This window comes from Chenopodium album, chromosome 17 (genome assembly GCF_948465745.1).
Source record: "Chenopodium album chromosome 17, dcCheAlbu1.1, whole genome shotgun sequence".
Lineage (NCBI taxonomy): Eukaryota > Viridiplantae > Streptophyta > Magnoliopsida > Caryophyllales > Amaranthaceae > Chenopodium > Chenopodium album.
The window spans coordinates 10,410,531-10,482,619 of NC_137850.1; the positions used below are offsets into that span (position 1 = coordinate 10,410,531).

Consider the following 72,089-nt stretch of genomic DNA (forward strand, 5'->3'; position numbering starts at 1 on the left):
TGATTTGTTTGCATGATTTGCTATTCGTAGATTAATGTATATAATTATATGATTTGATCAGATTTAATTGTCTTGTTACTATTGTTGTATATGATTTATTGTGTTAGTTTTCTAGGGTTTTAATATTGTTGCTATAGGGAGTATTGTTTTATTGAGATTTTAGGGTTATTAATGCAGAGTATTATCTTTGGGTTATGAGTTAATTAATTTTGGGTACTAGTTTGATTGTCCTAAGAGTTGAGATATTTATGAATTGAATTGTTATGTTATTTGGGAACATGTGTCATTATTGAGATACTATTTATTGTCACGTGAATGAATATTTGATCAAAGTATGTATGAGATCAAAAAGTTGAGAATTATTATTTTCTTGGTTTGCGGCTCGGCATTAATTACTTTATTCCTTGGCATGTTGGTAAGGAGATGATAATCGATCATGAGTTAAGAATGAGGTACAATCTTTATTTATATTTTTCTATGATCCCCTATAGTGGGATTTGACCCATATTGGTCATGGTTTAAGGTGTTTTCTGGTTATTGTGAGTATTCAAGTTTTTATACTCGTTGGTTTATTTATTCGAATTACCCATGTCCAAGGCTAGGTATAGAACAAAGAGCGTGACACACTTATGGGATAAATGAGTTGAGTAAAGGTTAATATTAGTATTCGAGGTTGAGTCAAACAAAGGTTATTTTCAGAGTAAAATGTGTAATGTAGTTTTGAACTACATTGTTTAAGTGAGCTAGCAATGTTAATTATTCTATTATTCTCTGTATTTTGATAAGTGGTGATTACTCAGCTTTTTGCTGACGTATGTGTATTGTTTTGTTGTGCTACTTGTGTTTGTGGCCATGTCTTTTACCTATGGTGGCCTTGCGACGATCTATTGTGGAATTTGTCCTTAATGGTGAGCAGTCAAGTTTGTCTAAACAGATTAATCAAGTGATCGTAGCTAAAGGAGCTCAAGTGTTTCGATTAGTTTGTTATAACAAGTTTATAAAGTTGTATAAATAGCTCAATTAGATTTATTGAGTTTTATAGTTGGGATTTTGTAAGCCTTAGCACGTGTGGCGGTAATACCTCCGATATAGGTGTATGCTTCCGCAATTTTTTTTCAAATATTGTTTTTTTTCCTTTAATTCTTGTTTATTTTTAGTTAGTAAATTGGGGGTGTTACAGCTCCATTCTCCCAAAATGGACCAACCTTTAAATCTTCCCAAAATAAACACAAATTTGTATTTTATTAAACCAAGTTGACCTATGACTTGAACAACCGGTCACTTTTTTTATTTTCCTTAAATTATCCTTTTTAAATTAGCAAAAAAAATTTTTTTTTTAAAAAAACTCAAACCCTCCACCCGCTGCCAGCCCTTCCTCCCCCCACTCTTTGCTACAATGTTGTTAGCCACCCCATTGACAACAATTTCACCATTGCAAAAATCACAATAAATCGATGGCGTTATGTCTCTGCATCTAAATACAGAGCTACTCGTCGGCATCAAACTTCGAATTCCTCGGTAATAACCTCAATCTCAATCCCTTATGTGTAAAGTCGCCATGTGCGCACAACTGTAACAGCTCCCACCACCGCCGCCTCCACCACCACCACCCCCTTCTCAAAATTATAACGAATGTTAAAACAAATTAGCAAGAATAATTCCAAATAATTAATTGAGTTGATATAATTCAAATGCTCAAAATCAAAAAAATTGAATAAAAAACCCCTAAGCAAGATGTAAAAGTGAGAGAGGAAGACTAGAAAGAGGAAGTGAAGCGTTTACCTGGTGACTGGGTGGTTGTCGACGATTGTTTCCCGTCACGACGGAGAAGTATTAAGAATGGAGATGGTGCGAGAGAATTCGAGAGGAAGAGTGAGGGGTGGAGAAAGAGGAAGATTGGGTTGCCGTGGATGGGAGAGAAGGAAGGGTGGTGGTTGTCGGTGCCGGGAAAATTGGTTGGTCGCTGGCAGGGGAGGGTTGACGATGGGGAGGAGCTAGCATTGGTGGTTCATTTTTGGGAGGATTTTTTATCATCAAAATTTTAAAAATGAAAATAAATAATGTATTTAAATTATCAAATTTTTTAAAAAAAATTAACCAAAAAGGAGATGACACATGGATTACAACCTAGTATAACAGGTTAACTTACTTGCTTGGTTTAATATGGGAGAAAAAAAAATACAAATTTGTGTTTATTTTGGGTAGATTTAAAGGTTGATCCATTTTGGGAGAATGGAGCAAAGGTTGGTTCATTGTTATAAAATTAATTACACGATTACAAAAGTGGAAACCCGGGGCAACGCTCGAGCTACTCACTAATCTATAATTTATAATATTATTAAAACCCAAGGGATTAACATATTGATGACATGTGTCATACTTTATCATCATACTCCCTCCGTTTTTAAATACTTGCTCCATTTCTCCATGCGCGGAGTTTTAGGAGAAATTGGAGAAAGTAATAAAATATGGAGGTAGTGGGGTAGAGGGAAGAATAAAAAATTATAAAATGCAAAAGTAAATGAGAGAATTGAAGGAGAGACAATATGAAATTAATAAAATATGATTTATATTGGGTCCACTAGGTGAGATAAATGAATTAAATATTGTAAAAGATTTCCAAATAAGGAAATAAAGCAAGTATTTAAAAACGTTCCGGAAAGGAAAGTGGATCAAGTATTTAAAAACAGTCGAAAAAGGAAAGTGGAGCAAGTATTTAAAAACGCCCGGAAAAGGAAAGTATAACAAGTATTCAAAAACAGAGGGAGTAAAATTTATGACATATCGCCACATAGATGATGACATGACAATACATTAATATTTGGATTAGATTTGAACCATTACTTCCCTTGAAATTCCCAACTTTTCATTACCACTATTCCACATTTAATATCACTTTATTACTTAGGGCCTGTTCACTTCAGCTTAATTTCTGTTAAGTTCAGTTCAGCTCCAATCAATTCAGTTTAGTCCAGCTCAGCTCCTAATTTCCTTCTCAGGCCCTGTTCACTTCACCTTAAGAAAATAATATTAAAGTAAAAATAATTTCAGTTCAGTAAAATTAATTTTAGTCCAGTAAAAGTAATTTCAGTTCAGTAAAAATAAGTTAAGTTCAGTAAAATTCAGTTATCTTAAAGAGAAATTATAATAGAAAATCAGTAAAAAATACTTTTAGTTTAGCAAAAATAATTTCAGATTAGTAAAATTAATTTAAGTTCGGTAAAAATAATTTAAGTTCAACAAATATAATTTTGTTTCAGTAAAAATAATTTCAGTTCAGCAAAAATAAGGTGAAGTGAACGGGGCCTCACATAAGATATTCATTTCAGCTCTATTCAGTTCAGTTCAGCTCCAATCAGTTCAGTTCAGTTCAGCTCCAATCAGTTCAGTTTAGTTAGTTCAGCTCATTTCAGTAAATGTGAACAGGCCCTTAGGCCTTGTTCTGTTAACCTTATTTCCACTTATTTCATAATTTCAGATAAGTTCATATAAGGGTTAATAAGTTCAGATAAGTTGTGATAAGGGTTAATTAGGGTTACCCAGGTTCAATTTATAACTAAAATAAGTTTTAATAAGGGTTAATAAATTCAGATAAGATCAGATAAGTTCAAATAAGATCAGTAAGTTTAGATAAGTAAAAATCAAGTGAATAGAACGCATGAATTGTAACTTTTCATTAAGGATTCTAAAAGTTTTTAAGCATTCTTTTGTAAAACCAAAACTATTGCATCTCTCTTTCTATCCCCAACTACCTTTATTATTTTTATTTTATTATTTAAATTTAAGGTATTAATTCCAAAATATTATTTAAACTCAAGGTAATTTTTTTTATTTTGTATTTAAATATAATTTGGGGCATCACCCGAGCCCCAAACTATTCACATTTAAAGGTATACAATTCATTATTTGTAATAGTAATAAGTAGGATTTCAAAGTTAAACTGTTGCAAATATTTGAAACCGGTAATATAATAGGAAAAATACTACTCCCTCCGTCCTTTATTTACATTCCTACTTTCCTTTTTGGGTATTTCAAAATTACATTTGTACTTTCCTTTTTTAGTAAGTAAATTTGTACCAAATATCCCAAATTATCCCTATTTTTTGTTTTGTAATTAATGCTTTCTCTATTTTCTCACTCTTATTTTCTCATTCTTACTCTTATTAATGCCTTTAAAAAATCCAGAATCCATGTGCATCGAGGAAGTAGTAATGGAGGAATGTTATGTATTTGTAAATAGATAACAATGACTTAAATATTCTAAAACATAGAGAGAGAAAAAAGGAGAGAGATAGGAACAGAGAGCTTTTTATGTAGTCCCCACCTATTTTTTGGTCAGATTGTCTCACGTGATGGGGGTCCACATGCTGATTATTCCACTGAAAGCTTATATAATACCATTGAATTTTCAGTGGTACTACTTATGCATAAATTTAGTACAACTGAATGAATATATAATATCACTATATGCATATATAGTATCACTGTATGTTTAGTGGTAGTATTTGATCATTCAATATTACCAGAATATGCATTCGTTTGTACATATGTGTAATTACATAAATGTCCCTTGTTATGCATAACATTCCTCCCTTTAAAATCCCTCATGTGCATCACTTTAGATGAATATGATTGGTCCTTTTATTTTTCTCTAAAAAATGTTATTGGTCCCTTTTTTTTTTTTCGAAGGATTAATGACATGTGCATCATTAAATATTATTCAATTTTTGTTTTATTCAAAGACATTAATTAATATTCTATAATTCCCATTGTACTTTGTTTTATTCCAAGTTTTTTAATTCCCGTATAATTTTAAAAATAAAAATGTAAAAAAGGGATGGAGGGAGTACGACTAATACAAATTTATACGGAGTAATCAAAAACGGATGAACGTAGATCTGCCCTTTATCTCTCTCTTTCTCTATCTCTCAGTTTTCCATTGAAGCGCACTCCACGATCTCCATTGAAGCGACTTCTGATCTTTCTATCCTCCATTAAAGCAGCTTCCGAGGTAACATGTTGTTCTTTTTGTAATCATCGAATATCAATTTCACAATCTAGGGTTTATCGTTTATTCAACTGTCAGTATACTCAATTTAGGGTTCTTCTATAGTCGATTATTGAACTATTAGTTAGTAGTTATAATTACTAAGGCTCATAAAGATCGATTTTGTTCCCAGAGAAGAAAATTATGTGATTTTTCTAGCATTTGCCTTTAATCTTAGGATGGAACTATGAAATTGGACCTTTTCTCCCTAAAATATGTGATTTTTCGAGTTTAACTTGATAATTTAATCAATTTTGGTATTAAAATTGTGTTGCAAAACCCTTAAAAGTTAGGATGGAACTATGAAATTGGACCATGTTCTCGTTGTTTAGATTCTCTCCTTTCGCGTCTGAATAGTTCAACTTGAATTGTAGTTTTTGTGGTTAAAGCTGCAATTTGCTAGCAAAATCAAGGTTTTAGTTATTTGTTTTAATGTTCTTTCTCCTCGGCTTATTATTTTTTTATTACTAGTTTTATCTCAGATCAATCATGAGTGACGAGGGTGAGAAGACCTGTCCTCTTTGTGCTGAGGAGATGGATTTGACTGATCAGCAATTGAAGCCGTGCAGATGTGGCTATGAGGTTGAGTTTTCTCCGTGATTTTATTGTTGTGGCCATTTATTTTGTTTGACAACGTAGTGTTCTTTGCTTATGCCAGATCAATTGATTATGGCTGTGTAGTTAAGGGATGATAATTAACATTTGTTGATAGGCTGATAACCGTTAATGTCTTTTGTTCTTAGTTTTAAGAATTTGGGAATTTTACAATATCTTGAATGTAAGACAATCTTTCTCAATGTTTAGTCGACCAAATGTTAGGCTATTGTGTGACCTGCATTATGCCAGTCCAAACCTTTTGCTTTAACCTAAGTGGAAGTTTGGGGTGTATTAATGTTTCTTTTTTGTGGCTTGTTATGATCGCATCATGCTTGGTTCTGGGGTTATTGTGTGGATTCTGCTGTGTGCAGTATGATTTTGTTTTGGTTGTCTGGGGTTATGTTAGGATTTGTTCTCTTTATCCTGGTAAGATTTTGGTAATTCTTCCATTTAGAGAGTGGGGCTGGTATGTTCAGTACTTTAGTTAGGTCAGACTATCTAGCTTGCAATTAACTGCTCTAGGAACATAAAATGATTAGGGCTGAGAAGTTGCATGCACCTTTTTTTTTCATTTTTTTTAATTACGACTGTTCTTTGTACTATTTGTCCTCTGTTTTTCATCTCTTTGTTTGATCCTTTGTTTTCTTTGTTTTAAAATCTGGCTCCTAAGATGCAGAGTGAGGAATTAGAGTGATTAGACTATTAATGCTGTTTTTTAGAGAAGCATGGGATATGTGAAAGAGTGGTAGGACCTAATACAAACTAAGGATCTAACCATTAATGATTAGATTTTTGTTGTTCTTCAAATCCGGCTTTGCATCATGATCCATGTCTTCTTGATATTTATCCCTGTGAAATGATAAATAAATTAGCATCTTTATCTTGATAAGGGTTCATGGAAGCATTTGTGTGTTGCATCCCACTGACAATCCATCCCTAACCGTTGCCTTTTCTTTCTTTCTTTATTTGTTTATTCATCATTATTTAAAGCTATATCTAGTGGCTGTTAGCCTGTTAGTATTTGAGTTATTTCATTCATTGCGAACTTAATTTAGTTGTTTTGCATTAAAAAGCTTAGCTTTATGCATGTTCTCAGCTGACTCTGCAATGACAGTAATATTCTTGCTATTTGTGTTGAGCTTTTTTTTTGCTGTTGATGTGGTTTGAAGTTTGAACTTGTACTTTCCTTGAAACAAAACTTAAATCATTATGTAAACAGATGGCTTCAAATGTATTAATTTCTCTGTTCTTGTGTGCAGATTTGTGTGTGGTGTTGGCATCACATAATGGATATGGCTGAGAAGGATGAGTCAGAGGGACGGTGCCCTGCCTGTCGCACTGCATATGATAAAGACCGAATTGTAGGGATGGCTGCAAACTGTGAAAGGTTGTTTTACTGATTTATTATCATATTTAATTTTGTTAGGCCATCATTGTAATGGTTCATACTTTAGAATGCATTGTTTTTTGGTTAACCTAAACCCAAAAAAGAAGGAAGGAAAGCATGTCACATCACAGCTCTTTTCATGTATTATTTGCTGAATGTGTTTCTTTTCAGGTTGGTGCAAGAAGTTAATATGGAAAAGAAACACAAGTCACAGAAAGCAAAGGTTAAGACATCTGATAGCAGGAAGCAATTGAGCAGCGTTCGTGTTATTCAAAGAAATCTTGTCTACATAGTGGGCTTACCTCTTGAGCTTGCAGATGAAGATGTGAGTGCTTTGTTGATCCCCCCTTTATCCTCATATTCATTTGGGTGCCAATTTTGGTAGTTAATTTTTTCACTATTTTGGGCAGCTTCTTCAACATAAAGACTATTTTGCTCAGTATGGCAAGGTTTTGAAGGTTTCCATATCCCGGACTTCAGCTGGCACCATTCAGCAGTTTGCAAACAATACTTGTAGTGTGTAAGTCAAGTTATTTATCTATATGTAATTATGTCATGTATTGTAATTGTCCCCTTTCTTAAATCGTGTGCCATGAGGCTATTAGTCAATTTAAAAAGAACAGAGGAAGTAGACGGAATTGATTTTTGAAAGGAGCTTAAAAGTTGAACTTGTATTGTTCTCTAAAAGCTACGGAGTACAACATTTTCAAGCTTTTAGAGCTTTCTTCCATATCTGAGTAATGTCTGTCTTTTCAGTTTGTGCTTTGCTGTCGTAATATAGTTTAGGTTAGGATTCACTGAATTCTTATATCTTCAATGCTGAGATTGCTCTAGACAGCACAAAGTTTTATTTATTTAGTTAGGTTTTTAGTGATCCATTGCAATATATAAAATCTATCAGAAGGCATGACAGCATGTTCTGCTGCTTATTTTTGGCTTTCAGATATATTACATTTTCAAAAGAGGAGGAAGCAATTCGTTGCATTCAGTCAGTGCATGGGTTTATTTTGGACGCTAGGCCTTTGAGGTGGGCTGAGCATGGAATCAAAACCTTCTTAGTGCTTGCTCTGTATTATTTTATATTACTTGTTTTAACGACTAGACTTTTATATTACAGGGCATGCTTTGGAACCACAAAATACTGTCATGCATGGCTAAGAAATGTGGTATGATATCTGGGTGTTAGTTAATTCATAATAGTGGTTAACATTCAGTGTTCACATTAAGTGTATTTCTTTTGTTACAGCCCTGCACCAACCCTGATTGTTTATACTTGCATGAGATTGGTTCACAAGAGGATAGCTTCACCAAAGATGAAATCATATCTGCCTACACAAGGTATTGATAAACCTGCTTGCTGAAAATGTAGGTTTTTCATTGTTCTTTGACAAGGAACTGTTGGTTTAAGGACATCCAATTTTGGTAAAGGGTGTAGATACTTGTTTGCTTACGGCTCTAGCTTAGTGTATCTAATGCATAAAAAATTGTTGTTGGCCTTGTAATTACTGCTGTTTGAACTTTAGAGGATATAGTGGTTAATTGAAATCAGAAATTTGATAAACTGTTAAACTTATAAACTGCAGTACTGCACCAACCCTCTGTAACTATGCCACATTTCTATTTTAGGCCTTCCTTAAATTATAAACTGCTTTAAAATTCTAGTAAGTTAAACTTTGAACTTCCCCATGTTATTTCTGTTGAAATCTTAAGAATTTAGTCAGCTCAGTGAATTTCAAATAAAAGACTATGTTGATTCGGTGGAGATGAAAAAGATGTGTAAAATTTCATAGTGGTCGTTTGAAATATGACTTCCATAATGTTTTAATGGTTATGTAGTTCATAATTGACGTATTTTTCTCCAAGTAATAAATTATAGTACTTTATTTTTGGTATAAAATAGTATCAAAATTTTATAGTAATAAATTTTATAGTGGTCGTTTGAATATCAACATTTTTTTTATTCATCAAATTTTTAGTTTCATTTATGTAATTTTTATTATTATTTTATAGTTTCTCGAAAAATTTCTATTTTATGTTGGATTAAAATTTTCAAAATGTATATTTGCATTGTAGATATTAGAACACTAATTGTGCCCATATTATGTGAAAAAATGAACCGATCATATTCTTTATCATTCAAATAATATGGTAGTCATTTTTAAACGACTGATGTAAAAACATCCTATATCAATTGTACTCTCTCTGTCACAGTGTCACTATGCCACATTTTTATATTTGTTGGATGATGTGTTACATAGTTGGACTAACTGAACTTCTGAAATGCCTATATCTGAAATGTGATTCTCATTCATGGATTTGCATTGGCTTTCTTTGCCTTTGCCTTTTGATTTTGTTTTGTGTTGTTTATTTATTATTTTTTGTTTTTTTGCAAAATCTGATTTAACCGCTAGTATTATTGACTTACCTTTCTTGGATTAGAGTTCAGGAAATCACTGGGGTTACCAATAATATGCAACGGCGTGCAGGGACTGTATTGCCTCCCCCTGCAGATGATTATTGCAATATTAGTTCTGCTGTAATAGAGAAGCCGGCTGTCAAAAATTCTTCAACTGTAAGACCCCTTTCCTATACATCTCTTGATATATCAATGTGGCTGCATATGGGCTTTCTGAGAGCTCGTGTTAGGACTTAAATAAAATTGGTTGTGCTATATTTTCTCTTCATAATCTCTAACATTTTCCTTTCGGATGCGTTTAAGGAAGAGACTAAGGTAAATGGACAAATTTATTAAAATATCCTAAGTGCCTGTTTCTCAACTCTTCCCTACATGTGAAGTTATTTTGATTAAACTTTCTGTATACCCTTTGTACTCTCTTAAAGTGTGTGCCAAGGGGACATGTGATTGTAAGAAAAGTATAAGATTTCTGTAGCATAGAAAGTTCTTTAATAAGTAGATATTTGTTGGGGCTTGAATGTTGATGCACATTCAACATAATAGTTATATTATCTTTGTGACAACTAAATTGGTCCTTGTTAACTTATAGGCTGTTTTTTTTTTTTTTTTTTTTTTTTTGTTTTGTTTTTATTTAATTTTCCTGTTTTCACTATTGTTTTACAGACATCAGAATGTTAATCATTTTGATGGAAGTTTTCTGTTTTCACTATTTATTGGTAGTATGTATGCGTATGCATGTTACAAGTGTTGGATTTAGATTATGTTTTTCGTTGTCTTGTTATTTGGAAGATGATGACCTCCATTGATGGGCATTTGTCTCTGTTACATGAACTTGGGTATATGTTCGGTTGTTCGTTAATGGTAGTATGGTTTTGCATCCAAGTGTTTTATTTGTCAATGGAACGCAATATCTTTTTATTACATATATGTTGTGAGCTTTCTTTAACTTAAAAATTGAATGGTGATGGAAATATATAGTAATCAAATACTCCCTCTGCTCTTTTTTGTTCTACTCACTTTGCTATTATATTATTGACACTCTTTTAACCTTCTAACCCCTTCAACCCCACAATAATTACACCTTTCCATATCTCTCTTACTCTGCTCACCTTTTTCTTACACAAACCCACCTTTTAACATTCTCTCTCTTACTTTATCCTATTATATCTTACACTCACTCACATTTTTCAATATTTATTTTAATTGAGCATCTGTAGTAACTGGGTCGAAGTAAAAGAACGGAGGGAGTATGCTCATAGATTGTGATATGAATATTAAAATAATTACCTGAATCTACTCTCACTTGTAATGACTAAAATTAGTAAAATACATGATTGATGTCTGGATTTAGGGAATTTGCATGCAGATTTCAAAATTTAAAGTTTTCCCCTGCACTCATTTACATATTGACACGTACACACAATCAAATATTTGCTTGAGTTAGTATTTACAGCTCAAATGTGAAATAAATGATGTTACATGCGCAAAAATTTTCATTGCCCATCTCATGCTAGTCTGTTAAGTACATGATGACCTTTTATGTATCAAGGCAACTTTTAGCATGTGATCTCGTTTTAGTGTGAGAGATGGTTCTTCGGTTCCCCTTTTCTCTAAGCCTATAAGGGCTTGTAATATATGCAAGTTTTGAACTAGAATTTTTTTTGGAAACTAGAAGAAGTCTACAGCTTTCTGTTGTTATATTTTTAAAATGAAAATTAACATTAATTAACATTAACCATATAACTTTTATCATACTCCCTCAGCACCTTAGTGTATCCACCAAGTACATATTGCACTCATTTCAATGTTTGGTTAAATGGAGTTGAAATAACTTAGGACCATGTGATCTGATGAGAGAGTAAGTTAATGAGAGCACATGGCTAGAAAGAATTGTTGCATTCTTTAAGGAACATCCCAGAAAGCAAAGTTCTGCATACTGTTAGGGATGGAGTACATTTGTGTACTGGATCGAAATTTGAACTGATACTGTTGGAATTTCCTAAGTGGCAACATTGGTTCAGTAATTGACCAACAATCTTTTTGGGGGTAAGACCAATAGCTAAACTGGCATTGATACCATACAGGCTTTAAGGTTTTAATGGAATATCTGGAGGGATAGTTGACATTTCAGGTGCATTAACTGGCTAATATTCATTTGAGGTGTCCATGGAGGTAACCGGCATTCTTAAGGTGCGTTAATTTACCAGCATTTTTTAGGGTAGAACTTATAACTAAACTGGCAATAACACTCTGAACTGGAAGGGTAAATGTCTTTTTTTAGGTGCAGTAACTGGGGTTCATGGTTGATTACATCCCATTTGTTTCGTTCCTTGATCTTTTATATCCTCTATTAATTGGTTATTTGATATGGAGAAAGAAATGGTATAGAGGGATTTTAAGTGAGAACATGCTGAGTTTCGGCAAAATAGGTTTCCGTAGACTTTGCTGGCTGGAACTCATTTTTTCTTTTTCTGTAAGGATTTGATCTGGATTCTTGATGAGTAATAGATATCCTTTAGGCATGACAAGCTTTATACACCTGGTTGATTTGGTATCATCCCGTGTGTCCATTTTGCAATGCTTGTATTAAATATTGAAGTATTTTTATATGTGTCGATGAGAGTTAATGAGTTTTTAGGGCCCAAAAGTTGAGAAAAAAGGAGAAAAGTCTTGCTTGAATCTTTGAGAACTGAGAAGTGTGCCTTTTTTGTTGGGGACTACTCCTTTTATCCCAAATTAAATACTACAAGTTGACTCTCTTGCTTACATAAATGGTTGACCATTTTTATATTAAATTATCAATACGTATTTATTATAAAAATTTGATATTGTGAAAATCATACTGTTAAGGTTAGTATAAATATCTCAAAAGTTAGTATAGTGATTACATTAGAATAGAAATATGTTGTCAAAATTATACGGTCAAGGTTAGTATACAGAGGATTTGAGAGAAAAAAATCTGGTTAAACTTGTTAACTGTATAGATGGGAGAGAATGAAACTTCTTTAATGCTTAAATATCTTCATCATCTTCTTTTATTTTTAGTTCAATCAAAGGGTTATCTTCTTCCTGGTTTTATTTCTATCTCAAAATTTTAGTTTATTACAATTTACAACTGCCAATTATGATGTATAGACCATTAAAATTCTGGCCTGACCCAAGCTAAAACTGAACTGAGATTTAGAAATCCAATTAGAAGGTATATCAGAAATTCACTACAATCCTGCAAATTAAACTGTCTAAAACAACTTGAATATGTTCTTAAAAATGAAGAAATAGGGACCAACCCATTTGACAGTTCTAACATTTATATATTACGTGTATGTTCATGTCTTCTGCTTAATTTGGATAATTATTTACTGCATGCACAAAACATTGGCTAGACGTATACCATATTGGATATTTCGGTTGAGATTTTGACATTCGTTAAAGAGTATGATTGTCCCCTTTTTACCTGTTTACATGATTAAATGCAGTCTACAGTTGTTTTTGCTGATTGTGGTAATAAATTCTAATTGTGGTTGTTTGGTTGCAGAATTCAGCAAGCTATTCAAAAGGTTCTCCCCCAAATAGTAGTTCGGGTAGATCTGGTGCCCTGCCGCCAGCAGCGTCATGGTATGTTTCTTTCTTGCTCTTTTATCACTGTCTGTTCATGGTTTTAAATTTCTGTTTCTATATCAGGGGAGCACGCGTTTCCAATTGCAATCTTCCATCTGTAAGCTTGGCTAGCTCAAATGGATCAACCAAGCAGAAGGCTGAGACAGTTCATGAGCCGCCAGTGCTTGCAACAACTGTTTCTGACTTCATTCCCAGTGATATTGGAAAGAAGCAAATGTCAAATGAAGAAATAAATGCTAATCAAACTAAAAGTAAAATGGAAAATCCAGAAACGGTGAAGAAGCATGCTGGTAATAGTTCTCAGAGAAATGTTTCAGAGGTCTCTTCTACACTTTTAGTTGCTTCAGCTGGAAAGTCAGTAAGCCAGTCATCTTGTTCCCCAGCAATTAGTAGTGATGTAGAAGGTGGTGAACAGCTTTTAAGTTCAAATTCTTTAGATGGACAACCTTGCTCCTCTTGTGAAGACAAAGGGAATAGCTCTGTTATGGACGGAAATATTCAGAAACTATGCTCTGATCTATCGTCTATAAGCACTGACAAACAGCTTAATAGTGAACATTCTGAGGTAGACAGACCTAATGGTTTGAGTCTGAATAATTTCTTATCCCCTAGGAATCAAGGTTTACAGTGGCATGAGTCTGAGAGGCTTCAGGAACATTCATCTTATACTCCTGCTACTACTATTAATTCTTTGACTGCTGTAAAAGAAGCATCTGATATAAGATCAAATATGCAAGCTTCGGTATTACATAATATATCTTCAGAGACAGAAGATGATTTTAATAATCAAAGACTTCGGGATGCTATAGTCATAAATCAGGCAGCGATACCCACATCATCTCGGCTTCATCTTTTGAGTCATTTAAGGGCTCCTTTACAGTCGCATGGTGGTGCTGATTGTGCAGGAAATTATACCGCTGCCTCTTCTATTGTAAATAGATTAACTGATGAATGTTTGACAACCAATGTATCTAGTGCATCTGTTGCTTCTAATGGATTCTTGGACCGTTTTGTCAGCCATACTCCAGAACAGGATAGTTCTTTGTTATTTAGAGGTGTGCAAGGGAGTCATATGGGAAGATTTGACGGTGAACTTGCTTATGTCGACTCACAGCCTGCTCTGGATACGGGAGAGAACAACATCATATCAAATATTTTGTCCTTGGATCTTGATTCTTGGGATGATTCTTTGATATCCCCACAAAATTTGGCCAAGCTATTGCGTGAAACTGATAAACAAGAGGGTACGGTAAACCTAGCTGGTTCCTTAAAAGGTCAATATAGCAATCAATCTAGATTTTCTTTTGCAAGGCAGGAGGACTCCAGGAATCATTTATTCAATATGGAGCCTTCGCTTGGCAATATTGGCCAGGCAGCAAAGAATCCCCCTTTTGGACAGGAATCTCGTGGGATTAGAGATCCTTATTTTGATAGAATGGGCAATGGTTTTGGATTTCCTCATCGTAATATTGAGCTATCGGATAATTTGACTAGTGGCCATTCCATTTTTCCTACCAACAAACTTTCTCGTAAGTGCCTATTATGTTTTTTCTTATTCTTTTTTTTTTCTTTTTTTTGTTAAGTAGGGAAATTTAGGTTCTCTTACCATATTAGTAGTTTGTCAATGTTTCCCCGTTTGTATTGCTTTAATGTTTATTTCTTAATATTAACTGACATAGTCTCTCTATCTGAATTACAGTCTCTAGATCTCAGATTTCAGCTCCACCTGGTTTCTCTGCACCAAGTAGGCCACCGCCTCCAGGTTTTTCTTCTCATGAAAGAAGTGATCAGACTTTTGACTTAATGAAGTCTGGTTTGTTACTATACTCACTCTCCTGATTTTCTTTCCTCTTGAGTTTTGAATTTTTTTTTTTTTTCACAATTGAAAGAATTTAATTTTGGATCTATTGCAGGAAGCCACATGGTAGACACTCCTTCGTTCTTCAGAAACCCTTATCAGACACCAAGTGGAAACGTAAGTCCTGCTAATGATATTGAATTTATAGACCCTGCTATTTTGGCTGTCGGTAAAGGGAGGCTCCCAGGTGGGATCAATAACTCTATAGACATGAGGTCGAATTACCCTGTACAGCCGCCTGCATTTGAAAATGATTCAAGACTTCAGTTACTTATGCAAAGATCTCTTTCACCCCATCAGAACCTCAGATATACTGACGCTAGGGATAACTTCTCTCCACCAAATGATCCATATGGCTTTTCCTCTCGACATATGGACCAGTCCCAAGTTAGTAATCATGTTCCCTTTTCACAATTTTCACTCCAGCAACCTCCTAGAAATACTGCAGTCTCTAATGGCCATTGGGATAATTGGAGTGAGCTTCAAACTGCAAATGATATTGGTATAGCAGAGCTCCTTAGGAATGAGAGACTGGGTAGCAAATTCTATGGTGGTTATGAAGATGCTAAGTTTCGAATGACCAATTCAGGAGATATATACAACAGGAGTTTTGGGATGTGATTATCATCCTAATTCTTTTGGCCTGAGTGGCAATTCAGGTAGATGGAGACGCCTAAGTGCCCTGTAACAGAGGATAGCCTTCTACACTCGGGTGCAGGGTGTCTATTTTTTTTGACTAGTCTCTTTGGGCAGCTTGACAGAGGAACAGAATTTTCGAAACTGGTAATTGGAGCCTACAGCTGATGATGATATGGGATAGGAGGTGCAACAAATTGATCATTACTTGCTGTATTCTTGAGATTGGTTTATGTGATTGTGTGACATGGATTCCAATGGGTGCCATCTTTATCTTTAGTGATTATATAGTTGGAATCGTATTAGATTTGGCATTAAAGTGCACATGCTTGTGCTAAAAGTGGAAGAGGATCCTTCGAAGCAACAGGTGATTTATGTGTTCTTTTCATTATTATGATAAACTAATTATGCTTATTTTCCTGTTTCTAGGTTTGTCTTTCCAAAATATTGTATTTAATCAGTTCTGAATCTGTTTGAATAGATAACTGGTCAGCATCTGTTCTGCTGCTGTGCTTTTTCTCTGGTTCAGTCGATGTTTTACTGTCTTCTATTAGTAGTATTGCTTGTCTGCTTGTGTGTTTAATTGCCATGTTCAGAGGCTTATATGAATATGTTGTTTACACTTTAGACATGCTATTGCGTGGTGGTTTTGTACTAGGAACGATATAATACAAAGCACCATTTTGGACAATGAAAACTTATTGTGATATCTTCTATTACAGGTTTAAGGTTGCTAAAGGGTGGGACACTAGCTATATATATATTGTACTGTCTGGCCCTTTATGAGATCATCTGCTCGGCTGTCTGCTCCTGCTCAGATTAATGCTCCCAAATTCTGCGAGTGAGATGGTAATACAAATTTTTTGCACTCGGTAATGCATTAATTCTAATGGGTTAGTGCTGTTGATAATATGGTATATACTTAATTAGCTTTATTCTAGTCTGTGAGCTCCCCCCCCCCCCCCCCCCCTCCCCCCTCTTTTCTCTCTCTCTCTTTCTTTTTTTTTTTTTTCTTTTTTTTTTCCTCTGGGTGTTTTGTGATACTGAATTGTCAAATGTGATTTAAAAGGACTTATGCTCATCAATTTTGACTTGATCTACATGCTGCTGCCTTGTGTGTAATTGATGAATTTTCCTCAACAAAGTTGTGGAAATGCCAAGCTGATGTTGTGGGTTCGGAGATTGTCACCAGAAAATACCTTTTTTCTACCCAATTTGTCTCACTCCTTCATAAAGTGGGTTAATCGAGGCTTTTCATAGTAGTTGGTGCTAACACAATTTTCATCATGCATCATTTAGATCTCAAGTAACAGTTTGACTTGAGTGTGATGCGATAATTTTAGCTCTGAAGCTTTGAATGTAGGTTTGAATTTTTATATAAATTATATAATGAAAATCCATGATGTCCCAGTTGTGTATGTTGTGATTTATGCTGGCTCATGAAAGGATATTTTTTTATAATTTATTAGTGGTTTATTATTTATCTTGTGAAAACATGGGAGATTTTGAAATGAACGTTTTTATCATGATCAATTTGATTTCCAATAATAGTTATGGCTGAATAGCCAGATTGTATATAGAAAATCACAACCTTTTCTGTAAGATACAGCACCTGTTTGTAGACCTATCTGATCACTACAAATTATAATGACTCTTTTGTGTGATAAATTCCCAAGGTTTATGTAATTATTGTAATCTTTGGGGATATAATTCTAATTTGTAGAGTATTGAGCAAAAACAGCACAAACAGCTGAAGGTAAGAAACAGTGGTGGTACAGAAGTAGCATGTCTTGATTTTGGACTAGTTTAAACTTAAGGTGATAGGTGATATTTACTATTAACAGGCAAACTATGAAAATAATGGTAATGTAGATTAGGCTGTACGCGTCTCATAATCCCAAGTTTAATGCTGTTTACTCCTTCCTACTGTCTTACTTGATTGTTGTTAAGGGTGATGTGGTAAATACAAAAAGTTGACAAGTACGACTCCAGCTACGATTGATGTTCGTTAAATGGTCTTAAATGTTGATTGATCTTATGTAAACGCTCATAACTTGCACTTAACTAGGGATATTCAATTCCTGATGATGCAAGTGCCTTAACAAAATATTGTTGGATGACTTGTGACGGCTAATCAAATTGAATGTTTTCCCCCTTATTCTCCTTTCTCCTTTCTTCATTTGGCCTTTAGGAAGAACGATTCAAAGTGTCAGTCTTTGAATTCATTTGCTGATTCTAAGGTAATTTAAATGATAGCTAGGTAATTTATGTCCTTTTGATAAAATAATCTTGCAGTTATTTATGAAAACTAGTACTGTATTATATAAGTTGCAGAATAGTATCCTAATCAACAAAATATAATCTTCCAACAAATAATTATCTTATATTCCCTATTATCTTATCAATATCCCCCTCTAGTCGTAACATAGAGCATAAAGCTTTGGGATGCCCAACTTGCTAAGTAAAAACTCAAACCGAGTCTTTCCCAAGTGCTTTATTAAAATGTTTGCATTGCACCTTCTCAGGCACATATGGGGAAATTAAACCATCCTTGATTGCATCTCGCACAATATGACAGTCCACTCAAATGTGTTCTCTCATGGAACATTGGATTATTACAATAAACAATGTAGGCTAACCATCACAAAAGAGATATATGCCTTGAGCATGGTGAATCTCTATATCCCCAAGTTATTACTTCAACTATTTTAGCTCACAAATTACTATGCCAACTGAAATCTGTAGAAGATAAATATTGTATGTTGCTTCTCGGTTTTCCAGGGTATAATCCAAACTATCCAACAATCTCCTAGTCAAAGGACAACTCGCCCAATCAGGGTCACCCCATCCTTCCGTCCGTTTTCCTTGATTCTTTTTTCAAGTAGTGCAACACATGATTTGCTTGTATCCCAAAGTTACGGACAAAAATATCAATCGTCCAGCAAGACTCTTATATTGCGCTAACTTCCCGTAGATCCTTTCATTCCTTCTGCTAAAGCTAATTTATGATTTTAATTTATTAGAAAATCTTTGGGTTTCGCTCCTAACAGTCCACTCAAATGTGTTCTCTTATGGAACATTGGATTATTACAATAAACAACGTAGGCTAACCATCACAAAAGTGATATATGCCTTGAGCATGGTGAATCTCTATATCCCCAAGTTATTGCTTCAACTATTTTAGCTCACGAATTAATATGCCAAATGAAATCTGTAGAAGATAAATATTGTATGTTGCTTCTTGGTTTTCCAGGGTATAATCCAAACTATCCAACAATCTCCTAGTCAAAGGACAACTCGCCCAATCAGGGTCACCCCATCCTTCCGTCCGTTTTCCTTGATTCTTTTTTCAAGTAGTGCAACACATGATTTGCTTGTATCCCAAAGTTATGGACAAAAATATCAATCGTCCAGCAAGACTCCTATATTGTGCTAACTTCCCGTAGATCCTTTCATTCCTTCTGCTAAAGCTAATTTATGATTTTAATTTATTAGAAAATCTTTGGGTTTCGCTCCTAACAGTCCACTCAAATGTGTTCTCTCATGGAACATTGGATTATTACAATAAACAACGTAGGCTAACCATCATAACAGAGATATATGCCTTGAGCATGGTGAATCCCTATATCCCCAAGTTATTGCTTCAACTATTTTAGCTCACAAATTACTATGCCATCAAATGAAATCTGTAGAAGATAAATATTGTATGTTGCTTCTTGGTTTTACAGGGTATAATCCAAACTGTCCAACAACCTCCTAGTCAAAGGACAACTCGCCTAATCAGGGTCACCCCATCCTTCCGTTCGTTTTCCTGGATTCTTTTTTCAAGTAGTGCAACATATGATTTGCTTGTATCCCAAAGTTACGGACAAAAATATCAATCGTCCAGCAAGACTCCTATATTGTGCTAACTTCCCGTAGATCCATTCATTCCTTCTGCTAAAGCTAATTTATGATTTTAATTTATTAGAAAATCTTTGAGTTTCGCTCCTAACAATCCTGCTTCAGAAATAATCCTGCTTCAGAAATAATATCAAGGGCATATTTTCTTTGGCACATACAAAAACATTGTTTACTTGGTGCAATTTCCAGGCCTTGGAAATATTTCAATTCTCCCAAACCTTCATTTTAAAACATTTTCCTTTACGTGATATTTTGGACACCCTTAAGCTACCAGAGACTTTGTAGAAATGCTGGTGATGACCTAACTATGGAGTTGTCATCCTTGAGCAAAAAGAACACAACCCTTGACTTAGTGGAGAAAGGAGATGGTAGAATATTTATACGAAACCTAAAATGACATAAGATAAGAAACAATCTTTTTAAATAAAATACTGCCATGAATTATTTCAATCTACTACTCATGAACTAGGGCATGTTTAGCTCACCTTATGTTTGCTTATCTGATCTTATCTAAACTTGATCAGGTCTGATTAGACCAAACTTTAATCTTAGGTAAACGATAATCTATAAAGAAATATTGTATCAATGCAAGTAGGGTTTTATTAGATTCGTAATAATTTGTTTTTTTTTATTAATATGTAATTTTTATAATTTTTTTAATCACGATATTAAAGGTATTTAGCAATGAAAAACCATAATAACTGATAAAGTATGTCAAACTTATATTTCTAATATGATCTTAAAAAGTAAAAATAAGGTGAATTAATCATGGCCTTAATGATTACTTATTAATTGTATTTGTATATAAAAAAAAATGTATCTAGTTTTGGGATCTACAACCGACAATGTACAATAATATAACAATCATACTCTATAATTTAATATATATATAAATAAAGTAGACGTTTTTAAGGAGCATTTGAAATGCCACATAAGCAAAGGTATATTTTTGACCAATTAAAAATTGGATTTCTATTTTATTTCAGCATTAAAAAATTCATTTGCCACCTAAACAAAAGTGATGAATGAGATTTAAGAATTTTGCCACGAAATTAAAAACAACGAATAGTGATTTATTAGTATTTAATTTATTTAGAAAAACTAAAAATTATCTTTTAAAAAAAATCATCTTTAGATATAGGATTTCTATCTACCATTATAAGATAAATTTTGATAGTGTTTATGATAAGAAATAAATATTATTCCTTAATTATAATTAAATTAAAATTTGTAATATCTAACATTATAAATTGACGTATCATATGACACCAATAAAATTTGGTATCAATTCAAAACTAAGTAAAACGAATTTCGTGTCAATAATTTTGTGTAGTTTTATCAAAGGTTGGGTTATTTTTTAGCTTAATTTTTAAACTCCATGTTTAAATGTATATTTGTGATTATCGATTACATTGTGTTTATTTAGGATACTCAATGATTATATGTTTATGTTCTGTTTACTGAATTTTGTTTTTACATGCAGATCTAATTTAATCAGGGAATTAAATTCGAGTAAAAATGATTGGAAAATCAAAGTACGAATTTCTCGCCTGATGGTCCTATTGGATGAGGAGGTATTATATCTTTATAAACCGTTTACATTATTATATTTTTTAATAAACCTTTTTAGTTTTTATTAATTAATTTTATGATTAAAACAAATTTTTTGTGATTGAGGTAGCTTAATAAGGTCATTAAATTAACCTAATTTTTTTTTTCATTATAGGGTGATTACGTTCATGCCTCAATCAAAGTCAATTTTGTTCAACAATTTCGTTCAAAATTAATGAAAGAAAGTTTACTTCATTAGATACTTTTCAGTCGTTACATTTAAGAAGTAATATCGCATGCATTGTCAGCGACAACAAAATAATGATTCAATTTTCCAAAATACTATTGTTCGGATGATTAGGGACAATAAAAAAAAATTCTAATGCATAGATTTGATTTTGTACAATTATAATTTTTAGATCAATTTCACAATAATTCTTCACTTCCGGATAAATATATTGATTTATTATATAAGACTATAAAGATTAATTTTATACAAATTTTATTTTTGCTAACATGTTCTATTTATCCAGTTTTATTAGATGGAAGAGATATGGGTGTGAACAAAGTTGGTGATTCTATCGAAATAAGAGATAAATAGTATACACGTTTTGTTGCATATGTTTATGTATATATTTTTTAATGTTCTTATCAAAAATTTTATTAGGGGAATAAATTACATAAAATTAAGAAAAAAAATTATCCTTAACAAACAATAGCAAATTAATGAAAAATATTATGAGTATGATCAAATTACTTTAAAAAACCGTGGGATTTTAGGATTTAAATTATTAATAAAAATAAAAATTATCTCATAGAATTAATTGTTTATCTAAATATTCGATTAATAAGATGTTTTTTTCATAAAAAAATAAATTAAAACTTATAACGCAAGAAAAAATTGTACCTTTTTTAAACATTTATGTGAAGTTTATGTCAAAAAATTTTAATAGAAAATAATTTGTTAGAGATCACAAGAAATATAAATAAATGATATATATAGTTTGAGAGTTTTATATCAAGTACGTTTAAAAACAAACGAATAATGATTTAGGATTTAAATTATTTTAAACATATCCTAATATGTAATCATGAAATATCATATTTACAGTTTTTTTTTTTTTTTTTTTTTTTTTTTTTTGGAAATATATCATATTATTGTCATATAACTAATAACAACGAATAAAATACAAAACAATGATAAATAAAGTCGCATTATACATAACATTAAAAAAAAGTTTACTTTTGTAATAGGCAATAACATTTTTATTAAATTATTTTTTTTTTGTCTGAAATTATTAAATAGTAAAATAAATACTTATTAAAAAAAAACTTAGAGTCTACAGGAAAATATCTTTTCTTGAGATTTATGTATGAAAAACCGTACATCGCACGGGCTTTCATCTAGTAACTTTTTATTCTAAAAAATCTTTTTGAACTTTTGTTGACTTAGCATCATCACAAATTCTTATATGTGACTGGCCACACCGTGTCACCGTGTGGCTAGCCATCATATGGATTACTTCATTAGTGTAAAATGGTTACTTGGTCTGTGTTAAAGGGTTACTTCCTTAATGTTATAAGGGTTAATCGTTCAGTATTATTACAAGACTCGTTAAGTATAACATGGGTTACTTTATTCTTTTATAAGTGGCCACACGGTGTGGCCAGCCACACACAAGACGTGCTCCAGCATCATATATAAAATATTTATTTTTAATTAGTTAAGATTCCCATAATCGTATCTTGTTTTTAACTACTATTTAAAACGAAATTTATGACGTAAAAATAACATATTTATATGATGTATATGTGAAAGTTATGATATTTGAAATTTTGGAATTAGTATACAAAAGATAAAAAATCAATATAATAAAACTTTTTATTCTAAAAAATCTATCTGAATTTGCTGACTTTGTCATCCTCATGGCTCGGAACTTGAAGAAAAGTTAGGATGCCAAGTGTCGTCGTAGTCTAGTTTTAATCAATTAACTAGTACTTGGCAGATACAATAATGATGCACAGGTTATATTTTTTGCAATTTTTTTTTTGAAGAAATGTTCATTTGGATAGAAATTAGGTTTATAAATACAAATTGTATTGCAGTAGTAGAATGAAATAAATTAAGGCTATAGGGAGGATTCAATCTAATTTGAATAATTGAAAATTTAAAATTTGATATGCCGACCATATACTAATCAATTGATAAGCAAAATAATATATAGGAAAAAAATGAATGTACTTTGATCTTCAAATCTATCGGTAGATGTCTAAACATATAGTTAGATTGAGAGAAGTCAAAAGCCAATGAATTAGTGATCTTGATTCAGATGTTGTGGTTTGATGATGGAAGTCATGGAGCCGGTTGGGGAAGAAGACACCATAATAATTAGGAAAACAAAAGCTGAGTTTAGGGGTGACACGTGGACAACTAAGATTTCTTTTATGTTTTTCCGATTACTAAATATTACTTCCTCTGTTTTTAAATACTTGCTCCACTTTTCTTTTCCGGCCCTTTTTAAATACTTGCTCTATTTCCTTATTTAGAAAGCTTTTACAATATTTATTAATTTCTCTCACCTATTGGACTCAACATAAATCATATTTTATTGATTTCATATTCTCTCTCCTCCAATTCTCTCCACTACTTTTATTTTATACAATTTTTCATTCTTCCACCCACTCCACTACCTCCATATTTTATTACTTTCTCCAATTTCTCCTAAAACTCCGCGCATGGAGAAATGGAACAAATATTTAAAAACACAGGGAGAGAATATATATATATATATATATATATATATATATATATATATATATATATATATATATATATATATATATATATATATATATATATATATATATATATATATATATATATATATAATCTTGTTCTCAACAACTTTTTAAAACAAATCTTATGATGTAAAAATAATAGGTTTTTAAGAAATTTATTGAAAGCTAATAAATAAAGTCGGTCTCGCAGCTAGGCCACAAGACTTCGACACTTAACATTACAGTTTTTCGCCAAGTGTCAAACCACGTAGGCGACAAATAAGTATTATTACGATACATAGAATGCCGAGTAAGCGATTTTTGGATAGATTTTTTAAGATAAAAATGTTGAATAGTGTTTTATTATCGATATACTTCAAATATTATATACAAAATTAATCATAATTTTTAATAAATCATATCATATCATATAACTAATATATGATTTAAATACTGTATGCAGACGTGTCAATTGAGTCAGGTCAGGGGTCATCTCGAGCCTGGTTACTTCAGGTCACGGGTCAAGAAATGTTCAACCCTAGCCCGAAGTTTCAACAGGCTTAGAACATTTTTTTAATTTAATTAATATTTGGCTCACTTTTAGAAATGTATAATACTTTGTTATAATTTAAAGCGTCACAAAAGTACATCAATTCCTAAATTATTTTGTATCGATGATATATCTTTTGATACATAGATAAATAGTTTATGTTAAAATTCAATAAACAAAGCGAACATTGCACCGGGCACAAAACTAGTATATATATAAAGGGGAGTTTTTTCCCGAGTTTTTAGAGAGTCACATAGGATTAAATTTTCTTAGCGCGTCATGTAGGATTACAAATGTAAATTATAGCTAGTTATATAAGAGATTGGTAAATTCTTTTAAAATTAAATAATTCAAATGTCATATAAGCAAAATTGGCGAATGAGATTTTAAAGTTTAAACTAATTAACTATAAATTATTATCTTTTGAGATTAGAAATTTTATCTAAATATATAACAAAGGGAAGAAAATTCACAATTTATTTTTAAATATATATATAGAAATGGGATCATATGAGACCACATCCCTTATGTGAGAACCCTATTATATGTGAGGACTCATTATAACCGTTGGATCAACTACATCCAACGGCCACAATTAAATCCCGGTCAAACAAAACTCCTGCGTTTTTTCTCTCTCCTCCTTCCTCTTTCACGCGCTATTTTCTCTCTCCTCACTCAATTTCTCTGTTTTCTACTCTCTTTCTCTCTGCTATTCTCTCTGATTTTACATCACTACTTCTTCAATCTTCATCAATTCTTTGTCAAGGTGAGTTTATTTATATTTTTGTGTTTTTCAATTAATTTTAGGTCACATTTAGTTACATTCATCGTTGATTTTCCTTTTGATTTTCGTTTGATTTTCGCTGATTTCAGCTCACATTGTTTATCAATTTGTGTCGATAATGTTTTACTTTGTTTTTTTCATTGATTTTAGTTTTATTTTCGTTTTTTTGAGTAGTTATCAAGTTGATTTTGCCTTATTTTCGTTATTGTCCAGATTTTTCGTTTTTTTGGAAACCTAGAAATCACTGATAATTTGTGCTATTATGTTGATTTTAGCTTGATTTTAGGTATTTTAATTTGATTTTAGGTATTTTAATTTGATTTTCGGTTTACTTTCGTTCTCAATTATGTTTTATTTTCTGGTTTTATCTTATTTTTTGTTTGATTATAGCTTTATTTGAGTAATTATTAGTTTATTTTAGTTTTAATTTTGCTTCATTTGAGTAATTATCTTACATTTTCTTTGTTTTTTTTGGAAACCTAGAAGTAATTGCTATGGATTCTGCAAATGCAAATGTTCCTCAAGAAAATACAATGTATGTGTTTCTACTCATTTTATTTTTATTATTTGAGTTATTATTATTTTTGTTGTTGTTGTAGATTAGTTGATGAGTTGTATTACTTGTATGGGAGTTCTTGTAGATTAGTTGATAACTTGTTCATTTTATGTTTTGTTGTTCATTTATGAAATATTAGCTTTTTAATTGACAGTTTACTGTGTGCTTTAATGGTGATGGCATCACATCATCTATTTACATTGTGTATACATTGAAGGCGCGTTTATATGGAGATAATATAAGATTCCTTTTCTTGATAAGATGTTTGTAGATGTTGGTTAATTGATTGTTGTTAATGCTGGTGTTTGCAGACATTTCTCAAAAGAGCACATTCACTTAGTTTATAACATGATAAGTGTGACACAATACTTCTTATTTGGTGTATAGTGTGTTTATTAATTGATGTTTACCAGAAGGCATGGTCATTAGTTTATAACATAATAATTTAAAGTGTACCACTGTAAAGAATAACAATTTTATATAAGAGAAATTTCCACTAGCACAAGAATTCTTTGAAGTTTTGGCTCAAGAGAGTATTGGGAGAAGGTGCTACGACACTGTTTCAGGAAAATAGATTATTGAGTCTAATTTGTAAGAGTACCTCCGAAATTTCCACAACTTACAAGCAATAAAAAGTTGTAGATTATGTTGGGAAGTAATTTTCAATACATCTAAAACTGCCACAGGTTAATACTTGTACGTGAAAGCAAATAGGAAAAAAACGGTTTAAGATGGGAGTACAAGGCTCTCATCTCTTTTGTTTGTCTTAGAAATTCTCACAATCAAAATTCCCTGTGTAATGTTATTACTATCGTCACCACAAAGCTACCAACTTCGTCGTGTACTTAGTTCGGCTTTTCACATTAGAAGCCAAGAAGCTGATAGTTTGAAGGCATTTTACTGTTCGGCTTTTCACATCAGAAGCCTAGAAGTTAGTTCATTATGTTGCACTTCAGGTCTTAAAGTAGATATCAGTGAGAAAGAATTTGAGTTTAAAAACAAGTTCTCTAATTTCTTCACAGCTTTGAAAGTAGTTGATAACTTGTTCATTTTATGTTTTGTTGTTCATTTTAGCACTAAGTATTTGCTCATTTGACAAATGAGCATTTAACTATTTGCTCATTTGAGAAATGAGCAATTAACTATTTGCTCATTTGAGAAATGAGCATTTAAGTTTTTGTTCATTTTGTTAAATTAGTAGCTAAGTATTTGCTCATTTGACATCAAGGATACCTATTTTGTTGAGCAGGACATCTGTTGAGACAGATTCTGCTGTTAATGTTGGTGAGCAAGATGCAACAGGGGCAGGATAGTTAGGAGTTATTGGTGGTGACCAAGATGCAGCAGGGGCAGCACAGTTAAGAGTTGGTGGTGACCAAGATGCAGCAGGGGCATCACAGTTAGGAGTTGTTGGTGGTGACGAAGATGCAGCAAGGGCAGCCGTTGTTGGTGGTGACCAAGATGCAGCAGGGCCAACACAATTAGGAGTTGTTGGTGGTTCTACATAGCCATAATATAAAGGAAGGAGTTTCAAGATAGGATCTTCTAATGACAAAGGAAAAATGGTTTTAAAGGACACATTAAAGAAAGAAAAACAGATGATTAAGGTAGTGGAGATGAAATCCAGCAATGAATTGCAAGGTTTGAAGTCAGGCAATGAAGTGGAAGGTTTGAAGTCTCACATTCATGGGACATTGCATAGTCGGATGTCACCCTTATCCATTGTTCAAGTTATGGAATCAGTTTTACTTTCACAAAATCAGTGGAAAGCAGTTAGAGATTTAGGATTTGGGTCGATGGAGTTTTTGAAGGTGACCCAATTGCCTTTGCGGTTGGGTTTATGGTTGGTGCAACATTTTAATGCTAAGACGTGCTCATTAAATATTCCTGATTCTGATCCTTTCTGTATTACTGAAGACCATGTGCATGAAGTTCTTGGGTTGCCAATAGGGGGCATGAGATTGATAAAAATAATTTTTCCAGAAATAAAAAAGTCATTCAACAATGGAAAAAGCAATTCCAAAGCAACTCATTCTCTATCAAAATAGGGGAGCTTAAAGAGTTTTTGAAGGAGCATAAGTCAGCTGGTGCTATGTTCAAACGGAACTTTGTAGTTCTTTGTGTGTCTACACTGATGGATGGTAGTCTTCTTATTTTTATTATGCTCATTTTACTTTCAATTTGCTCATTTTCAATTTAGTTTGCTCATTTCTATTTTATTTTGCTCATTTAAATTTCTATTTGCTCATTTCTCTTTTGTTTTGCTCATTTTTTTGTCAGGGAAACAAAATATGAATATTAATTCTGATATTCTTACATTTCTTTCTGATGTTGATAAAATCAAGGACTTGAATTGGTCAAAGTATATCCTTGATTCTCTCGTGAAGGGCAAGCTTTTCTGGGAAGAACGTCCAACTCGTTCTTTTCCTGGGTCTTTATTGTTTCTTATGGTATTACTATAATTTTTGTTTATTTTTAATGTAGTATTTCTTACTTATTTGTTGATTTTTAATTTACTAATTTTTCTTTTCTTACTTGTTTGTAGTTATTATATGTTGATCAATTTGTACTTGAGGAAGTTCGAGCTGCATGTGAAATTCCAATCTTGAAAAGGTGGACAACAGCTACGTTGTCAACACGTGAGAAATTGGAACTCTTTAAAGGGAGGCTTGGAAATATTCAAGCTAAAAAGCTTGATGCTGGTTCTTCTAGCATGACACAGCCTAAAATGGTGTTTAACTATAATTTTCTGTTTTATTCTTTTCCTTTTTATCCTACATTTTTAACTTTTTTGTTTTTTATTTAGGAAAAATCCATTCCTTCTGAAGTGAAAACTCAAGTAGTTGCCAATAAGGTAATCATATATACTGTAATATTCTTTGTTCTTTTTGGAAATGACCAACTAATTTTTGCTCATTTGTCTAATGAGCAAGCAATTACTTGCTCATTTTTGAAATGAGCAAATAATTTTTTGCTCATTTGACAGATGAGCAAATTATGCAATTGGTTATGCGTTATAAGTAAGCTTGGTTTATATTTGTTAGGTGACAGGCTAAAGTCGTAATCACCTAATCAAAAATAATACCTAAATCCACTAACTATGTAGATAGGGAAGAAGGGTCGAATCCACAGGGAAACGAGTCTTTCTATTCCTAATTAATTATTAAAATCTAAATTATCAAGTAACCAATTTATTATTATAAAAGGGAACTAAACTACTAAGAGTGAAAGTGGGAAGGAATAAAAGTAGGAGGAAATCAAATAATAAAAGACCTAGGGCATAGGTTCACCAATAAATAATATTCTAGGGTAAAACATAATAATCAATCACCAATGCATCAATTAATCAGATCATAAAGGGCTTTCGCTACGTATTACAATCACAGAATTAATCTACCTGTATTAAATCTCATCTCTCAAATCTCGACTTAACCATTTATAAATTAACTTGCCTATTGAAACTAGACCTAAACATCAATTCTCATCTCTCGAATCTCGAATCAATATTGTCAAACTCATGCATAAAAGATCAGGCATAATCTAGTCACAGAGCATTAAATCAATCAATAGGAAATTAATCAAGCTTTGACAATCAACAACAATACATTACCCTTTCATATTATTTATGGATCCCCATAAACCCTAGAAAGAAAACTACTCAGACATAATCGAACATAAACTAAACAAAGCAATTAAACAAGTCATGATGGAAGAAATAAAATAAATAGCTGAGATTAAAGGAGAAGAAATCGTTACCAAAGTTGAAGGAAACAAGAGATGGAATTAAACAAAGAGTTGCAGAGAGAAAATAATACTAGAGTTTAAGAGGAGAGAGAGAGAAAGTCTAAAGGAGAAGGTAAAAAAAAAAGAGTCTAAAAAAAAAGATACTAAACTTGCTTAACGGAAAAGTATTTATATTAAGCAAGAATCCTAAACTAAACAAACTTAAACGACGATTAAAAATCTACTAATGCCAACACGCGCCCGATCGGGCGAGGCACCGCCCGATCGGGCCCGCCTTTTTACTCCCAATGAATGTTTCTCTTCTCGCGCCCGATCGGGCGCGCCATCGGGCGGAGACCTTTCGGGCTACTTGGACTCCTTGTTTAGGCTTGTACCTCGGCCCAAACCAAATATCCTCCTTGGGGCTTTAATCATTCGGTCCAATGCCTCATCTTCTCATAAGTCGAGCCCTTAATCACCGGTTCGATGACTCTAACCGATCTTGGGCTATGAAAGATGGTCGTGCTCCTCTAATGCTCGTAGTCGCTCCATAAAATCCCCCTCCAAGAGTGCAATTCCCTATAAAACTCAACCAAAACTACAAAAACACTAGAAAACACATATTAGTAATAAAAGTGGCTCTAAAGAGCCAAAAACACTACCAATTATGACCAAAGGAAGGGGGTAAAATACTATATAAATTGGACACATCATTAGGATATTTGCTTTCAACTTATTCTAACTTTCTTTTTCTTTTTTTTTTGTTTTGTTTTTGTTTGATTTTAGGAACAATCTGATCCAATTCGTACAAAAAATGAAGAAAGTGAACAAGATCCAAAGAAGGTATTTATATGATTTTTCTGGAAACCAATATTAATTCTTTGTTCATATGTGTGCTTTTGCATTACTCATATGCATCTCATGAATATAGAAAAAGTATTTTATGTAAATGTTGGTCTTTGGTTACTGCAATATTGTGAAACTCATTTATGATAAATATGTGGATATTTCTTGTGAGCAGGAGCATTATAGTTCTTAATTTTTTGCTCATTTGTCAAATGAGCAATGAATTTTTTGCTCATTTGTCAAATGAGCAAAAACTTCAATGCTCATATAAAGTTCAATTTGCTCATTTTTATATGACTTTGCTCATTCCATATCCACTTTGCTCATTTTATATCCACTTTGCACATTTCATATTTACTCTTCTCATTTATATTTATCTTATTTATGTATTTTTTTTTTTATTTTTTTTTACAGAAATGCCTTATGGATATTGCAACAGCATCTACAAACCTGGTCTTGGCATACATGGATTTCAGTTAAAAACATGAAGCTGCCATCAAGTATTTTCCAAACAACGAGAAGATACAAAAGTTGAAGGAAGATGCCATGGGCATTTGTGATGAGCATAAGATGAGCTCCAAAACTTTGACTGAAGATAATACTCTTTCATTTAGCCAAGATGAAGAGTATTGGCAAGATCCGGCAGTAATTGAAGCTTGGGATAGGTTTTCTGAGATTTCAAGCAACAAAAAGCATGCTGAATCTTCAATCAATGCAATGGTTGTTCATCCAAATGAATCGGAACCCATTGATGTTACTAAGATTGCTTTCTAAAGTGTTCAGATAGTAAGTTGTATTCCTGATGTTGGATGTTCAGATAGGGCTGCTAAAAATGTGTTCAAAAAACTTGGAGATTCAAGTTTCAAATCTGCTTCAGGACGTTCACTTGCCAAAGGATCTGGAACTCCTACATTCAGTTTAGGAGTCTTTTCTCAAGAAACTGATTCTCCCCCTAGCAATGCGCCTACTGAACCTGTAGTTGCTTCTATCAGTGCACAAGTTGGTGCTTCTGTTGCTGATGCTTCTCAAGCTGTTGGTGATGCTCTGAATGCTAATCCTGAAGATCTCATCTTTGATGCTCAAGAAGCTGTAATTGTGCATAAGAGAAAAGGTGATACTGAAAAGAAGAGTTCTATTCCAAAGAAACGCAAACCTCAGCCATCAATGCTTCTTAGATCACCTTTTAAGTCCCGCATTATGATAATTTACAATCCATTATCACCAGTTCAGATGAGCGTCTTGAGAGCAATGTTTGCTGATGATAAAAATCGTTTGTAAGTATTTTTTTTTTATCTATAGAATTTATTATCTTGTACATTAACTTCCATTTGTTTTAGTCATACTAACTTTATTTATTCTTTTTATGCAGTGAACCGGTATTTAATGGAGAGAATGGTCTTGAAATTTTGAGATTACATTTTGAGAAGCTTTATAATAAAAATAAAGTTGATACAGAGATAATTAATTCTTGGTGTAGCATTCTGAATTATAATGAGCAGTTTAGAGATTCAAATTCTCCTGCTCGTTTCTTTTTTGACCTTAATGCTATCGTAAGTTCAAATTCTTTCATTTATTTTGTTTTATTGAATTATTTTGTTTTTTTGTTGTAATTAATTTTTTTTCTTTAACATATAGGACTGTCTTATTCACTATGAGAAAGATTCTGTTGCCCATCGGAATAAGATGTTTTTTGAGGTTGCTGAGAATTTGTACATGAAATCAGTTGTACCACACAAGGATATTCAGCTTTTTTTCTTCCCAGTTTATGAAGAAGATCATTACTATTTGGTATGTTTTAACACTACTACACTGAATGGTAATATCGAGCTTTTTGATTATAACGAAGATGCTAGAGATCATAAACAGCTTTTAAAACATTTGGTATGGCTTAAAAGTTAATCTGTATTCACATTATGTTTGTTTCTTTTACTTGAATGATCAGATTTTATTATGTTTGCTTATTTGATGTTTTTATTTTCAGAGAACTATTTTTTCAAACTTTATTCAATATGAAGGAAATGTACAGAGTTCTATTTTGGCAAAAAATATCAAGCGGATGGAAATTTCTGTGATTAATGGTTCATGGAAGTCTTCGGATAAAAATCATTTGCATTGTGGAGTTGCAGTGATGAGATCATGGAAACATACATGGGTTTTGCAAAGTGGGATCCTGGTTTGAAGAAAAATAATGTAAGTCTTTCAGATTAGTCTCATTAATAATAAGATGTTTTGGTCTATTTGCTTACTTGTTCATTTCATAACTGAACAAAGAAATGTTTTCTCATTTCACAAATGAGCAACTAATTCTTTGCTCATTTAAGAAATGAGCAATTAACTTTTTGATTATTTGCTAAATGAGCAAGAAATTACTTGCTCATTTATCAAATGAGCAAAGAAATGTTTGCTCATTTGACAAATGAGCAAGGATTTACTTGTTCATTTCATAAATGAGCAAGGATTCCTATCAAATGTTTACTTTAATTTTGAGGTCTATGGTCTATTAATCTAGCAATACCTTAGGCCATTGCCTTACAAGTTACAACTGCAACTTGTGGTGTTACTTTTATTGGTCACTGAGGAAACTTGTGATTAGGTTGTTGGACCTTACGCAGTTACGCAACTTGATTAATTTTAAATACTTAACGGGTTCATATTTCTGCTACTGTATATGGTTTGGCTCATAAGAGAATGATGATTTACATCTGAATTATGGAAAACTTGATGCTTTATTGCTCGAGGGTGTTGTTTGTTAGTGACATTAATGGTTTGGGCATGCACTTTTGTAGAAAATCTTGAACTCCTTTGCACTGTAGTTTCTGGAGAAGTTTTTCTTGCCCGGAAAACAGTTTTGCAATAGATTGCAAAACAGAACCTATTTTCATAGTTTTTGACTTCAGTGCCTTCAAATAACCGACAAAATCTTTATACTCCGACTCATTAAATTTCTGTTGGACTTGCAAGGTCAAGAGAAAGCATGTGTAGTGAGCATTTATTCCATCTTAGATCATAAACCAAATTGCTCTGAGCCCATTTGTTGTGTAGAGAAAACATGAGAATTCCTGGATATTACCAATGGTTAGCTTGGCCTGCAATAAAGCATGATAAACGATACAAAGCAAACAGGAAATCATCCTTTTCATTGCTGAACTTTCAAAATGCAAGCCTAAAAAAAATACACTATTGCTCATTGTTGTGGGTTAATTGAAATTAGTTTGAGCCCTTAATCCTTTCAGTTACTGTCTTATAAATGTTAATTAAAATAAATGTTTGCTCATGTTATTGAAATCTCCTTAATTGTATAGGGTTTGATTATGTTATTTGTTTTTCAGCTGATAATCTTGGCTAAACTTCGTGAAAAGTACACCCTTGGAATAATTACAAGTGAAGTGAACACTATTCAATCTGTTAAAGAAATTCCTCAGAAGAAGAAAAAGCAAAGTAAAGTTTCTGTTGCTGACAAAGAAGAAAATGCTGAAAAAGAAGAGCCTGAAGAAGAAAAAGTTCAAGGAAGAAAGAGCAAAAGACTGAAGAAAGCTGAATGTTAGGGAATTAAATAGTTAGTAGTGATGATTTGTCTTTTTTGGTTTAGGGAATTGGGTAAATTAAGATTTTATCTACTTTTAAGTAGTCTTTGAATGATGTAAAACTTATTTATAAACAGATTTTACCAACAGAACAGATTTTACCAACAAAAGCCTACCCTTTTTTATTATAGTGATGATTATATTTGAATTAAAATTCAATCTTTTATTTGTTTTTACTTCACATACCTTGTTATATACAACCAGTGTTCATTTGAAATATTCGTTCATTTGTTAAATGAGCAAACAGATGCATGCTCATTAAATGATAGATCAATGAATTCTTGCTCATTTGATAAATGTTCAAAGAATTTCTTGCTCATTTGATAAATGAGTAAAGATATGTTTGCTCATTTCACAAATAAGCAACTATTTTTGCTCATTTAAGAAATGAGCATTTACCTTTTTGATTATTTGCTAATTGAGCAAGGAATTACTTGCTCATTTAATGATTGAGAAAAGATATGTTTGCTCATTTGACCTGAGGAGAGCTGATTTTGGACTGGGAGATGAAACATGAGTGCAATTGTTCCAAGTTCATGTAATAGCTAATTTGCTCACTTGCCAATTATTTGCTCATTTGACAAAATGAGTAGTTAACTATTTGCTCATTTGATAAATGAGCAAGGAATTATTGCTCATTTGAGAAATGAACAAATATTTAGTCACTCATTTGAATATGTTCTATTTTCAATTCAACAATATTTGCAAAGCATTACACTATGATTAGTACAAAATTAATAATATATTATTAAATATAAAAATTCAACAAAATCTTATATGTATATAAAAGTACCATTACACTTTTTTTTGGACAATTTCTAATATCATGATGACTCAATTCACCACAACCTCTACATAATCTCTTCTTTTTTTTGGTTTTGTTCTACAACCTTATCTTTTTCTCCCTTAAGCCTTTTTGCACTTCTACCTCTTGTTTCAACATTTGACACATCAATCTCAGTCGCTTTCTTTTTTTAAGTCTCTTCATTTGATACATGAACTCCAGTCCCTTTATTCTTTGAAACTTTTGGAGGTTTGACAATTATTTCAGTTGGCACACTAGCTCCAATCAATAGCTCAATGTCTTGCTCTTTGTTTTTTGCACTTCCAGCTGTTGTTTCATTATTTCTTGCAATCCTCTTTGCTTCCAAATCCTTTCTTATTCCTTGAAGATTTATCACAAGGTCTTGAATATCTTCATCTTTACCTTTTGCCAAACTTATACAAGTGTGTATCTCTGACCATAAATCATTTAACAATTTTTTCTTGTCTATTATATTAGCACATTGCTCCAACAAGTTTCCTCCCAAGTCAAAAATTGGTTTCTTTAATGCCATAGTAGTCCACCTGTGTAGCATATACTGCTCAGGAATGGTTTCAAACCTTTTTGCTTTCCAAACCCAACTCATATGTCTACATGGAATACCTTGCCTATAAAATAGCTTGCAAGAACATGTAGTGTCATAGTTAGTTGGATTAAACACAACATCAAATGTTCTAGTCCGATTTCCTTCACTTACTGTTGCAACTTCCAATTCATTTTCTTTCTTCAATTCATCAACACCACAAGAAAAACAAGCAATTTCAACCTCGTATTGAAATTCATAAAAGACAGAGTAAGTATATAAATGTGAGGCATGCTTTTCTATCCCTAGTGGTGTTTTGCACTCAGGATATTTGTGCTTTGAATCATTATCATTCTGACCTTGAGTGTGTCTCTGGGCATCAATTGCAGCTTCATATCTCAAGTAAAACTCAACAAGTGACACATGAGGATTGATAAAGGAGCAGAAAAAGTTGTTTTCACTTTCGGATCTTGATGTTGTACGCATTATTCCTCCAAGGAACACATCTCTGAAATAGGCCGGAATCCATTTGTCTCTTATCTTGTACATATAACCTAACCACTCATGTTGTTCCAAGTGGTATTCAATCATCACCTTGTTCCACCTTTCTTCAAACTCAGCGGGTTCAATTTCAAGGTGCCAAACGCAAGCACATAATTTTTTTAGGAAACCAGTTTCTTCTTGCATGATTGATTTCTCCACCTTATCTGGTAACTTTTTCATTATGTGCCACATACAGAACCGATGTTCAGTCTTCTTAAACACACTTCTAACAACAATTTTCATTGCTGGATCCTGATCTGTGATCATACAATTAGGTTCATTCCCACCCATTGCCTTGAGGAATGATCTGAACAGCCATTCAAATGACACGATATCTTCCTTTGCTATGAAACCGGCAGCAAAATTAATGCAATTCTTATGATGGTCAACCCCTATAAATGGAGTAAACACCATGTTGTACCTGTTTACACATACAAAATAAAGTTTAAATGAGCAAATAATTTAATACTCATTTGAAAAATTATCAAATAATCGATTGCTCATTTGTCAAATGAGCAAATAACTCAATGCTTATTTGTGAAATAAGCAAACAATTCTTTACTCTTTTGTCAAATGTGCAAATAATTGAATGCTCATTTGTCATATGAGCAAATAACTCAATGCTCATTTGTGAAATGAGCAAACAATTCAATGCTCATTTGTCAAATGAGCAAATAATTCAATGCTCATTTGTCAAATGAACATGCAATTCAATGCCCATATACATACTCTTATCAAAGAATACTAGACTTATGGGGATATTCAATTTTCACATAGAAGTAATGAGCAATTAAACTAATTTTATTTAAAATAAAGTCATTAATTTAAGCCATAGCTAGTAATAACACATAAATGAATTACCTATTGGTTTGGTATGTGGTATCAAAGGATACCATATCACCAAATAGAGCATAACTCTTTTTACAAAGGGGGTTTGCCCACAATGCTCTACAAAGGCAATAATCTTCATCCATCTCAAAATCAAAGAAAAAAACGCTCCACATTAGCTTTTTGTTGGTAAAGTTATCCACGAACATTTGAGCATCGCTTCCTTGAATGTATGCTTTTAAATCTCTATGAAAATTTTTGAAATCTTCCTTAGATGCACTAATGTTTTCATATCCTCCAACAATTTCCTTCATCATTCGAAAAGTTGTAACGGGACCAATATTCACCTATTTAAAGAACAAAACAGTTTGTCACATGAGCAAATAATTCAATGCTCATTTTTAAAATGAGCAAACAATTCAATGCTCATTTGTCAAATGAGAAAAAAATTATTTACCCATTTGTCAAATGAGCAAACAGCTTTTATTAGATCATACAGAGAATTCATGAAACATAAGAGAATTCATGAAACAATTCAATGCTCATTTGGCAATGAGCAAAAAATTATTTGCTCATTTGTCAAATGAGCAAACAACTTTTATTAGAACATACATAGAATTCATGAAACATAAGAGAATTTAAAAGTGTTACCTTAGAATTATTCACAATTATTTTTTTGTGTAAAATGTTCATTTTCCTTCCTTCTTTTTGAAATAGATTGCAGCTAGGTGTATAAAGTGTATGAGTATGTCCCTCATGAAATTGTGTCACTATGAATGTGTTATCATCACAATGCTTTAGGACAATATGTGCCTTGCACCCAACACGAGTAACGAGTCTCTTCCTTTTGATTGAAGCTTTTTCTTCATTGTTTTCCCCTTCCTTGTTATTTAAATCTTTTTCTACAATAGTCTTTCTTTTCTCTTTATATCCTTCCTTATTGCACAAGAAATACTGATATTTCAATTCGTTGCTTCTTCTTTGTCTTTTAGTTGTAGACTTCCTTGTATTGAAACCAGAAGCAAATGCATAGCCTTTATAAAATTCAAGGCCCTCTTCAAGATTATTAAACTTCATCCCTATAGCTGGTTTCAACTCATTGGGGCATATTGGAGGCCATTCTTTTGTTCCTCCAGGAGTGATCAAAGGTGCTACTTTAGGAGAAACTACTATTGTAGGAGTAGTTGGCACATTTGTGATGGTACTTGATTGACTCTCAACTTGTTCATTGTTGCTCATCATTTGTGAATATGCACCTCCTTAAACACACTTAAACACACACACACATACACTCTCAATAATTAGAATTGAAATCAGATTCTTAAACAAACTTACACACACAGACATAGATACACACTTACACACACACACAAACACACACACACATACACACACACACACACAATAATTTCAGAATCTATAATTAGAACTGAAATCAGTTTCTGAAATCAGAATTACAAGCAGAAAGAGGAGGGGGCAGGGGGGGATAGGTTTGATCATTTGTCAAATGAACATGAAATTCAATGCCCACATACATAAACTCTTACACTCACTCACACTCACACTCACACTCACACACAGACACACTGTTACACTCACTCACACTCACACACACTCACACACACACACACACACATACATACACAATTCTGTATACTGAGTGTTTTTACCCGAAACACTGACTACTTATAGATCCTTGAATTACTTATGAATGTCATTAATATTTGCTCATTTTAATTGTAGTTACCTCATTTTAAATGTTCTATTATACATATTTAGGTTTGCTCATTTTAATTTATTTGCTCATTTTAAATTTGATTGAAAATAAGAACATAATAACAACATTCAATTGAAAATAAAAACCTACTAACAACATAATAAGAGCATTCAATTGGAAATTTCAGAACATTTTTTATCATAAGTTTAATATGATGTCATTACAATCACTATCAAGTTTAATATGATATTATTAAAATCTCTATCAAATTAATCAAACCTAAATAATTGATTCAATTCAATCAAATAATGGATGCAATTAAACATTCAATTCGATTAATGTAATTCGAAAATTAACATGTAATTCAATTCGAAAATTAACATGCAATTCCAAAATTTTCAGAGATGTAAAATAATATTATTTTGAACATTCAGATTAACATGCAATTCAAAATTAAAAGTACGAACAAATGATGGATGAAATTGCGACCATTGAAATTTGCAAAAAGAAACCGTTGAAATTTGCAGAAAGAAACCGTTGAAATTTGCCAAAAGAAGAGCATACTTAGTGAATCGCCATTGATAGGTAAATCGCCATTGATGAGCTTTGATTTGCAGACAGAATAGAGGAGAGAGATAAAGTAGAGGCTGAAGGTTAGTTTGTTAGGCAGGCTTATAATCTCAGCGGTTGGATTTCATCTAATCTAGTGGCTGAGATTTGTCCTCACATAACGTGTGGGTTCTCACATGAAGGGTGGTTCTCACCGGATCCCGACCCTATATATATATATGAAATATTAGCAGTTTTATCGAAAATAAACTATAAAACAACTTTTTTATTCCAAAAAATATATTTGAATTCCGTTTACTAATCATACATGTCATTTTAATGATTTATTTACCAATATATCTGGCGAAAAGTTAAATGTCTAGTGTCGTCAGTGTCTTATAGTCCGACTAATATTGCAACAATTACCATTTTAGAAAGTTTCACATACATTGCAACATTACCATATATGTACATGCTTTTTCTTTATATTTGTCCTCATCACATGAGTCCCTATCTTTATTTCTCTGTATCTCTCTCCTCATCTAAAATTCCGTGTTTTCTCTCTCTGTTTCTCTTTTTTGCAATATTAGGGGAATATAAGAAGTATATGGTATAAAAAGATATTAGATATATGTGGTATCATATTAGTAAAGTAATATGATAAGATACTAGTGATAATTTTTTAATATGGTATAGTATGATATATGGTACAAGTATAAATACGATATGATACAAGTATGTATCTGATATAACACGATATGATTTTAATGAAATTGATGAGAGATACATGATGATACTAAAGTATATTATGTGAGAGTAAAGGAGTGGCCCCCGTTAAAATTATAACATGCTGATGCATTATGTAAAAGACAACTAGTGTGTCTCGGGCGATACCTCGAATTGCTAGTTTGTACTTTGTACTTCTTTAATTTGATAATTATGTTCAACTGCTTGTATAGCTAGTGTGTGATCCGGGCGTTGCCTCAGATGTTATAGTTTTTTTTTTACCTCATATGTATTTATTTTCTAATCTTGTGAAGAGTAAATAAATTAAATAACCTCTAATTTGAAAGGAATATATAATTGTAGACACCCAAATATGTCTCCCAAAAACCAAACCCAGTGATGAATACCTTTCACGTCATTTGATTATCGAACAAGGTGAAAGTGTGAAAAGTCTAGTGATGAGAATGTTTTTATTAAAATATTTCTCTTTTTGTTTTCAAAAATATTTCTTTTCTTACTTTATTTATATAAAAATAGCCAGTCCAATTTGGTTTGGTCCATGATAAGGGTCCAGTAATAGTATAGTTGGATTGAGCTTGAAAAGAGCTTTCTAATGATATATTATAAGCCCAATTCCGATGAATTATGAAGAAGTTATGGATTAAATTAAATTAGGCCCAATGATTTTAAATGTGGTCCAATGATCTAGAGGAGGGCCTATTAATTATTATTCCTAAAGTAATTAGGATTGATTTTGATCTTCTAGGAATATCTAGAAGGTTCTCTTTAATTCTAATAAGATTAGGATTGATAATTATATTTTTAAAAGAAAAGATGTTTTATTTTGAATAAAATATATTTTATCTGATTTTAAAACTGCTTGGACGCAGAATTACCTGTAACTGGTTTAAAAGGTGATTCCGCCTGTAAAAGCGCGTTGTACTTTTGAACCAGTGCGAGACGACAGAGTCGTCGCATGGCACTTACCTTCGTCGCCTGGCGACGAGCTTGTCGTCTGGCGCTGACTCCTGTCGTTGGCGATAGGAGGTATTTTTTTCCGAATATGATTTTCTTTGATCCCGTGCTACTTTTCCTATATATAGGGGTCGAATTTCCCTGTTTTCAAGGATCTACAGTCAACAATCAATCATCTACAATAATCATTCACAACAATCATCTCTCTCTATTCTTTTTCTAAACCTTCCCTCTTATAAAATTCCACATACATTAGTTCTAGACACACCTAGCCAAGTTCGAAGTTGCCTTCGTCCTAGACGTGAAAGGTTGATAATTTCTGAGGGTTTGGTCCCAAATCTTTATTTCAATTATTTAATTTAATTGTTTTGATTTATTATTTTCCTTGAAGTTACTAACGTGTGTATTTTGTTATTAGAAAGAGTTACGAGGCATCCAAGTAAGTGATTTAATTACTTTAATTATTGATCTTTTGATATAGAAATCATGCTTAAATTATTTTGTTGATTCCTAGTATCATGTTAGGATGTCTTTATGATTCCTAGTATCATGTTTAGGGTAATAACTAAAATTTCTAATATCATGTATGTTTCTAGTATCATGTTTAAGTTGCTTCCTATTCTTTCTAATATCATGTTAGTGCCATGTTAGGGCTAAAGATTTAATCTTTAATGTTTAGTGACATGCTAGAGTTTGTTATTAATCTTGTTAGTATCATGCCTAGGATCTTGCTAATATTATTACGCTTTGAGATTGAGAATATTATTATTATTATGATGATGATTGTTATTATGTTGCTTGATACATATTTTTATTGTTATTGCTTGATCACGCCTTTTATGCATGTTTAAAGGGAATTTGTACTTGTAATCACGCTTAATAAGATAATTAATAATCTTGTTTAGGCTAATATGATTATAATTCAAGTGATCGCCAATAATAGTTTTGTTTGTGCATTAAATTCAACTAACATAGATAAACTTGTTTAGGGTTAATCTATTTGTTGTATGTTAGTCAGAAAGCGCACATGAATACGAGAATAATAAAGTAGAGACCTATTTTTAGGGCAAGTTCAATCTCTTTTAGGTTGGATTTGTACCTTCATCCCCGAACTTCCAGTCATGGTTCCAGACCTATTGGAGTTAACGATCTCCTGGATCGTTAAAGGGTGTAACCTTCACCCTGTGAATGGTTTACAAGTTCCTAAAACTTGTTGGCGACTCTTTTACTCTAGCTTCCTTCCCTTTGGACGCCACCATGCTTAAGTGTATGATCACAGTGGGGCTCAAGTGTGGGATGCTTGAAATATTCCCTACAGTTTTTTGGAAACTCCACTGGGGACGGATTTCTATTTTAATTCCTAAAATTTATTTTGGCAATGATTTAGAATGAGTGGATGAGACTCGAAAAGTTCTAAGTATTTCATGTGCGTAATTTTGATTAACATTATTGGCATAAGCATAAAAAAGTCCGCATTGGAAAGACCATCCGAAATGCGTCAAAAACATAGGATTTTTACACGTAGGAATCTAGGGAAATATCTTTCACAACTAAAATCGAAATAATGCTACGAAAAAGCTGGAAAATTCAAGAACAGAAAGCTGCCGAGGCATGTAGGAATTAGCGCTGAGAAAACAGCGTCAGCGCCAAACGATGGCGCTGTCGCCTGGCGATAGTCTTGTCGTCTGGCGACAGTACCAGCGTCTGGCGACAGACGCTATTTTCTCGCGCCGAATTCTTCCAATACCGAGCCAGAAATCTACCTTCTTGTTTCGACTAGTTTTCTAGTACTGTTTGCTTGGTTTTACTTCTTGATTGAGTTTTTCCCTTTTTTCTGAAACCCATATGTGTTCTACATCTGGCCATTACCCTCTGGGGATTCACGCTCCATGTACCCAATCGAACGCTCCTGGCAACGAAGGGTACATCCGAGTTTGTTGAATTCACCAAACCATGGAAGCGAGTTTAACTCGCGGGGTCCCATCCACACGCGCCAACCCTTCCAAAGGTAAGGCTTCCGCGCGGTGCATCCGGACTCATAACCATGGACCCTCTTTGACTAACCCATATCCTGAACTTAAGAGAACTAGAGCCATGGTTAGGTTGCAAAATCATTGCATCATATTGTGACTATATGACTACTTGTGCATTATTTGTCGTGCATATCTTATATGTGTTTTCCCCTAACCCTTTGTTGACTTGTGAACGAGTTAAATAAATTAATGACTAAAGGACTTTGCTAAATTAATTAATTAATTAATAAATGATTAAAGTCTAATTAAATTGATCAAACTTGACTTAGTACGACTTTTTAGGCTTGTCCCTTTAGAGCAAAATACTCGAAACAGTCCCAGATCAATATTCCAGAATGGCGCAGAGATTTGGACTGTGGCGCCACGCGCTAGAGATTAGCGCCAGGCGACGATCCCGTCGTCTGGCGCTGACCCTTAGCATCTGGCGCTGACCCTTAGCGTCTGACGACAGCCTGTATTTTTGCTCGAGTCTTCACGACGAGTCTGATTAATCAATTTGCTAAAACGGTTTAATCGTTTTATTAAAGGCAGTAATCATGTTCAGTCCTTAATTGAGTCTAGGCACATAGTCTCATGGTCTCACAAAAGAGTCAAACATGTCATCTACACTCACTAATCTTAGCTCACACTTTGTGAATATGTCACCATGACCATGTCTTAGGTTCATGCATGAGTCGGTTTTTTCCATCATTTGAGTTGGGGGTACATTCTATTCCTAATTCTTTCATATCTTTCCATTCTCCACATGCTTTCTCCATATCACAACCTTCATTCTTCCTACCTCCTTCCATCTACTACATGTTAAATAGAGTTCGAGTCAAATAATTAACAAAAAGTATCTATAACTTCCTTTTTCACAGCACTTGGTCAAGGAGAGAAGGGAGATTAATCAAGGACAACACCTTTGTTCAAATACTACCTTTTTACAAACCCATAAGTCGGAAAAGAAAAGCCAAGAAGATAATGGGGTCTCAAGACGAAGTTAACGAACTTAGGAAGGACGTGGCCAACTTAACCGAATTGATGAAGGATATGGCCCTTCAAATCAATGACCCTGTGAAGCAACAACAAATGGAGCTCATCCAAGAAAGCTTGAGCAAAATCTCCAATGACTATAGATTCGAGGGCATTAGCTCACAAGGGGTCTCAATGGACAGGGAGCTTCTTCCGCAAAAGTTCAATGCCAACGACATCCCTAAGTTCAAGCCAACAAACAATCCTTATTTTCACTTAAGGGCTTTTGAAACCATAATTAACATTAAGGGGATAGATAAGAAAAATTTTCATACACTGTTCTCTTTATCACTCGAAACCGTTTGTCAACAATGGTTCTTTTCCCTTGACAAAGAGAAAACCTCTACTTAGGACGGTATAGTAAACGCTTTCATTGAAAGATATAAGTGCAACATCCAAGTCGACACAGACCATAGACAACTTGAGATGGTAAAGCAAAAAGAAAACGAAGGGTTCACCTCTTTCTTCAACAAGTGGAAGGAAACTTCCGCTAATATGGTTGAAGTTCCTACTGAAAAGGAGTCCATAAGGATGTTCATCAAGAACCTCCAAGACAAGTATTCGAAGCATTTGAAATATCAACATAATTTGAATACTTTCAAGGCCGTCTACGACATAGGTATTGAAATCGAAGATGACCTTGCGAAACAAAAAGCTACTAACAATAATAACAACAATGGCTAGAAAGGAAAGAAGAACGACAATCCTTCTTCCTCCGAAAACACCCACTCTAGTAACAATGTTAGTACCTTTGACTTAAATGATGTCTTAGCCATGGATAATCAAGGATCTAAAAAGAAACCAAAAAGAGAGTTCATGCCCATTGGAATGACTTATGATGCTGCTTTCGATCGTCTCCATGATCAAGGATTAATCAAACCTATTGGCCCCACTGAAGATCCCACGCTAGAAAGGCGATCTTCAAGATGAAATCCCAACTCTTATTGCAAGTACCATCAAGGAAAGGGTCATACCACGGATGAATGTTACAGATTTCAAAATCTCATTCAAGATCTCATAGAAGCAAACAAGATCCCATTGCCTCTAGCTAGCAAGAAGACCAAGTAATGATCAAGCAAAAGACACAAGGCGAGCTTCAACGACAAGATCTCGTGACCTCTTTTTCTATCTTTTTTGTTCCTCCTTTCCCCAAATAAGTCTAGCATAGGCACCCTTTGTTTTCCTTAGATCTCGTGAACTGTTTACAAGTTCCTAAAACTTGTTGGTGACTCTTTTACTATAGCTTCCTTCCCTTTGGACGCCACCATGCTTAAGTGTATGATCACAGTGGGGCTCAAGTGTGGGATGCTTGAAATATTCCCTACAATAATGTTAATTATGTGAAATTTAAAACACTAATAAATGTTGGTTGAGATGGTAAGTGTATAAACTTTATTTGTTGGAGGTTACGGTTTTGAATCTATATCAAACCATAATTTATTTATTTTGTTAAATGAAATTGCAAGCTTACGTGTCGCATGTACTTTGAATAGTGACGTGGCATTGTGACATGGTGTCATACATGTTGAAGAGTGCCACGTGGCACAGTTCATTTAAAAGGAACATCTTTTAATATATAGTATAGATAGATAGACTAGAAAGTAGTTCGGGCGTTGTCCTGGGTTGCTACTATTATAGATGTGCAATCGATAATTTCTTAAAAGAAAAATTTGAAAATAATAATCCAGCCACCTTTGGCACATCTGCTCAAAATAATCCCACCTTTGCATATTCCAAAAATAATTCCACCTTGTATCCCCATCATCCCAAAATGATCCTTTTATCGGTTTATAAAATTGGTAACCTATTTTAGAAGGTGAATTGACACTTGTCACCTTCTAATTGGTCCTATTTTTAAATAATTAAAAAAACAAAACAATAAAAAAAATATTTATCTCCCAGCCTCAACCTGTGTACGACCACCCTCTTTATCGCCGGAATGAAACGACCCATCGCCTACCACCGCTGAAACAACCTGGCAGACATGGAAGCCACCTCCCTCTTTTCTTCATTCCCCGATTTCTTCTCCTTCCCCGATTAAAACCTGTGGTGGGGGTGAGGGTAGGGATGGTGTTTTAATCAACTCCTCTTCCCCGTCACTCCCAATGAAACCATTCACCCAAACCAACAACCACAAAATCGCAGCCAGCGCTACCGCAATCCAACGCCTCCAGCAGCCCAATTTCCCCAATTGCAGCCTTAATTCAAACCAATTTTAGCATTTGCAGCCCAATTTAACCCAATTTCAGCAGTTGGTTTGGGTGAATGGAGAGGTAAATGCTACGGTTGTCGGGGTTGTGCGACGGTTGGGGGTAAGCTTTTGGTGGTGGCTGAGCTTGCAGGTGGTGCGCGTTGGTACTCCTAAATTTGGTTAATTTCAATTTCTAAGGTTGTTGAAACTCCTAAATTTTTGAGGTTTGATGTTAATTTCAATAATAGAAGCAAAATGGAAGAACCCACTTTTAATTTTAGTAGAATCAATTTCTAGGGTTGTTGAAACTCCTAAATTTGATGTTAATTTCAGTAATAGAAGCAAAATGGAAAAACCCACTTTAATTATGATTTTAGTGGAAAACTTGATAAAAAGTTCAGTAATAAAGTTAGTAATCATGTTAATATTGAATTGGGTAATGTTTCGATTTCATCTTCAATTACTGAGAAAAAAGAATTGACAAAAATTGAGTTAATTAGTGGGTAGTGAATAATTTAGCTCATGAGAAAGAGGTTGGATTCAAGGAAAAGTGAGAAAGAGGTTGAGAAAAATGTTGTTAAGTTGTAGAAAGATAGTTATAGTTGCAGAAAAATGCTGCGTCAGTAAAGTGGAGCAGGGACAACTGGTTGTGTGGTAGTGATTACGTGGGTGTTGGTGTGTGGTGGTGGTGCTGTCGAATTAAGATTGTGGGTGTTGGTGTGTGGTGGTGGTGCTGTCGAATTAAGATTGTGGGTGGTGGTGTGCAGGTGGTTGACAATGATGGAAGGGGTGAGGTGAGAGAGGAGGGATTAAAGAAAAAATTAAAAAAAAAAAATCTAACTTGTTTTACAGGTTGAAGGTAAAAATGATCATTTTGGGAAGATGGGGGTATAAGGTGGTTGGGATTATTTCTGAAATACACAAAGGTGGGATTATTTTGAGCAGATGTGCCAAATGGTGGGATTATTCTTTTCAATTTTTCCTTCTTAAAAAGGTTTTTAAAATTGTAATTGTCATTGTCAAACTAAAATTGAGTTTTATTTTTTTTTTGTATATTTGTGTTAATTGAACCTTGTGGTTTGCACTTATGTAAATTTTTTTACATATTAATTACATACTTGATAATTGGCTTAGATGGTGAAATCGTTATCATTCTTATAAGAGGTTGAGGGTTTGATCCTTCTTATCCTTACGTTTTTATATGGATTAAATATATAGTATAAATAGATTTTAAATGAAATGACGTAAATAAAATAAGTTAGTGTTTGTTATGTACTTATGTTTACCTTATTTTCACTTATTTTTAGTGAGGATACGTTCAAATAAGTACATAATAAATAACGCCTAGTATACATCGTTTACAGCTAGGACTAGTGGTGTATTTAATCTCATTCGCTCCCCTAGCTTTTGTCTCTTAGTGACAGTGTCGGCCAAGCAGAGTGCTTTTGCCGTTGGTGTTCTTTTTGATCTCTACGCATTTCACAGCTCCACCGGAAATTTCCTCTGCCCCTATTGTATTTCAGCTTGGTAGTTTCCATCGTTTGTCCAGGGTTGAGCCATGGGATTTGACGCACGGACTTAAAAAGCCCACTACAAACGCTGTACGCCAATCATTCCGGATAACCCTTGCATCCTTTGTCTTATTGCGGCTGCTGGCACAAAGTTAGCCGATGCTTATTCTCGAATACCGTCATTGCTTCTTCTCCGGGAAAAAGAAGTTCATGACCCGTGAGCCTTCTACTTCCACGCATCATTGCTCAATTTTGACAAGATCAAGAAAAATATGATTGAAATAAATTTGATAATATTATACTGCGTATTAAATAAGATAGAGAAGGTTTTGCATGAGACCGTTTCACGTGCAGTGAGTCCGATTTATAATGCACACACTCATCCCCACCCACTACCACTACCTAGCCACTTGTCGGCGGCCGGTGACCACCCTCCCCTCCCATCCCACGGTGACGGAGGCGACCCTCCGTCACCCATTCCTCGACGCCGACAACCCTTTTATTTAATTATCTGATAATAATAATTTTTTATATACTTGTGTCTACTGCCCGCCATGTTCATGTTTCTTCTTTTCAAATAGGCCTAGGTAGTGGGAGTATATTGATGCTTGAGGTAAATTATTGGTGTCTTCAATAATGATTATATTGCTGATTGGTTAATGTACACTCTTATATATAATCTTAGTTTAATAAAACTGGAGATTTCACTGATGTACGGAGATTTCACATTAAATGATAGTGATATATGGAGATCGCACATTAACTGATAATGATTATATTGCTGTTTGGTTAATGTATTAGAGTGTACATGAAGGCCAAATATATCAGTTGAAGCTCTTTTGTGAACGCAGTGGCTAGAATGGTGATGTAATTTAATTTCTGATACTCACAAATCAATATCTGACTATTATAATCTAATTTCTGACAATTACAATCTAATATCTGACTAATATAATCTAATTTCTGACAATTACAATCTAATATCTGACTAATATAATCTAATTTCTGACAATTAAACCCTAATATTTGACACTTATAATCTAATATCCAATAATTATAATCTAATATCTGACCATTATTATCTAATTTCTGACACTTGTAATCTAATATCTGATACGTAGTATTTATAACTTAATATCTGACCATTATTATCTAATTTCTGGCAATTAAGAATTTTATTTTTTTCTGTTTGTATGATCGAACTCACGTGAGTCCGTTTTACACAATAGTTTTCCAATAAGATAAGGTAAGATATCAGGTGAATAAAATACACCTTTACTATTGCGGGGCGTTTGGTTGGAGGGATGGAAATAAGAGGGATAAGGAGGGAGGATAAAGATAGGGAATTGATAGGTGGGACAAGGATAAATAATCTTATCCCATGTTTGGTAAGTATAGGAAATAAATTAGAGATAAGTAGTAAAATTATAAAAATACCCTTACTAACTTCTACCTTTTCCCTAATCCTATCAATTTCATTAAGGGTAATTTGATATTTTTAGCCTATTTTTTTTATCCCTTCCCCTTATACCACCCCTCCTTAGTTATAAAAATGGAGGGATAAGGGGGTATTTTAATCCATATCCTCATACCCTTTTAATCCTCATCCCTCTAAACAAACACTACTTTTCTTCTATCCTCATCCTTTATCCTTATCCCCTTTTTATCCCCTAAACAAAAACCTCCTTGTAGTATATCGCCTTTTTTACTCGAAAAATACAAAACTAAACCCGATTGCATAAACCGGGTGTATTGTATATATTCTAATTTGCGGAATCGGAAGAGATACAAAATATTATACGGAGTAATCAGAAACGATTGAACGTAGATCTGTCATCGTCTCTCAATCTCTTTCTCTCTCTTTATCTCTCACTTTTCCATTCAACCGCACTTCACGATCTCCATTGAAGCACCTTCTGATCCTTCAATCTTCTATTCAACCAGCTTCCGAGGTAAGATTTGTAAAATAATCGAATATCAATTTTACAATCTAGGGTTTATCTTTGATTTAATTCTCAGTATACTCAATGTAGGGTTCTTCTGTACTCGATAATTGAATTATTAGTTATGATTAGTTAGGTTTATAAAGATCGATTTTTGTTGCTAGAGAAGAAAACTATGTGATTTTTCGAGTTTAATTTGATATTTGAATAAAGTTTGCCTTAATGTTAGGATGGAAGTATGAAGTTGAAATTGGACCTTTTCTCCCTAAAATTATGTGATTTTTAAGCCTAATTTGATAATTGAATCAAATTTGGTATTATTATTGTGTTGCAGAGCCCTTTAATGTTAGGAATGAACTATGAAATTGGACCTTTCTCCTTGTGCCTCGGGCGGTTGCCTGGCTTGCCCCTCCTGCCCGGGCTCAGGGACGGGCCTGGTTGTTCTTGTTGTTTATATTCTCTCCTTTCGCATCTGAATTGTTTGACTTATATTGTAATTTTTGTGGTTTAAGTAGCAGTATCAAGGTTATAGCTAGTTGTTTTAATGCTCTATCTCTTACGCTTATTTGGGCCTTTTTTTAACTAGTTTTGTCCCAGATCAATCATGAGTGACGAGGGTGAGAAGACCTGTCCTCTTTGTGCCGAGGAGATGGATTTGACTGATCAGCAATTGAAGCCGTGCAGATGTGGCTATGAGGTTGAGTTTTTTCCATAATTTTTGTGGCTTTGTTTTACCAATTAAAAAGTCTTTTACTTTTTTTTTTCTTCTTTTACAATGTAGCGTCGTTTGCTTATGTGCTCTACCAGATCAATTTAGACGGATGAATGACAGTTATGGCTTTGTAGTTTTGGGGTGATATTTAAAATCTGTTAATACCCTTTGGCCTTTGCTTCTTCATGGGCTCTTGAAGATGCTGAATTTTTTAATGTCTCTCGTTCTTAGTTTTAAGCAATTGGGAATTTTGCAATATCTTGAATGTAAGACAATCTCTTTTAATGGTTATTTAATCAAATGTCAGGCTATTGTGTAATCATGCCAGTCCAAACCTTTTACTTCCACTAAAGTGGAAGTTTGAGGCTGTATTATTGTTACTTTTTTTGTACAATATCTTGATGCATCATGCTTGATTTTATGTACAATCATAAGTTATATTATATGTCCTCCGTTTTTTTTAATATTGCACCATAAGAGTTAGGCGCTAATTTTTTGGTAGTGGGAAAAGAAAGAGAGAGAAAGGTAAAAGTACAAAATTGCCCATGTGATGGTAAACATAAATTAAAGAAACTAGTGTTAAAAAGTAAGGGTAAATAAGATATTTGTAGTGTGAACACAAATATTTGTTTTCCTAAAATGGATATGGTGCAATATTTGTAAAACGAAGGAAGTATTATTATGACGAGGCATCAAATTTTAAGTTTTACATTGTAGAAATTAATATCACTTGTTTGTTCTTCCTTCCGTCTATACTCAGCATATGTGGTGTTTAAATTGTATCAGAAGTTGATTGAAGTTACTTCATACTTTTTGTTGGAATAAAATTTGAATTCCCCTTTTCTTTGTATGTTCTCTGTTTGTTTGAGTCTTCTTCTTGTCCCTCTTGTGGATTCTGCTGTGTGCAGTAGGATTTTGTTTCGGTTGACTGGGGTTATGTTGGGATTTGTGCTCCGTATCCTGGTATGATTTTGGTAATTGTTCCATCAAGAATGTAAACTGGGCTGGTATGTTCAGTTAGGTTAGATTATCTAGCTTGCAAATAACTGCTTTAGGAACACAAATTGATTAGGGCTGAGAGCCCGAGAAGTTGCATACACCATTTTTCATTTTTTTTTTATCACGACTGTTCTTTCCTCCATTTGTCCTTTATTTTTCATTCCTTTGCTTGATCCTTTATTTTCTCTGTCTTTAAATCTGCATCCTATGATGCAGATTGCAGAGTAATGAGAAAATTAGCTCATTAATGGTGTTTTGTTAATGAAGCATGGAAGATAATCAGTTGGATAATTATGTGGAAGAGTGGTACGAGGCTAGGAGCTAGTACAAACTAAGGATCTAACCACTAATGATTAGATTTTTCTTGTTCTTTAAATTTGGCCTTGCATTATGGTCCATGTCTTCTTGACATTTATCCCTGTTAAAATGATTATAAAGAGTTAGTATCCTAATTTTGACGAAGCTTCATCTTCACTGCCTAATTTTGACAAGGAAAACAGTTGTGTGTTGCATTTACTGGAAATCCAGCCCTTTTTTCCCTTACTTTTTATTTTTATTTGTTTCAATTTTTACGCTGTATCTAAGTGGCTGTTATCCTCTTAGTATATGAGTTATGTTATCCATTGCAAATTTAATTTGATATTTTCCATTTATTTCTTATCATTTTGGTTAGTCTCTACATTACTCTTATTGACTTTATGACAGTAATAGTCTCTTTTTGTGTTGTACTTTTCTTGCTGTTGACATGCTTTGAAGTTTAAACTTGTTTTTTACTAGAGACTAAATTTGAATTATTATGTAAAACTGTTAACAGATGGCTGCAACTGTATTAATTTCTTTGTGCTTTTGTGCAGATTTGTGTGTGGTGTTGGCATCACATAATGGATATGGCCGAGAAAGATGAGTCAGAGGGACGCTGCCCTGCATGTCGCACTGCATATGATAAAGACCGAATTGTAGGGATGGCTGCAAACTGTGAAAGGTTGTTTAACTGATTTACTTTTATTTTTTTATTTTTTATTTATTTTTTTGGGTTTAGGCCATAAATGTAACTATTATACTTCAGAATGTAACCTAAACCCAAAAAGGATGGAAGAAAAGCATGTCTCATCCCAGCTCTTTTCAGGTTGGTACAAGAAGTTAATATGGAAAAGAAGCACAAGTCACAGAAATCGAAGGTTAAAACATCTGATAGCAGGAAGCAGTTGAGTAGTGTGCGTGTTATTCAAAGAAATCTTGTCTACATAGTGGGCTTACCTCTTGATCTTGCAGATGAAGATGTGAGTGCTTTGTTGATTCCCCTTTTATCATCATATTCAGTTGGGTGCTAATTTTAGTGGTTAATTGTTTCCATTTTTTTGCAGCTTCTACAACGTAAAGACTATTTTGCCCAATATGGCAATGTTTTGAAGGTGTCCATATCCCGGACTTCAGCTGGCACCATTCAGCAGTTTGCAAACAATACTTGTAGTGTGTAAGTCAAGTTATTGTCTATGTTATTGTTTCATAATATCCTAATTTTACTATTCATATTTCTTTCTTCTCTTTTTTCCTTATGCATGTGTTCTCTTTGCTGGCTTCATCGTAGTTTGCTTCTTGCTTGTGTTGTACTCAATCCTCAGTGTTTATTGGCATAGCAAACTTGCTCTGAGTCTTTAATGATATACGTGGTATAATTATTTCAAGTACCCAGTTGAAATGAAGATTATTGAATTCTTGTAATCAATTTTCCTTTATATCGTACTTGGTCTCCATTTGGGGATAATTGAGTGTTGCTACTCCCTCGCACTGCTGCTTTATCTATGCTTGTCTGTTATGCCTCCTCTCATCCTTCTCTTGGCTGGTAGACTTGGTCAAAATCATCACTGTATGTTTTGTCCTATCGCAGCCTTCAGTACTCAGTGTTACTGTGGTAGGAAATGTGAACGGACGGTAAAAGGTGGAGGATGAAGTTGTTATTGTTATGGTATCTAAATTCTTGAATGGGTTTTATTTTAGAGCCAATCGCCTTGTTATAAAGATGGGACAAATTTTTGAAATAAGCTTGAAGGTTGAAATTGAAATTATCTGATTAATGTCCGTACTCTGTCTTTGCTGTTATAATAGAGTTTAGGTTTAAGGACTCACTGCATTCCTATATCTGATGTGCTGCCATTGCTCTAGAAAGCACAATTTATTTTTTTTTATTTTTTTTTTAAGGTTTTATTGTACCAATGAAATACATACATCTGTCTGAAGGCATGACCGTATGTTCTGCTGCTTATTTTTGGGTTTCAGATATATTACGTACTCAAAAGAGGAGGAGGCAATTCGTTGCATTCAGTCAGTGCATGGATTTATTTTGGATGCCAGGCCTTTGAGGTGATTTGAGAATGGAATCATAACCTTCTTAGTGCTTGTTTTGTATTATTTAATACTACTTATTTTAAAAACTTCACTTTATTTTACAGGGCATGCTTTGGAACTACAAAATACTGTCATGCATGGCTAAGAAATGTGGTATGATATCTGAATGTTAGTTGATTTGTAATATAGAACAACTATACATGTTTAACATTCAGTGCTCACATTAAGTGTATTTCTTTTGTTTCAGCCCTGCACCAACCCTGATTGTCTATACTTGCATGAGATTGGTTCACATGAGGATAGCTTCACAAAAGATGAAATTATATCTGCTTACACAAGGTATTGATATGCCTGCTTGCTAAAAAGTAGGGTTTGCATTGCTCCTTGACAAGGAAAGGTTGGTTTAAGGACATATTAAATTTCAGTAATGGGTACTTGGTAGCTTATGGCTCTAGCTTAGTGTATCTACTAATGCATTTAAAATTTTTGTTGGCCTTTGTAATCACTGTGGTTTAGAGGATAATGTGCTTGATTGAAATTAGAAAAATGATAAAGATGTAGACATTTGGTATTGCAAATTGCTGCATTCAAGTTGCAACTTTATGATAATTTTTGATTTTTAAGTAATTGATTACTTGTTTTGCTTAACTGGGTTTATCCTTGTTGCAATTTTTATAACAAGTTTTTAATTCTTAAGATGTCAATTATACCCCTTTTTCACTATGCCACATATTTTTAGGCCATCCTTAAATTATAGACTGCTTTTAAAATCTTGTAAATTAAACTTTGAACTTCCCACATTATCCTTCTTGAATTACGGAAAATTTAGTAAGCTCAATGAATTTAAAAGAAAGACTGTTAGTACGGTGGGGGATGAAAAAAATGTGTGGTGAATGATGGTTTTTCAATTTCACTCCATTTCTTTATAAATTTGCTCTATCAATTAAACCCCTTGTCATACTCACAAGTTTCTTTCTCATTCATAGCTTTGCTTTGGCTTTCTATTATGCATTGCCTTTTAATTTTGTTTGGTTTTTTTCTTTTTGATCTGGTTAACCGCTCAGTATTAATGACTCGCTTTTCTTGAATAGAGTTCAGCAGATTACTGGGGTTACAAATAATATGCAACGGCGTGCAGGGACTACATTGCCTCCTCCAGCAGATGATTATTGCAATAACAGTTCTGTTGTAATAGAGAAGCCGACTGCCAAAAGTACTTCAACTGTAAGACCTCTTCCTTTTGTGAGGGCTATTTTTACCATATTTTTCTTGAAAGAGAGTATGGCTGCTTATGTGCTTTTTGAGAGCTCATGCTGTTGGCAAGGACTCAAATTGGCTATGATTTGTAGTTCTAAATTACATTGTGTGTGGTATACTCTTTTTTATAATCACAACATTTTCCCTTGGCATGCATTAAAGATTGTCAACAGATAAATTCGTTTGAAAATCTTGCACCGGTTGTTCAACTCTTACCTAAACGTCTTAAAGTTATGTTGATTAAATTGTCCGTTTACCTTCTTTAATGTCTTCCTGAAAATGCATGTTAGGGGACATGTTGTGATTATAAGAAAGCAAAAGAAGTATGTGACATCTGTAACATAAAAGGTTTTTTGACAAGCTGATATAGGTTGGTGCTTGAATGTTGACGTAAACTCAAAATATCATTTTTGTTGTCCTTGTGAGTTGTGATAAATAAATTGATCCTTATTACCCTATAGGTTTCAAGTGTCTTGTATCTCATCTTTTGCCAAGCTTGTTTTATCAATATTTGATAATTGGGAAGACATGTATGAATATTACAAGTCTTGGAATTATGTTCATTGTTGTCTTGTTATTTGGATGATGATGTCCTCCATCAGTGGGCGTTTGTCTCTGTTACATGAATTTGGGTATTATTTAGATTGTTAGGTATTGGTAGTATGGGTATGCATCATGATTGATAGCTAGTTTCTGGGATTCTGAATGCAACTCAAATTTTAAAGTTTTCCTCTCAAAAACACACACACACACACACACGCAGTGTATGGGATTCCCTTCTTCCCTGTTACATTATTAAATGCAGTCTACAGTTGTTTTTGCTAATTTGTGTGGTGATATATTCTTATTGTGGCTGTTTGGTTGCAGAATTCAACAAGCTATTCAAAAGGTTCACCCCCAAATAGCAGTTCGGGTAGATCTGTTGCTCTGCCGCCAGCAGCGTCATGGTAAGTTTCTTTCTTGCCTATTATTACTCATTCTGTTCATGGTTTTTGATTTCTGTTTCTATATCAGGGGTGCACGTGTTTCCAATTGCAATCCTCCGTCTGTAAGTTTAGCTAGTTCAAATGGATCATCCAAGCAGAAGGCTGAGACAGTTCATGAGTCACCAGTGCTGGCAACAACCGTTTCTGACTTCATTCCCAGTGATATTGGAAAGAAGCAAATGTCAAATGAAGAGCTTAATGCAAATCAAGCTAAAAGTAAATTGGAAATTCCAGAAACAGTGAAGAAGAACACTGGTAATAGTTCTCAAAGAAATGTTTCAGAGGTCTCTTCTACACTTTCAGTTGCTTCAGCTGGAAAGTCTGTAAGCCAGTCATCTTGCTCCCCAGCTATCAGTAGTGATGTAGAAGGTGGTGAATGGCTTTTAAATGCAAATTCGTTAGACAGACAACCTTTTTCTTCTTGCGAAGACAACGGGAATAGTTCTGTTATGGACGGAAAGATTCAGAAACTCTGCTCTGATATATCGTCTATAAGCACTGACAAACAGCTAAATAGTGAACATTCTGAGTTTGTCAGACCTAATGGATTGACTTTAAATAATTTCTTATCCCCTAGAAATCAAGGTATACAGTGGCATGAGTCTGAGAGGCTTCAAGAACATTCTTCTGCTACCTCTAGTACGCCTAGTACTATTAATTCTTTGACCACTCAAAAAGAAGTATTTGATTTGCGATCAGATATGCAACCTTCGGTTTTACAAAATATACCTTCAGAAACAGAAGATGATTTTAATAATCAAAGACTACAGGATGCCATAGTCGTCAATCATTCAGCAATACCTGCATCATCTCCACTCCATCTTTTGAGTCATTTAAGGGTTCCTTTACAGTCTCATGGTGGTGCTGATTGTGCAGGAAATTATACTGCTGCCCCTTCTATTGTAAATAGATTAAGTGATGAGTGTTTGACAAGTGTATCTAGTGCATCTGTTGCTCCTAATGGATTTTTAGACTGTTTTGTCAGCCATACTCCAGACCAGGATAGTTCTTTGCTATTTAAAGGTGGGCAAGAGAGTCGTATGGGAAGATTTGATGGTGAGCTTGCTTATGTGGACTCACAGCCTGCCCTGGATATGGGAGAAAACAGCATAATTTCAAATATACTGTCCTTGGACCTTGATTCTTGGGATGATTCTTTGACATCCCCACAAAATTTGGCCAAGTTGTTGCGTGAAACTGATAAACAAGAGGGTACGGTGAAACTAGCTGGTTCCTGGAAAGGTCAAAATAGCAATCAATCCAGATTTTCTTTTGCAAGGCAGGAAGACTCGCGAAATCATTTATTTGACGTGGATCCTTCGCTTGGCAATATTGGTCTGGCAGCAAAGAATCCCCCTTTTGGACAAGAATTTCCTGGAATTAGAGATCCTTATCTTGATAGAATGGGCAATGGTTTTGGATTTCCTCATCGAAATATTGAGCTGTCGGATAATTTGACTAGTGGCCATTCCAATTTTTCTACCAACAAGCTTTCTTGTGAGTACCTATTGTGCCCTTTCTTTTTTTGTGAAGTGGGGAAATTTAGGTTCTCTTATCATATATAAGTTGTTTGTCAATGTATCCCTTTTTTTGTTTTCTTTTATCTTTATTTCTTAACATCTTGCTGACATAGTCTCTTTATCTGAACTTCAGTCTCTAGATCGCAGATTTCAGCTCCACCCGGTTTCTCTGCACCAAGTAGGCCACCACCTCCAGGTTTTGCTTCACATGAAAGAAGTGATCAGACTTTTGACTTAATGAATTCTGGTTTGTTACTAAACTCCCGTCTTCCCTCAAGACATCTTGAATTATTTGTCACATTTTTTAAAAATTTGTATATGTTATTACAGGAAACCATATGGTAGAGACCCCATCATTCTTGAGAAACCCTTATCAGGCATCACCAAGTGGAAACATAAACCCTGCGAATGATATTGAATTTATAGATCCTGCAATTTTAGCTGTTGGTAAAGGGAGGCTCCCTGGTGGGCTCAATAATTCCTCTATAGACATGAGGCAGAATTACCCTGTACAGCCGCCTGCATTTGAAAATGATTCAAGAATGCAGTTATTTATGCAAAGATCTCTTTCACCCCATCAGAACCTTAGATATACTGATGTTAGGGATAACTTCTCTCCACCAAATGACACATATGGCTTTTCCTCTCGACATATGGATCAGTCCCAAGCTAGTAATCATGTCCCTTTTTCACAATTTTCACTCCAGCAACAGCCTAGAAATACCGCAGTCTCTAATGGTACTTGGGATAATTGGAGTGAGCTGCAAGCTGCAAATGATATTGGTGTAGCAGAGCTCCTTAGGAACGATAGACTTGGTATTAACAAATTCTATGGTGGTTATGAAGATGCCAAGTTTCGAATGACCAATTCAGGAGATTTATACAACAGGACTTTTGGGATGTGATTATCATCCTAATTCTTATGCCTGAGTGCCAATTTCTGTGGATGGAGACGCATAAATACCTTTTAACAGAGGATAGCCTTTTACACAGGGGTGCAGGCAGTCTATTTTTTTTTGACTAGTCTCGTTGGGCAGCTTCACAGAGGAACAATTTATTTGAAGCTGGAGCTACAGCTGATGATGATATGGGATAGGAGGTGCAACGAATGGATGACCACTTGCTGTATTCTTGAGAGTGGTTTGTGATTGTGTGATATGGATTCCAACTGGATGTTATCTTCTGTTTTAGTAGTAAAGTTGGAACCGTGTCCTAGATTTGGCGTTAAATTTCACATACTTGTGCTAAAAAGTGGAAGAGGATCCTTCTAAGCAACAGGTGATTTATGTGTTCTTTTCATTAGTTCGAGAAATTAGATATGCATCCTGTTTCTAGTTGTCTTTCCAAAATGTTGTATGTCATCAGTTTAGCATCTTTTGTGCTGCTGTGCTTTTTCTCTGGGGCGGCCGATGTCTGACTGTTTTTACTACTGTTACTCGTTTGTTTATGTGCAACTGCAATGTTCACAGGCTGATGTGAATATATAGTTACACTTTAGGCATGCTATTGCTTGGTTGTTTGTACTAGGAATGATTAAATACAAAGCACAATTGTTGATAATGAAACTTATGCAGATGTCTTTTATTTCAGGTTTAAGGTTGCTTGAGGGTGGGACACAAGCTATATATATATACTGTACTGTCTGGTCCTTTATGAAACCATCTGTTCGGCTGTCTGCTCCTGCTCAGAACAATACTCCAAAATTCTGTGAGTGAGATGGAAATACAAAATTTTTGCCCTTGGTAATGCATTAATTCTAATGGGTTAGTGCTGTTGATAATATGGTATATACTTTAATTAGCTTTATTTATAGTTCGTGAGCTTTTTCCCCCCCTTTTTTTTTTGGTGTTTTGTGATACTGAATTGTCAAATGTGATTTAAAAGGATTTTTTGCTCATCAATTTTGACTTGATCTACATGCTTCCGTCTTGTGTAATTGATGAATTTTCCTCTACAAAGTTGTGGAAATGCCAAGCCACTGCCCTGCTGATTTGGGTTTTGGAGGTTGTCACCCAATTTGTCTCATTTCATGCTTAAGAAATTAACATGATGAGAAGTTATGCATAAAATTGACCACTACCAAAGTGGTTTATGTGAGGCCTTTCATAGTAGTTGGTGCTAACACAATTTCATCACGTGTCAATAAGATCAAGTTATGATTGAGTGTGATGGGATATTTTTAGCTCTAAGGTTTGATTGTAGGTTTGGATTTTTTTAAAAAAAATCTATTATATTACTTCCTCTGTTTCTTTTTAGCTGCATCGCTTTCCTAAAACGGAAATTTCAAATTAGTTGCATCACTCTGCTTTTTAGTTAACAAACTCTTTCTATCTCTCTCCTTTAACATGATTACATTTTTTTTATTCTCTCTCTCTCTCACATATCCACAAATTGACTGGGAGTCCATAATTTGCAAAGTTTTACAACTAAAAATCGGAGGAAGGAAATGAAATATCCATGATATCTCAGTTGTGTATGATATGATTTATCTTAGTGCATGAAAGGAATTTAATGAAGTACTAGTGGTTTATTATATATCTAATGAAAACATGGCAGATTTTGAAACGAACATATATATATATATATATATTTTTTAAAATCATAATGCGTTATATTTTCATAATTGAGTTATGGTTGATTAATCAGATTGAATATAGAAATTGCAACCTGCGTTAGATAATGTTACTGAAGTAGACCTGTTTGTAGGCTTATTTGATCACTACAAAATTTGATGACAGTCTGAAGTGAACTCCCAAGGTTTATGTATTTATTATTTTCTTCTGGAACATTACCTAAATTGTAGAGAGGAGGTTTACTGTGTCATTTTTCTGAAAAAGGCACTATAATATGATGATGTGTGGTGTTATGATTGGTTATTTTTTTTTAAAAGCCTAAATGTACCATATATGTATATGTATGTATAATTGTAAATACATGTATTTTTATTTAGAAAATTTTGTCAAGAACTACCAATTAAAGCGTGTGTTTTGAAAACAACTATCTTTTAATTTTTTTTTTTTAAAAGAGCTATCATAAAGTTGTAAAAAGTCTAAATAGAACTACCACTCTAATAATTCCAACTAGAATATTCGGCATATAGGTTCCATTTTTTTTACCTTTACCTCATAAAATAACCATCTAAATTGACTAAATCACCCTTCATAAAAGGTTAAAAGTGGTAAAAAATGAGACCTAAATGTCGGAGATTCTAGCCAAAATTGTTAGAGTGGTAGTGCTACTTAAAATTTTTACAACTTTGTGGTAGCTCTTTTAAAAAAAAATTTTAATAGGTAATTGTTTTCAAAACACGTGCTTTAATTGGTAGTTGTTGACAAAATTTCTTTTTATTTAAAGAATACGTAATTATAGTATTTTAAAATCTATTTTAATCTTTTAAAATAATTTTTGAAAATTATTATAAAAAAAATTTAGAAAATAAAAAATTCATCATTGTTCTTCATTCATGATCTAATTAACCACCCCAATATCTTGTATAATCTATTCGGAAGTCAGACTGAAATTCCGTCCAAATATCGGATTTGTTGGGTTTTGAATCTGTTTCCATGATTTGTATACAAATTTTATTTTAGGGTTCGATTGATAATTTTGATTCACGTAAAAATCAAGTTTGATAGTTTTGAGTAGGAGTGATAATGAGACTGAGCTATTCGTGAACTGTTTGAGCTCAGTTTGGTAGTTTATAATAAATAAATTTACTACTATTCTTAAAAATATGCAAGTATGAATTACAGTAGTAATTAGTAAATGCCACATAACTAGCCTGCTCTCTCTAATTTTTTATTTTTTTTATTTTTCTATTTTATGTATAAATATGGTCAATTGATACAATCTATGAAGATGCTGAGTATTCAATTTGTAATTGCATAGTTTTATCATACCTAATTCCTACTAAACACAGAGTACTTTACACTAAATTGCTGATTATGGGTTTCTGAAAGTTACAAGTTCAATCCGAGCTTTGAGCTCAGCTCGAACTTGCGTTGGGATTCTAGAGCTCGAGCCGAGCCTATGTTTTTGAAGTTCGTCAAGCTTTGAGCTCGAGCCAAGCCTCCTTTGAGACAAACAAGCTCGAGAAAATAGCCTTAGAAGCGTGTATTATGATGATCTAAAACACAGATCTTTCAATTTTTTTAATGATCAATGGATAACGAGCTCTGCGTTTTAGAGTTTGATTTTTATTTTTGCAAACCTGTTTGATCAGCATTGAGATCTGTGATTTTTGTTATATGTTTGTGGTTAGGTAATTACCTGTATTTAGTTAGTTCATTACCTAAAAAATTTACTTTTAATAACAAACCAATTATATAAAACACTATTCTCCTTACGTACTGACCAAAAATAGTTTAGGTCATTACTAAGTCACATACAAGTTCGTGAACTAATCATTACATTTTTACGAATCAAACAGAAGGGGCTCAAAAAGAAAAAATAACTTAAAAGGTTGTATTATGCGATTATATTGTCGAAAGAACGCCCATCATTCAACCTAAATCACCGCGATATTGCAAAATACCTATGCAATTCTTCCTTGATAAATGCTTAAAAATGAGATTGTAAATGAGATTTTTTAATGAACAAAAACCTAAAATAATAATTTGCAAAAAACAAGACGCAAAAACACAATTGAGAATTAAGGCCGGATTTGAGAATTTGTCAACAATTAAACGATGATTTTGGGAAGGAGTGGCTAATCTATGACATGAATGATTGATGAACAAGATGAATAATGATGAACAATTTAAATTTTGGGTTTTTTTAATTTTTTTATAATTATAATTTTGAAAATTAATTTATAATTTTATATTTCTTAAAACAATACATGTATTAAAAAGAATACATAAAACAATACAATTTTAATACAAGGTGGACATTAAAAATAATTCAAAATCAAAATAAAAATATTAAATATGGGCCAACTAGATTTTGCCACATCAGCAAATTGTGGTTTTTTTTTTAAAGATGGACATTGTATAATTTTTAAGGGGAGATAATTGTAAATGTATTACACAAATTAGTGTAAAAATACAATCAAAAGTTAGATATGCACGTTAATTGGACATAGATTAAAGGTAAAATACAGTCTCTCAACTTTTGCATTTGTGCACTTTTAGTCACTAAGAATTTTTCTGTGCACTTTTAGTTTCTCAACCACCACTCTTGTTGTTTCTGGAGGCGTTCCAAACGGAGGGTTGTGAGACATTTTATTTAGTAATGTCTCGTAGGGTTAAAAATGTCACTTAATATGTAATTTGAAAATTGCCACTTGTGGTCTGCCGTTTTGAGGAACAGTACTCCGTTATTGTCCTTTTGTCTCATTGGGATTTATTGTCTCTATGTCATTACAAAAAAAAAAAAAAAAAAAAAGCTTCATCTCTCTTTCTCTCTCCCCATTTCTGAGCTCCTCTTGGATGACAATTTTTCTGAGTTTTCCCTGTGACATTGGGTTGTTGCAAGACAAGATCTTTCGGTCGGAGTTGAATTCTCATGAAATGCGCGTCTCAATTGTTGAAGATTTGTTGAAAGGGCGAAGCTTTTGGGCATTTGTATACTCAATTGTTGAAAGAGGCAAGTAATTACATGTTGAAATGTGAACTAAATAACATTAATAACTCGATTGGTTATTGTTTAAATGTTATGGTTTCAAGTAGACCTGGCAAACAGGTCATTCGGGTCGGGTCAATTCAGGTCGGGTCAAGTTCGGGTCAGCAAATGTTCGGGTCGGGTTCGGGTCAAGTCGGGTCGACTCGGGTTTCGGGTCAAATTCAGGTCAGCACTTCGGGTCAAGTTCGGGTCAGGTCAAGTTCGGGTCGGGTTAAGTTCGGGTCGGGTCAATTCGGGTCGAGTCTTTTCGGGTAGGGTCTATATTTAGGATCAATTTTCGGGTCAATTTCGAGTCGGGTCAATTTCGGTCGAGTCAACTCGGGTCGGGTCTATTCGGGTCAAGTTTGTGTTGGGTCACCAAAATAAATTCACTTAAAAAAAATAGTTGGAAAATAAAGTAAAATCGTTAAAAAAAAAAAAATCGTGAGTACCTATTACTTAGAAAATAAAGAAGCCTTAAAACAAGTAATTAACCATTTCATCCTATTCTCTTATTATCCGGGTCAATTCGGGTCTGGTTGATTCGGGTCAATCAGTTCGGGCTAAAATTGGGTCGGGTCACTTCGGGTTTTGGGTCATTTCGGGTCAGGTCAAGTTCGGGTTTCAGGTCAATTTCGGGTCAGGTCATTCGAGTCGGGTCACTTCGGGTCATGTTCGGGTCACTTCAGGTCATTTTCGGGTCAATGATTTCGGGTCAACTTTAGGTTACGGGTCGGGTCAGGATTGCCAGGTCTAGTTTCAAGCAAAAATTGTTAGGGCTTATGCTAAAATCGGTGAATATGCTAATTTGAAATGGTATGTTTTTTATTTATTTAATATGGTTTGTGCTAAAATTAAAAAAGGGTTAAGGCCTTAAGGGTTTGAATGTATGTTTCAATTTATGCAAAAAATTATATTATATGATGAAATGACTTAGGGCTCATTTCGTTCTCATTAGGGATTGCTATTTAGTGTTGGTAAATTGGGACAGAGAGTGAGAGTGAGAGTGAGAGTGGGGTATGATCTGGGGAAAAATGATGTATACTCCATTATTGAAAGAGGTTAGTAATTACATGAGGTGAGGTGAATATCCAAACTTCAATTTGGAAATTCGATGTTTAATAAAACTCCGGGTTTACGCTGAAATTGAATAAGGTAGGGTTGAGGGTTTGTTTGCTTGTTTGATTGTATGTAAAGTTGTATGTGTAATGAAATGAGTTGGGGCTCATCATAGTTCCAATTAGGGTTTAATCTGCAGTTATGTGTACTGCTGTTAAATAATTATGTGAATGGTGGGTAAATAATTCTGTTTAGTTGGGGGAAATTTTAAAGGGTTGCAATTGTTGATGAATTAGGCAAAGTTGGTATGTACAAGTATACTGTTGGGGAAATTGGCATGAATAAGTCTGTATTGTTGGTGCTATTTTATTGTGTTATATGTTGTTTTAATGCATAAATATGATATAGAGAAGAATTTGATTGGTTAGAATTGAATGCATTTGAATATGAAATTGGTGGACGTAATATTGAATTTAGGGCTGTCAAAAGCTGACACGACACGATAATCCAACACGAACCCGACACGAAATAAGCGGGTTTGAGTCAAGAATTCTCAACCCGTTTTCATAATTGGGTCGACACGGACACGACACGAAAGTAAACGGGTTAGGTTTGGGTTGAAATTTTCAACCCGAAACCGACATGCATAACCCGATTATATAAATGGGTTGAACGACAACCCGTCAAACCGAACCCGACACGCTTAATCTATTAATTGAGTAGTAAAAAAAACTGAAAATTTTTATTCAAAACTTGTAATTTTGTAAATTACCTTGACACCATTTATACATTTTGGTAATTTTTTGGCGGTTAATTTGGCGAAAAAATTATAATTTTCATCTTTGTAAATTAAATCTAATTTTGCAGTTAATTTGAAACAATTCTTATGTATGGTTATATAGTTAAAACTACTAATTTTAAACCCTTGTGGTATATATTGTTAAAATTACTAACTTAAAATTGTTGTAGTATCTTTAATGAACTAATGATGTCAGTTTTTTTTTTATTTTTTTATTTTTTTATTTTTTTATTTTTTATTAATTGAATATTAATTAGTTTATTACATACTATGTGGGTAAAAGGTTACATGGGTAACCCGTTTAATAAGCGGGTTAGGTTTGGGTCAAGGGTTTTTCAACCCATTTAATATCGACACGAACACGAATCCGACACGACACGACCCGTTTGACAACCCTAATTGAATTAAATGGTGGAGTATTATAGATGTATTATCCCATCATATTATTGTTTTGTTTTATTCTAATTAATTAATATTAAATCATCATTTTAATCCATCAAAATTAGCCATGAATAATGAGGCTGCTAGAACTTCATATTCACCAATACTGCTGTGGTGCGGTGATCAGAGATAGCAGGGGCGAGATTGTAAGGTGTGCAGTTTAGCGGAGACCTGACAAATGGGATCCCCTAGTTGCTGAGTCGAAAGCTATGGCTTGGGGGTTGAAGGTTGCTAAGGAACATGGAGTGCAAGGTTTTGTGCTGGAGAGTGACTCTCTTCAAGTAGTTCAAGCGTTACGCGAGAAGGCGAAGGGTTCTAGTTCTTTTAATTTGATTATTGATGAAATTTTGAGTCTTTGTTCTGATTTTAGTTTTTTATTTGGAGTTTCGTTAAGAGGGGGTAATAAACTTGCACATGATGTAGCTCTGATTTTATCCTAATTACAGGTTGTTCCTTGGTTTAGCTTTGGAAAGGGAAATTCGAAATTTAGCTACTATGTCACCCTTACAATTTAGCTTATTTGTGCTTTATAAGATACAATCATACAAAATACTTTCAGTCAATTACTCAAACATGTGTATAATAAGTTTTAATATACAAAGTGCAGGAGTGAATCCACAATTAGTACCACTGGAGATTATATTTGTTCATTTATATATGTAAAAGGTACATATAACTATTGCAAAGGTGCAATTTCAAAGGTGAATTCACTGTAAACGTTACAGTAGTACGATGTTTTGCTCGAGTTGAACATACAATACTTTCAATTAGCAGTTTCAGCACATATGTTGATTAAGTTTAAATATATAAAGTAAAGAATTGAGGCCACAATTAGTACCACTAGATATTACATTTGTTCAATTATATATGTTAATGGTACAATTACATATGGGTTCAGGTGCTATTATAGATTTATAGTACCATTGCATATGGCAAAGGTCCAATTAAATACTAGTATGTAAAAGATACAGTTAATTATGCTGAAGGTAAATGCCCAATTGGGCACATGTACAATTCAAGTTTGTTAACAATTTTCGTACCGTGATTGCTAAAGGAAAACAACAATAAGAAACAACAATAAGTAGTTTAAAATTAACAATTATGGCAAAAAGATCCGAGTGAAGCCAAGTTATGGTCTTTTCAAAATCAACTATTTTGTGTTGTCCTATTACATTACCAAAATAAAAAAAAAATAAAAAAAACTTGCCTTATAATTAACTCATTTGCTTATACTAGGGAGAATAAGTAATTAACATTAATAAGGGCAAATAAGTAAATAAACATTTTAAAAGGTATAATTGTCCAAACACTTTTCATAAGAGTCATCTCATACTTTTTGAAAGGCAGGAATTAGTTGATCTGCTTATAAGTCGAATGATGTGACATCTATATACGAAGTATATAAAGTCCAATGTCATGTCTCAAAGTTATTTGGTTATTCCCCTCGTAAGGAGGGCTTCCTAATATTTATTTCTTTTTACCTTTTCCAAAAAAATAATATAAAAATATGTCTCAAAATTATACAAATTAACTTATACATATTAGATCGTTTTCCTTTTGAGCGATCTTTGACGTATATATGTCGATTAGTTCCTTTTCCTTACAATCTAGATCTTTGGAGTAAATATGTTTAGCAGTATATTGTTCAATCCCTAAACCTCAACGTTGGTACCCTAGTTCCTTACAAAGGTACCCTTTTCCTTGTTGATTTCAATGGTACCCTTGTTTCTTGATTGGAACCTTTGTTGGTTATAATGATACCCTTGTTAATTATAGAGACAATGTTATATCAGTTGAACTCTACATAGGTACATTGGAACCCTAGTTGGTTACAATGGTGCATTGGTTAAATGACATTTAGTGGTACTATAATTGAATAAATTGGTTCTCTAGTTACTCACAATGGTGTTTAATGAAACACCTTTGACAATTTGTAGGGTACCATTAAAATTTTGTAGGGTTTCACTAAAATTTATAGAAAGGGTATTGTTAAAAATTTGTAGGGTAAAAAACGTATTAAACAAATTAGGATTAGGATTACAAGACAAAAATGAGATATGAGAATTTCTCAGTGTTATCTAACTTTTTTAAGTCAGTCGCAAAGTATAAATCTATTCGTCTACGACAAAATTTAAGATTTGGGAAGGTATAATAACTTATGCGGATTGTTCTTCTCCTCGCTTAATTGACTAACCTGATGAGTTTAATTTAAGACAAAAATGTGATTTGTTCCAACATGGTGAATGCGAACACTTTGATAAAATTTAATAACCCTTGTACTTGAATTGTAAAGTGTGGACTTACAACCCCTAATTTATATACTCGTAATACATTTTCTTACTTATGTTTCGTTCATAAAAGTTAAATATACCCAAACATGAGAGTAAATTTACTTGTGTACTAGTAATGTTAAAATTGAATTTGACAGTGATCTTTGATGTATATATGTAGATTGTCAATTAGTATACATATTAGATCCTTTCCCATTTAAGTGATCTTTGACGTATATATGTCGATTAGTTCCTATTCCTTACAACCTATATACTCCCTCCGTGTTTTTTTAAGTGACACATTTTGACTGACACGTAGTTTTAGGAGATTTTATTGACTTTAATAAAATAAGATGTTAGTGGGGTAGGTTGGAGGACTGAGAAATGATGAAGTAAAAGAATGTGAGAGGAAGTGGGGATCATGAAAGGAGTGCGAAATGATAAAGTAAGAGATAGTGGGGTGAAGATGTATTATTAAAATGTAAGGAATTTCTAAAAGAGGAAGTGTGTCACTTAAAAAAAAAACGGCCGTTTAAGGAAAGTGTGTCACTTAAAAAAACATGGAGGGAGTATATATATATATATATATATATATATATATATATATATATATATATATATATATATATATATATTATTTGGTGGAGTTGGTAGTTTATTGTTCAATCCCTAAACCTCAACATTAGTACCCTATTTCCTTACAAAGGTACCCTTTTCCTTGTTGATTTCAATGGTACCCTTGTTTCTTGAATTGGAACCTTTGTTGGTTATAACGATACTCTTTTGAATTATAGGGGAACATTGTTATATTAGTTGAACCCTACATAGGTACATTGGAACCTTAGTTGGTTATAATGGTACACTGGTTAAATGGCATTTAGCGGTACTATAATTGAATAAATTGGTTCTCTAATTACTCACAGTGGTATGTAATGAAATACCTTGGACAATTTGTAGGGTACCACTAAAAATTGGAAGGGTTTTACTAAAATTTATAGAAAAAGGATATTGCTAAAAATTTGTAGGGTAAAAACCGTATTAAACTCTTACATTGAATTTGACAATCCCTACTTATATTGGTATATACATATTAAAATAGATTAAATTAGATCGACATTATGTATGATAAAGAATAAATGATTAGAAATAACTACTTCATATATACCTAATTCATTAAACGAGTACCTCTAACAATTTATAGGATACCTCTGTAATTGCTATTGGTTACACTAAAGCATATAATGGTTCAACTAAAAGTGCAAACTCATACCTGCAAGAGTTTCATAATTCCACTGGACATCAGATTTATGTTCCACAAATAAGGCTTCAAATACCATTCTGAATAGGCTATCACATGAAGTATTAAATTATTAATCATAGACTTATAGTTCTCTTTGTGCACCAAAAAAAAAAAAATTAAAAAATTAATCATAGTTCTTTGCAAATATAACCCACATAATTACATGATGTAGAAGATACAATCTAGCATTTCATTACAAAAAATAACCCTCAACCAATCGTGCTCAAGGTTGGCCCTTTGAATAACTCATTCACCACGGTCATTGACATTTAGGCCTTTGCCTCCGATGCCATAGCTCTCGGATGTCCACAAACAATTCCTTCTCGATCGGTTTAGCATTCGGGCCTTTGCTTATTTTGCAAACACTAGTACGAACTACGCCAAATCCTTTTTGCTTCCTGTATTCCCTAAAATATTCATCAAGTTTCAGCCATGACTAAAATAATCCACTTCTACAAACTGTTCTATCTCAATTGAAATGGCCACACTTAGGAGTCTTATAAGACTCTTCAACAATCACAACCATGAGTAAAATACATAAACAATAACCATAATCAACAATAATGAACAATAATCATTACTCAAAGTATCAAACAACTTTTCATGGACATCAAACCATACTAGTTTTACCTTATTAACGCACCAACAACCACATTTCATCAATTAAAGTTCAAAACACATTCAACAACTAATTCCTTAGTATATCAAAATAATTACATACATGTCCCCCATATTTCATGCCCAGCAATTAAACAAATTAAATTTCCTACTTTGCAATTTTAACATTAACATTTCATTTTACAACAGTTTAACAAATTCTTTTTCCTATTTTACATGATCCAAAAGTTTTTATTTTGCAACAATTAAACAAATTCTAATTCCTATTTTGCATGCTCCAAATTTAAATCAATTTCTCATGCTATATTCGACAATTACCACATTTAATTTCTCATTTTGATTTTCAGACTAACCCCTAATTAACCCATTTTCCATTTTAAAGCTAAATTATTAAATTGCCCCATTCAACAACATCTGCAATGCCGCATTATCGTCTTCACACTCAGCTCCATGTTCACACCCGCCGGCGTCACCACCATGGTTCACCAAATCAAGTACTGTACCATTATCAATGTCTCTACAACACCCTCCACTTATTTAAAACAACTATGACGAATATTTTGGCCCCTTTTACCTGGTTATACAAGCTGCTTCCATGGTGTTTTCAAGCTTTCATTGTATTTCCCTTCGACATTTACAAGGCTGGAATGAGCTTTTTTCTTTTCCCCTCACTTTTTCACTGTTCCCCTAAGTTACCAAATATCACTATCCTTCTTTTGGGACCACCCCTTTCTAATTTTTACTATACCGCTTTGCTTTCCTTCCAAAATCCACCCCGTTTTACTTTATTTTCCTCTTATTTGCGAAATTCCCATTGTGAGACACTCCTCATTTGTCTCACAACCCTGGAAATATACTTCCTCCTTGTTTCTGACCAAAAAGTTGCATTAGTTTAGGGGCCATGACTCGTTTTTTATTTATTTATTTATTTTTATTTTTTTCCCCAGAATTCAGTAAAAAAAATAATCTTTTTATTAGTTTAAGGACCAAGCTACTAATAAAAATAATCTTTTTATTAGTTTAGGGACCAAGCAAAACCGGTAACCCAGATCCCTTTGTCATACCTGATAACCCCACCCCTAGAATTGACAATGCTCATCCATGAACCATATGTGTTTAGCTTATAATAGACTTTTTGAGGAGGAACCCACATTCTAGAAACCTGTTTAGTAGAAGAAGATGGTCCATCCAAAGTTGCCTAGTTAAATTTCAAAGAGAAATGGTAATCAACAATGAACTTGTTAAAAGTTGACTGAATAAATATCATTTTTTTTTTCAAAGACTGCAACATTTCTAGTATGCCAAATATGCCAAATAGCAACTGCAAAAATTGTTTTCTAGGTAGAAATATTTGAAAAGTTAAAAGACAACCAATCTGAGAGATTGGTGTTATAAAACCGATGCAATTAAATCAATCCTTAAATAAGAAAACTTGTTTAAAACAAGAGACCAAAAGGCAAAAGAGTTTGGACAGTCCCTAAAGATATGAATGGTGTCTTCTAGAGGATCCTCACATCTCATACAAGAAGGATAAAAAAATCCGATTCTCTTCTTCAAGGTAGTACTTACAGGAAGTATATCTCTGATCAGTTTCCAAAGAAGCATTTTAAACTTATATGGCACCTTGATTTTTAACATATTCTTTGAAGAAAAATTAGAGAGGAAAGAACTGTTAAGATTATTAAGAGGGAGAGTGGAGTTGTAAGCAGATTTGATGGTAAAAGAACCACTCTTATTAAGTTTTTATTTCAACCTATCAAAAACCTGAACAAGCTTAGAAAGAGGGTAAGCTAAGATGAAAGTACATAAACAGGAACGAATAATATGCCTAAAATCATCTAGATACCATTCATTGTTTCTAGAGCCCTTTCCCTAAATAATGCTGCCAAAAAACTCAATTCCATAAATACAGTCACTTTTTTTTTTTTTTTTTATAAATTCTCATAATACCGTCCACGTCATCGGTTCAAGTAATTTTTTAATTTTAACGATTTTATGTGAAAACCGCTACTTGAAGTGGCGGACTTAAAGGTGGGCATCGTGCCGTGCCTACTTTCTGGCAGGCCATGTTGTGCCTTGCCACCTTTTGGCACACCCCAGCCCACGGCACGGCATGGCCCACGTGCCTGGCGTGCCGTGTCGGGCAGCGGGCCGCCCTGGGTTTTTCAAATTTTTTTTAAATTTAAAAAAAATCGATATATACTTTTTTTGAACAACTTTATTTAAGTATATTTAAATAATTTTATTAATTTATGTTTATTTTTTTTGTATTATTATATTACTTCGTATTATTTAGCAAAAAGCAACAATGCATAAAATTAGAAAATTTATGAGTGCGATAAGCCGATAACACAAAAATTGATGAATAACTTATTTCATTATATGCCGGTACGATAAATCGATAATACAATAATTTATAATGATAATTAAAAATCGTACAATACTTGGTGAATAACTTAATTTTATAGCTTATTTTATTATACGGAATATGGGGTTTGCCAATACACAAAAAATTGTACAATAGTACGAAATCCAATTACTCTTCTTCGTCTTCTTCTTGTTCAAGTTCATCAGCCAATTGAATTGATTGAGAACTAGTAGAAATCGACGTTCCTTCATCGTCGTTGTTTTCTGCATAAGTACGATCTTGGCAACGATTTTTGGCATCCAACCAATCCTTGAAACAAACAGACATTTTAAAGTGTTTTGGGTTTAGCGTTGTTCTTCTATCTAAAACCCTTCCCGATGCACTAAAAGCACTTTCGCAGGCAACAGAGGAGACTTGGATAGCAAAAATATCACGAGCCATTGCAGCCAAAATTGGATGTTTCGTGTTTTGTGTTTTCCACCAATCAAGGATGACGAGGTCGTACTTCTCTTCATTATCCATGCCTTTCATGAAATTGTAACTTAAGTACATTTGAAAACGGCTACTTTGCACGGGCTGTGCCGTGTGGGTCACGTGCCGTGC

General features: G+C 33.5%; 3 protein-coding genes and 1 pseudogene across 6 annotated transcripts; 2 read left to right on the top strand and 2 right to left on the bottom strand.

Moving 5' to 3' along the window:
* The first annotated feature begins 4,877 nt into the window (after positions 1–4,877).
* On the top strand, positions 4,878–16,969 carry LOC145589488 (uncharacterized). 3 transcript variants are annotated; one of them, XM_081646078.1, is made up of 15 exons: positions 4,884–5,011; positions 5,519–5,629; positions 6,904–7,031; positions 7,203–7,356; positions 7,442–7,551; positions 7,975–8,058; positions 8,149–8,197; positions 8,278–8,369; positions 9,471–9,603; positions 12,983–13,062; positions 13,129–14,594; positions 14,765–14,878; positions 14,979–15,926; positions 16,282–16,408; positions 16,705–16,969. In XM_081646078.1, the coding sequence occupies exons 2-13, from the start codon at positions 5,537–5,539 to the stop codon at positions 15,542–15,544; spliced, it is 3,069 nt and encodes a 1,022-aa protein (XP_081502204.1). In that variant the 5' UTR covers positions 4,884–5,011; positions 5,519–5,536; the 3' UTR covers positions 15,545–15,926; positions 16,282–16,408; positions 16,705–16,969. The 3 variants fall into 3 exon arrangements, with proteins under 3 accessions (XP_081502203.1, XP_081502204.1, XP_081502202.1); XM_081646077.1 differs by having other exon boundaries at positions 4,878–5,011; positions 5,530–5,629; positions 16,282–16,969; XM_081646076.1 differs by having other exon boundaries at positions 16,282–16,969.
* A 17,839-nt stretch (positions 16,970–34,808) lies between these two features.
* On the bottom strand, positions 34,809–37,059 carry LOC145588640 (protein FAR1-RELATED SEQUENCE 5-like). Its single transcript, XM_081645256.1, has 4 exons — positions 37,009–37,059; positions 36,585–36,898; positions 35,923–36,144; positions 34,809–35,265 (listed from the first exon to the last, which is right to left on the bottom strand). The coding sequence occupies exons 1-4, from the start codon at positions 37,057–37,059 to the stop codon at positions 34,809–34,811; spliced, it is 1,044 nt and encodes a 347-aa protein (XP_081501382.1).
* A 9,984-nt stretch (positions 37,060–47,043) lies between these two features.
* LOC145590476 (18S ribosomal RNA) lies at positions 47,044–47,542 on the bottom strand (annotated as a pseudogene).
* Positions 47,543–49,027: 1,485 nt separating this feature from the next.
* Positions 49,028–58,931, top strand: LOC145589486 (uncharacterized). 2 transcript variants are annotated; one of them, XM_081646073.1, is made up of 14 exons: positions 49,028–49,219; positions 49,797–49,907; positions 51,776–51,903; positions 52,048–52,201; positions 52,286–52,395; positions 53,199–53,282; positions 53,372–53,420; positions 53,515–53,606; positions 54,359–54,491; positions 55,392–55,471; positions 55,539–57,007; positions 57,164–57,277; positions 57,361–58,308; positions 58,621–58,931. In XM_081646073.1, the coding sequence occupies exons 2-13, from the start codon at positions 49,815–49,817 to the stop codon at positions 57,933–57,935; spliced, it is 3,081 nt and encodes a 1,026-aa protein (XP_081502199.1). In that variant the 5' UTR covers positions 49,028–49,219; positions 49,797–49,814; the 3' UTR covers positions 57,936–58,308; positions 58,621–58,931. The 2 variants fall into 2 exon arrangements, with proteins under 2 accessions (XP_081502199.1, XP_081502200.1); XM_081646074.1 differs by having other exon boundaries at positions 49,808–49,907.
* The last annotated feature ends 13,158 nt before the right edge of the window (positions 58,932–72,089 follow it).

Coding starts and splice junctions, on each gene's coding strand:
- LOC145589488 (XM_081646077.1), top strand. CDS start 5,537: ATGAGTGACGAGGGTGAGAAGACCTGTCCTCTTTGTGCTGAGGAGATG. Junction 7,357..7,441: donor TTGAGCTTGCAGATGAAGAT/GTGAGTGCTTTG, acceptor TATTTTGGGCAG/CTTCTTCAACATAAAGACTA. Junction 14,595..14,764: donor TCCTACCAACAAACTTTCTC/GTAAGTGCCTAT, acceptor TCTGAATTACAG/TCTCTAGATCTCAGATTTCA.
- LOC145589486 (XM_081646073.1), top strand. CDS start 49,815: ATGAGTGACGAGGGTGAGAAGACCTGTCCTCTTTGTGCCGAGGAGATG. Junction 52,202..52,285: donor TTGATCTTGCAGATGAAGAT/GTGAGTGCTTTG, acceptor ATTTTTTTGCAG/CTTCTACAACGTAAAGACTA. Junction 52,396..53,198: donor GCAAACAATACTTGTAGTGT/GTAAGTCAAGTT, acceptor TTTGGGTTTCAG/ATATATTACGTACTCAAAAG.
- LOC145588640 (XM_081645256.1), bottom strand. CDS start 37,059: ATGAATTCTCTGTATGATCTAATAAAAGCTGTTTGCTCATTTGACAAA. Junction 36,899..37,008: donor TTTGCTCATTTGACAAATGG/GTAAATAATTTT, acceptor TTCTTTAAATAG/GTGAATATTGGTCCCGTTAC. Junction 36,145..36,584: donor ACCACATACCAAACCAATAG/GTAATTCATTTA, acceptor ATGTGTAAACAG/GTACAACATGGTGTTTACTC.